The following is a 67950-nucleotide window of genomic DNA, read 5'->3' as shown; positions in this document are numbered from 1 at the left end:
CTAGAGTGAGTGCCGTGGCGTCAGCCTAGCTCACAGCAACTTCAAACTCCTGGGCTCGAGTGATCCTTCTGCCTCAGCCTCCCGGGTAGCTGGGACTGCAGGCATGCGCCACCATGCCCCGCTAATTTTTTATATATATATCAGTTGGCCAATTAATTTCTTTCTATTTATAGTAGAGACGGGGTCTCGCTCTTGCTCAGGCTGGTTTTGAACTCCTGACCTTGAGCAATCCGCCCGCCTCGGCCTCCCAAGAGCTAGGATTACAGGCGTGAGCCACAGCGCCCGGCGCCCGGCCGGATTCATTATTTTTAAAAAGTGTCTCTTATCTCTATTATTGCATTTTCTTTTCTCTCTCTTTTCAAGCAGATGATGGGAGTCCAAGTATTAAGGTGACATGTGTTGCCCGTGCCCCCCTCCCCCCCCCGTGTTCTTATTCATTTACCCCTCATGTTGTTCCAGCATATTGTGGGGGCACCAATGTTAAGGACGGGTGCGTTGCCCTCTCCCAGCCTCCCCCCTCGGGTCAGAGCTTCAAGTGCGCCCATCCCCCAGTCGGTGCGTACCCACCCCATTCCTAATGGATGTGTATGCCCATCCCCTCCCCCCACCCGCCCGACACCCACCCGAAGAAGGTGATTCCTCTGTGTCCACTTAGGTGTCCATGGGTTCGTACCCATTTGCTGGTGAGCGCGAGCACGTGGTGCTCGTGTGTCCATTCTTGGGATACTTGGCTTACTGGAACGGGTTCCAGCTCTGGCCAGGAGAACCACGAGAGGTGCCCCCTCACCGCTGCTCCTCATAGCCGAATAGCACTCCGTGGTGTCCACGCGCCACATTTTATTTACCCACTCGTGGGTCGATGGGCACTCGGGTGGCTTCCAGGTCTTTGCGATTGTGACTTGTGCCCTGACACTAACCCTAACCCTTACCCAGCCCGTCTCCTCCACGGCCCCTGCCTGACTGACTCCTTCCCGCCCGGCCTATCACCTGTCACCGTCCTCTGCCCCTGCCTGACACGCTCCTCCCCGCCCGGGCCGTCACCGTCCTCGGCCCCTGCCTGACGGGGCTCCTCCGTGGCCTGGGCCTTCCAAGGGCTTGGTGTGGACGCTGGTTCCAGGACGCCCTCCCAGGAACCCGGTAGCAGGGCGGCCGCAGCGTCTCGCGCAACCCAACCGTCCGCCGGCTGGCCGCCGTCGCTAAGTGGCCTGCGGGGGACGTGCTCCCGCTGTGCCGTGGGGGCCCAGCCTGGTGTCTTCTCTGAGGCCCCGCGGCTGCCGCTCCCCGCAAGGGGATAGCCGCGGAGGTGGGGACCGCCTCCTCATGGGGACGTACACCCAGCTCTCCACGTCGGATTCCGGATTCCGGGGCTCTCTGTCCTGCCAGAAGGCCCAGCTGGCCTGCGGGTCCTCAGAGTGGCAAAAACATCCGAAAACTGAGATTGAGGGTCCGGTGGGTGTCTGCACTTTTGTGCTGGGCACCCCAGGGAGGCCCGGGGGCTGGCTGGACAACGCGGTCTGCTGGGCTGGGGGGGGGTTTGGAGGAGCAACTGATGCCCTTTGCACTTTGGGTAGCAAGTGTCTGAGGTGTCTCTGGGCCCTGTGCCATGTGGGGGCGGGGGCGGGGGCGGGGTGGGAGGAGGAGGAGGAGGAGGAGGAGGAGGAGGAGGTGGGAAGGGCCCGGGCCTGCAGTCGTGTTCCCCGGGGTGGCACAGCATGTGGCTTCTTCCACAGGCTGCTTGGCCTGGGCTCCCTGCACCTGGGCCTTTGGAGGACTGGCCCTGTGCTTGCCAACACTTCCTGCAGGGACCCAGAGCTGGGAGGTTGCATCTCTCAGCCCTGGGTCGGGCAGAGCCCCAGCGGGCCATGCCCACAACCTCTCTCAGCAGGGGTCCCCCAGAAGGCTCCTTTGGGACCAGGATTCTCTTGCGGGTGACTCTTTAAGGTCTGGCCCCTGGATGGAGGGGCACCAGGAGTAGAGGAGCAGGAAGGGGAAGGGGGTGGCCATGCGAGGGGACACTTTCAGGCCAAGTCCCAGCTTCAGTCTGATCCTCCTGGGAACCCCGGGGTGGACATCACACCTCCTGGTTGCCCCGCTCTGAGACAAGGAGCCGGGCTTCGCATTCCCACAGCAGCCAGTCGTGGGCTGAGGACACCTGGGGCGTTGGGAACTCCCTGGCTTCTCCTTGGTTTAACATCTGGAGCTGCTTGTGAATTGTGCCGCCACACACACCCGAGTGCAGGTGTCTTCTGCACAGACTGCGGGCCTCGCTCTTCTGAATGCCGCTAGCTCGCGACCCACCCACGGGTGAACCTGGTCAGGGTACTTTCTCTCAGGGGCAGACTCTGATCCGGGCGGGCTACCGGTGTCTCTGTTTGCTCCTTTCTTTCTTCCACTTCGGGAAAGGCTTCCTTACTGGGTGTGGAAATCTCCTATGCCTTTCCTCGCCTATTCTGTCAGCTCTAAAATTCTCTTTCGGTTGCCACCCTCACAGATGGATTAGGAAACTCTTTGCGGTGCACTCATTAGTGAAATGACCTCAATGACGCTGGAATCCAATATCTAATCGCCAATTTTTAGCGAGTCCACACGCCAGGGTGGTCGGGGTCCAATGCAGCCCCGGCCAGGCCCAGGCCCCTTGGACTGGGCCACAGGAGGACACAGAGGAGGGTCCCGGCCCCCACGGTAGGTAGAGGTGCGGGCAGTTCTCCAAGGGCTTGGGTGTTTTCCAGAGGGAGGAGATGGAGGGGACTGATTTCTTCAGCGCCCCACAAACCACGCCACCCCACCCCACCCATGGGACACATCCCGAGAGAGAGAGAGAGACGCCCCATACACTGGCTCCCCTCCCCCGTGCGCTGTGCCCCAGCCCTGGCCCGGGGGAATAGGCGGCCGCCGGGCCACAGGGTGGGGGGCGCAGCTGAAAGGGGTTGTGGGGGAGGGCCGCCCCTGGCTGGGGTCAAAGGGCGAGCGCCCCGCCCCTCCCGCCCGTGCGCAGTCAGCGGCCCCGGCGCGCTGGGGGTGGGGGGCGGGGAGGTGAAGGAGGCCAGGCGAGGAGAGGAGGGGGGCTGGAAGGGCTCCACCTTGGCGGGTCCAGCCGTGGAGGCGCATCTTGTGTGAGTGTGAGTGAGTGAGTGCGTGTGAGTGTGAGTGTGTGTGTATACAGAGACAGCCCCCAACCCCGGCCCGCCGCTCCCTGCCCGCCCCGCCCGTCACCCCCGTCCCTCGGAGCCCGCGGGACCCGGCCGGCGAACTCAACAGGCCCGACCCGGCGCGGGGCCTGGGGCGGGAGGAGGCGGCGGGGAAGCGCAGAGAGGCTCGGCTTCTTGAGCGGGGCAGGGGCGCCCTCCGCCGTCCACGGCCACACCACCCCGAACGCGCCCGATCCCGTCTGGTCTCGGAAGCTAAGCAGGGTCGGGCCTGGTTAGAACTTGGATGGGAGACCGCCCGGGAATACCGGGTGCCGTAGGCTTCTTCTTTTTTTTTTTGCCTCTGGTTCTGTCGCGTTTCTGGGAGTGCGGGGGCGGCCCGGGGTGGGGGTGACCCCCACCCTCAGCGCCCGCCGCGGTGCCTGGCGCCCCAGCCCGCACCGTGGGGCCTCCTCTTGTCCCGAGCCGTGACACCGCCGCCACGCGGCAGCATGCGTGGCTTCTGGACTGTCAGGTCTCAGACCAAAGGTCTGCTCTGTGGGAGCCGACACGCTGGAGGAAACCTTGAGAGTCTGAGAGGGGAGGGAGTTCCAGAAGAAGGCCAGGATGTCATTTTGAGGGAGTATGTGACCAGAACTCCTCCCGTTGCTTTTGGGGTTCTATGGGCTACACGTAGGAATCTTTGGTGGTGGCACCTGATGTTCGGGGATCCGGAGTCACACCCAGACCTGCTCCACAGGCCTCCTTTTACTTTTCTCTTCGGATTCATTTTTTTTTTTTTTTTTTTGAGACAGAGTCTCGGTTTGTTGCCCAGGCTAGAGTGAGTGCCGTGGCGTCAGCCTAGCTCACAGCAACTTCAAACTCCTGGGCTCGAGTGATCCTTCTGCCTCAGCCTCCCGGGTAGCTGGGACTGCAGGCATGCGCCACCATGCCCCGCTAATTTTTTATATATATATCAGTTGGCCAATTAATTTCTTTCTATTTATAGTAGAGACGGGGTCTCGCTCTTGCTCAGGCTGGTTTTGAACTCCTGACCTTGAGCAATCCGCCCGCCTCGGCCTCCCAAGAGCTAGGATTACAGGCGTGAGCCACAGCGCCCGGCCGGATTCATTATTTTTAAAAAGTGTCTCTTATCTCTATTATTGCATTTTCTTTTCTCTCTCTTTTCAAGCAGATGATGGGAGTCCAAGTATTAAGGTGACATGTGTTGCCCGTGCCCCCCTCCCCCCCCCCCGTGTTCTTATTCATTTACCCCTCATGTTGTTCCAGCATATTGTGGGGGCACCAATGTTAAGGACGGGTGCGTTGCCCTCTCCCAGCCTCCCCCCTCGGGTCAGAGCTTCAAGTGCGCCCATCCCCCAGTCGGTGCGTACCCACCCCATTCCTAATGGATGTGTATGCCCATCCCCTCCCCCCACCCGCCCGACACCCACCCGAAGAAGGTGATTCCTCTGTGTCCACTTAGGTGTCCATGGGTTCGTACCCATTTGCTGGTGAGCGCGAGCACGTGGTGCTCGTGTGTCCATTCTTGGGATACTTGGCTTACTGGAACGGGTTCCAGCTCTGGCCAGGAGAACCACGAGAGGTGCCCCCTCACCGCTGCTCCTCATAGCCGAATAGCACTCCGTGGTGTCCACGCGCCACATTTTATTTACCCACTCGTGGGTCGATGGGCACTCGGGTGGCTTCCAGGTCTTTGCGATTGTGACTTGTGCCCTGACACTAACCCTAACCCTTACCCAGCCCGTCTCCTCCACGGCCCCTGCCTGACTGACTCCTTCCCGCCCGGCCTATCACCTGTCACCGTCCTCTGCCCCTGCCTGACACGCTCCTCCCCGCCCGGGCCGTCACCGTCCTCGGCCCCTGCCTGACGGGGCTCCTCCGTGGCCTGGGCCTTCCAAGGGCTTGGTGTGGACGCTGGTTCCAGGACGCCCTCCCAGGAACCCGGTAGCAGGGCGGCCGCAGCGTCTCGCGCAACCCAACCGTCCGCCGGCTGGCCGCCGTCGCTAAGTGGCCTGCGGGGGACGTGCTCCCGCTGTGCCGTGGGGGCCCAGCCTGGTGTCTTCTCTGAGGCCCCGCGGCTGCCGCTCCCCGCAAGGGGATAGCCGCGGAGGTGGGGACCGCCTCCTCATGGGGACGTACACCCAGCTCTCCACGTCGGATTCCGGATTCCGGGGCTCTCTGTCCTGCCAGAAGGCCCAGCTGGCCTGCGGGTCCTCAGAGTGGCAAAAACATCCGAAAACTGAGATTGAGGGTCCGGTGGGTGTCTGCACTTTTGTGCTGGGCACCCCAGGGAGGCCCGGGGGCTGGCTGGACAACGCGGTCTGCTGGGCTGGGGGGGGGTTTGGAGGAGCAACTGATGCCCTTTGCACTTTGGGTAGCAAGTGTCTGAGGTGTCTCTGGGCCCTGTGCCATGTGGGGGCGGGGGCGGGGGCGGGGTGGGAGGAGGAGGAGGAGAAGGAGGAGGAGGAGGAGGAGGAGGAGGAGGTGGGAAGGGCCCGGGCCTGCAGTCGTGTTCCCCGGGGTGGCACAGCATGTGGCTTCTTCCACAGGCTGCTTGGCCTGGGCTCCCTGCACCTGGGCCTTTGGAGGACTGGCCCTGTGCTTGCCAACACTTCCTGCAGGGACCCAGAGCTGGGAGGTTGCATCTCTCAGCCCTGGGTCGGGCAGAGCCCCAGCGGGCCATGCCCACAACCTCTCTCAGCAGGGGTCCCCCAGAAGGCTCCTTTGGGACCAGGATTCTCTTGCGGGTGACTCTTTAAGGTCTGGCCCCTGGATGGAGGGGCACCAGGAGTAGAGGAGCAGGAAGGGGAAGGGGGTGGCCATGCGAGGGGACACTTTCAGGCCAAGTCCCAGCTTCAGTCTGATCCTCCTGGGAACCCCGGGGTGGACATCACACCTCCTGGTTGCCCCGCTCTGAGACAAGGAGCCGGGCTTCGCATTCCCACAGCAGCCAGTCGTGGGCTGAGGACACCTGGGGCGTTGGGAACTCCCTGGCTTCTCCTTGGTTTAACATCTGGAGCTGCTTGTGAATTGTGCCGCCACACACACCCGAGTGCAGGTGTCTTCTGCACAGACTGCGGGCCTCGCTCTTCTGAATGCCGCTAGCTCGCGACCCACCCACGGGTGAACCTGGTCAGGGTACTTTCTCTCAGGGGCAGACTCTGATCCGGGCGGGCTACCGGTGTCTCTGTTTGCTCCTTTCTTTCTTCCACTTCGGGAAAGGCTTCCTTACTGGGTGTGGAAATCTCCTATGCCTTTCCTCGCCTATTCTGTCAGCTCTAAAATTCTCTTTCGGTTGCCACCCTCACAGATGGATTAGGAAACTCTTTGCGGTGCACTCATTAGTGAAATGACCTCAATGACGCTGGAATCCAATATCTAATCGCCAATTTTTAGCGAGTCCACACGCCAGGGTGGTCGGGGTCCAATGCAGCCCCGGCCAGGCCCAGGCCCCTTGGACTGGGCCACAGGAGGACACAGAGGAGGGTCCCGGCCCCCACGGTAGGTAGAGGTGCGGGCAGTTCTCCAAGGGCTTGGGTGTTTTCCAGAGGGAGGAGATGGAGGGGACTGATTTCTTCAGCGCCCCACAAACCACGCCACCCCACCCCACCCATGGGACACATCCCGAGAGAGAGAGAGAGACGCCCCATACACTGGCTCCCCTCCCCCGTGCGCTGTGCCCCAGCCCTGGCCCGGGGGAATAGGCGGCCGCCGGGCCACAGGGTGGGGGGCGCAGCTGAAAGGGGTTGTGGGGGAGGGCCGCCCCTGGCTGGGGTCAAAGGGCGAGCGCCCCGCCCCTCCCGCCCGTGCGCAGTCAGCGGCCCCGGCGCGCTGGGGGTGGGGGGCGGGGAGGTGAAGGAGGCCAGGCGAGGAGAGGAGGGGGGCTGGAAGGGCTCCACCTTGGCGGGTCCAGCCGTGGAGGCGCATCTTGTGTGAGTGTGAGTGAGTGAGTGCGTGTGAGTGTGAGTGTGTGTGTATACAGAGACAGCCCCCAACCCCGGCCCGCCGCTCCCTGCCCGCCCCGCCCGTCACCCCCGTCCCTCGGAGCCCGCGGGACCCGGCCGGCGAACTCAACAGGCCCGACCCGGCGCGGGGCCTGGGGCGGGAGGAGGCGGCGGGGAAGCGCAGAGAGGCTCGGCTTCTTGAGCGGGGCAGGGGCGCCCTCCGCCGTCCACGGCCACACCACCCCGAACGCGCCCGATCCCGTCTGGTCTCGGAAGCTAAGCAGGGTCGGGCCTGGTTAGAACTTGGATGGGAGACCGCCCGGGAATACCGGGTGCCGTAGGCTTCTTCTTTTTTTTTTTGCCTCTGGTTCTGTCGCGTTTCTGGGAGTGCGGGGGCGGCCCGGGGTGGGGGTGACCCCCACCCTCAGCGCCCGCCGCGGTGCCTGGCGCCCCAGCCCGCACCGTGGGGCCTCCTCTTGTCCCGAGCCGTGACACCGCCGCCACGCGGCAGCATGCGTGGCTTCTGGACTGTCAGGTCTCAGACCAAAGGTCTGCTCTGTGGGAGCCGACACGCTGGAGGAAACCTTGAGAGTCTGAGAGGGGAGGGAGTTCCAGAAGAAGGCCAGGATGTCATTTTGAGGGAGTATGTGACCAGAACTCCTCCCGTTGCTTTTGGGGTTCTATGGGCTACACGTAGGAATCTTTGGTGGTGGCACCTGATGTTCGGGGATCCGGAGTCACACCCAGACCTGCTCCACAGGCCTCCTTTTACTTTTCTCTTCGGATTCATTTTTTTTTTTTTTTTTTTGAGACAGAGTCTCGGTTTGTTGCCCAGGCTAGAGTGAGTGCCGTGGCGTCAGCCTAGCTCACAGCAACTTCAAACTCCTGGGCTCGAGTGATCCTTCTGCCTCAGCCTCCCGGGTAGCTGGGACTGCAGGCATGCGCCACCATGCCCCGCTAATTTTTTATATATATATCAGTTGGCCAATTAATTTCTTTCTATTTATAGTAGAGACGGGGTCTCGCTCTTGCTCAGGCTGGTTTTGAACTCCTGACCTTGAGCAATCCGCCCGCCTCGGCCTCCCAAGAGCTAGGATTACAGGCGTGAGCCACAGCGCCCGGCCGGATTCATTATTTTTAAAAAGTGTCTCTTATCTCTATTATTGCATTTTCTTTTCTCTCTCTTTTCAAGCAGATGATGGGAGTCCAAGTATTAAGGTGACATGTGTTGCCCGTGCCCCCCTCCCCCCCCCGTGTTCTTATTCATTTACCCCTCATGTTGTTCCAGCATATTGTGGGGGCACCAATGTTAAGGACGGGTGCGTTGCCCTCTCCCAGCCTCCCCCCTCGGGTCAGAGCTTCAAGTGCGCCCATCCCCCAGTCGGTGCGTACCCACCCCATTCCTAATGGATGTGTATGCCCATCCCCTCCCCCCACCCGCCCGACACCCACCCGAAGAAGGTGATTCCTCTGTGTCCACTTAGGTGTCCATGGGTTCGTACCCATTTGCTGGTGAGCGCGAGCACGTGGTGCTCGTGTGTCCATTCTTGGGATACTTGGCTTACTGGAACGGGTTCCAGCTCTGGCCAGGAGAACCACGAGAGGTGCCCCCTCACCGCTGCTCCTCATAGCCGAATAGCACTCCGTGGTGTCCACGCGCCACATTTTATTTACCCACTCGTGGGTCGATGGGCACTCGGGTGGCTTCCAGGTCTTTGCGATTGTGACTTGTGCCCTGACACTAACCCTAACCCTTACCCAGCCCGTCTCCTCCACGGCCCCTGCCTGACTGACTCCTTCCCGCCCGGCCTATCACCTGTCACCGTCCTCTGCCCCTGCCTGACACGCTCCTCCCCGCCCGGGCCGTCACCGTCCTCGGCCCCTGCCTGACGGGGCTCCTCCGTGGCCTGGGCCTTCCAAGGGCTTGGTGTGGACGCTGGTTCCAGGACGCCCTCCCAGGAACCCGGTAGCAGGGCGGCCGCAGCGTCTCGCGCAACCCAACCGTCCGCCGGCTGGCCGCCGTCGCTAAGTGGCCTGCGGGGGACGTGCTCCCGCTGTGCCGTGGGGGCCCAGCCTGGTGTCTTCTCTGAGGCCCCGCGGCTGCCGCTCCCCGCAAGGGGATAGCCGCGGAGGTGGGGACCACCTCCTCATGGGGACGTACACCCAGCTCTCCACGTCGGATTCCGGATTCCGGGGCTCTCTGTCCTGCCAGAAGGCCCAGCTGGCCTGCGGGTCCTCAGAGTGGCAAAAACATCCGAAAACTGAGATTGAGGGTCCGGTGGGTGTCTGCACTTTTGTGCTGGGCACCCCAGGGAGGCCCGGGGGCTGGCTGGACAACGCGGTCTGCTGGGCTGGGGGGGGGTTTGGAGGAGCAACTGATGCCCTTTGCACTTTGGGTAGCAAGTGTCTGAGGTGTCTCTGGGCCCTGTGCCATGTGGGGGCGGGGGCGGGGGCGGGGTGGGAGGAGGAGGAGGAGAAGGAGGAGGAGGAGGAGGAGGAGGAGGAGGTGGGAAGGGCCCGGGCCTGCAGTCCTGTTCCCCGGGGTGGCACAGCATGTGGCTTCTTCCACAGGCTGCTTGGCCTGGGCTCCCTGCACCTGGGCCTTTGGAGGACTGGCCCTGTGCTTGCCAACACTTCCTGCAGGGACCCAGAGCTGGGAGGTTGCATCTCTCAGCCCTGGGTCGGGCAGAGCCCCAGCGGGCCATGCCCACAACCTCTCTCAGCAGGGGTCCCCCAGAAGGCTCCTTTGGGACCAGGATTCTCTTGCGGGTGACTCTTTAAGGTCTGGCCCCTGGATGGAGGGGCACCAGGAGTAGAGGAGCAGGAAGGGGAAGGGGGTGGCCATGCGAGGGGACACTTTCAGGCCAAGTCCCAGCTTCAGTCTGATCCTCCTGGGAACCCCGGGGTGGACATCACACCTCCTGGTTGCCCCGCTCTGAGACAAGGAGCCGGGCTTCGCATTCCCACAGCAGCCAGTCGTGGGCTGAGGACACCTGGGGCGTTGGGAACTCCCTGGCTTCTCCTTGGTTTAACATCTGGAGCTGCTTGTGAATTGTGCCGCCACACACACCCGAGTGCAGGTGTCTTCTGCACAGACTGCGGGCCTCGCTCTTCTGAATGCCGCTAGCTCGCCACCCACCCACGGGTGAACCTGGTCAGGGTACTTTCTCTCAGGGGCAGACTCTGATCCGGGCGGGCTACCGGTGTCTCTGTTTGCTCCTTTCTTTCTTCCACTTCGGGAAAGGCTTCCTTACTGGGTGTGGAAATCTCCTATGCCTTTCCTCGCCTATTCTGTCAGCTCTAAAATTCTCTTTCGGTTGCCACCCTCACAGATGGATTAGGAAACTCTTTGCGGTGCACTCATTAGTGAAATGACCTCAATGACGCTGGAATCCAATATCTAATCGCCAATTTTTAGCGAGTCCACACGCCAGGGTGGTCGGGGTCCAATGCAGCCCCGGCCAGGCCCAGGCCCCTTGGACTGGGCCACAGGAGGACACAGAGGAGGGTCCCGGCCCCCACGGTAGGTAGAGGTGCGGGCAGTTCTCCAAGGGCTTGGGTGTTTTCCAGAGGGAGGAGATGGAGGGGACTGATTTCTTCAGCGCCCCACAAACCACGCCACCCCACCCCACCCATGGGACACATCCCGAGAGAGAGAGAGAGAGAGAGAGACAGACGCCCCATACACTGGCTCCCCTCCCCCGTGCGCTGTGCCCCAGCCCTGGCCCGGGGGAATAGGCGGCCGCCGGGCCACAGGGTGGGGGGCGCAGCTGAAAGGGGTTGTGGGGGAGGGCCGCCCCTGGCTGGGGTCAAAGGGCGAGCGCCCCGCCCCTCCCGCCCGTGAGCAGTCAGCGGCCCCGGCGCGCTGGGGGTGGGGGGCGGGGAGGTGAAGGAGGCCAGGCGAGGAGAGGAGGGGGGCTGGAAGGGCTCCACCTTGGCGGGTCCAGCCGTGGAGGCGCATCTTGTGTGAGTGTGAGTGAGTGAGTGCGTGTGAGTGTGAGTGTGTGTGTATACAGAGACAGCCCCCAAACCCGGCCCGCCGCTCCCTGCCCGCCCCGCCCGTCACCCCCGTCCCTCGGAGCCCGCGGGACCCGGCCGGCGAACTCAACAGGCCCGACCCGGCGCGGGGCCTGGGGCGGGAGGAGGCGGCGGGGAAGCGCAGAGAGGCTCGGCTTCTTGAGCGGGGCAGGGGCGCCCTCCGCCGTCCACGGCCACACCACCCCGAACGCGCCCGATCCCGTCGGGTCTCGGAAGCTAAGCAGGGTCGGGCCTGGTTAGAACTTGGATGGGAGACCGCCCGGGAATACCGGGTGCCGTAGGCTTCTTCTTTTTTTTTTTGCCTCTGGTTCTGTCGCGTTTCTGGGAGTGCGGGGGCGGCCCGGGGTGGGGGTGACCCCCACCCTCAGCGCCCGCCGCGGTGCCTGGCGCCCCAGCCCGCACCGTGGGGCCTCCTCTTGTCCCGAGCCGTGACACCGCCGCCACGCGGCAGCATGCGTGGCTTCTGGACTGTCAGGTCTCAGACCAAAGGTCTGCTCTGTGGGAGCCGACACGCTGGAGGAAACCTTGAGAGTCTGAGAGGGGAGGGAGTTCCAGAAGAAGGCCAGGATGTCATTTTGAGGGAGTATGTGACCAGAACTCCTCCCGTTGCTTTTGGGGTTCTATGGGCTACACGTAGGAATCTTTGGTGGTGGCACCTGATGTTCGGGGATCCGGAGTCACACCCAGACCTGCTCCACAGGCCTCCTTTTACTTTTCTCTTCGGATTCATTTTTTTTTTTTTTTTTTTTGAGACAGAGTCTCGGTTTGTTGCCCAGGCTAGAGTGAGTGCCGTGGCGTCAGCCTAGCTCACAGCAACTTCAAACTCCTGGGCTCGAGTGATCCTTCTGCCTCAGCCTCCCGGGTAGCTGGGACTGCAGGCATGCGCCACCATGCCCCGCTAATTTTTTATATATATATCAGTTGGCCAATTAATTTCTTTCTATTTATAGTAGAGACGGGGTCTCGCTCTTGCTCAGGCTGGTTTTGAACTCCTGACCTTGAGCAATCCGCCCGCCTCGGCCTCCCAAGAGCTAGGATTACAGGCGTGAGCCACAGCGCCCGGCCGGATTCATTATTTTTAAAAAGTGTCTCTTATCTCTATTATTGCATTTTCTTTTCTCTCTCTTTTCAAGCAGATGATGGGAGTCCAAGTATTAAGGTGACATGTGTTGCCCGTGCCCCCCTCCCCCCCCCCCGTGTTCTTATTCATTTACCCCTCATGTTGTTCCAGCATATTGTGGGGGCACCAATGTTAAGGACGGGTGCGTTGCCCTCTCCCAGCCTCCCCCCTCGGGTCAGAGCTTCAAGTGCGCCCATCCCCCAGTCGGTGCGTACCCACCCCATTCCTAATGGATGTGTATGCCCATCCCCTCCCCCCACCCGCCCGACACCCACCCGAAGAAGGTGATTCCTCTGTGTCCACTTAGGTGTCCATGGGTTCGTACCCATTTGCTGGTGAGCGCGAGCACGTGGTGCTCGTGTGTCCATTCTTGGGATACTTGGCTTACTGGAACGGGTTCCAGCTCTGGCCAGGAGAACCACGAGAGGTGCCCCCTCACCGCTGCTCCTCATAGCCGAATAGCACTCCGTGGTGTCCACGCGCCACATTTTATTTACCCACTCGTGGGTCGATGGGCACTCGGGTGGCTTCCAGGTCTTTGCGATTGTGACTTGTGCCCTGACACTAACCCTAACCCTTACCCAGCCCGTCTCCTCCACGGCCCCTGCCTGACTGACTCCTTCCCGCCCGGCCTATCACCTGTCACCGTCCTCTGCCCCTGCCTGACACGCTCCTCCCCGCCCGGGCCGTCACCGTCCTCGGCCCCTGCCTGACGGGGCTCCTCCGTGGCCTGGGCCTTCCAAGGGCTTGGTGTGGACGCTGGTTCCAGGACGCCCTCCCAGGAACCCGGTAGCAGGGCGGCCGCAGCGTCTCGCGCAACCCAACCGTCCGCCGGCTGGCCGCCGTCGCTAAGTGGCCTGCGGGGGACGTGCTCCCGCTGTGCCGTGGGGGCCCAGCCTGGTGTCTTCTCTGAGGCCCCGCGGCTGCCGCTCCCCGCAAGGGGATAGCCGCGGAGGTGGGGACCGCCTCCTCATGGGGACGTACACCCAGCTCTCCACGTCGGATTCCGGATTCCGGGGCTCTCTGTCCTGCCAGAAGGCCCAGCCGGCCTGCGGGTCCTCAGAGTGGCAAAAACATCCGAAAACTGAGATTGAGGGTCCGGTGGGTGTCTGCACTTTTGTGCTGGGCACCCCAGGGAGGCCCGGGGGCTGGCTGGACAACGCGGTCTGCTGGGCTGGGGGGGGGTTTGGAGGAGCAACTGATGCCCTTTGCACTTTGGGTAGCAAGTGTCTGAGGTGTCTCTGGGCCCTGTGCCATGTGGGGGCGGGGGCGGGGGCGGGGTGGGAGGAGGAGGAGGAGAAGGAGGAGGAGGAGGAGGAGGAGGAGGAGGTGGGAAGGGCCCGGGCCTGCAGTCGTGTTCCCCGGGGTGGCACAGCATGTGGCTTCTTCCACAGGCTGCTTGGCCTGGGCTCCCTGCACCTGGGCCTTTGGAGGACTGGCCCTGTGCTTGCCAACACTTCCTGCAGGGACCCAGAGCTGGGAGGTTGCATCTCTCAGCCCTGGGTCGGGCAGAGCCCCAGCGGGCCATGCCCACAACCTCTCTCAGCAGGGGTCCCCCAGAAGGCTCCTTTGGGACCAGGATTCTCTTGCGGGTGACTCTTTAAGGTCTGGCCCCTGGATGGAGGGGCACCAGGAGTAGAGGAGCAGGAAGGGGAAGGGGGTGGCCATGCGAGGGGACACTTTCAGGCCAAGTCCCAGCTTCAGTCTGATCCTCCTGGGAACCCCGGGGTGGACATCACACCTCCTGGTTGCCCCGCTCTGAGACAAGGAGCCGGGCTTCGCATTCCCACAGCAGCCAGTCGTGGGCTGAGGACACCTGGGGCGTTGGGAACTCCCTGGCTTCTCCTTGGTTTAACATCTGGAGCTGCTTGTGAATTGTGCCGCCACACACACCCGAGTGCAGGTGTCTTCTGCACAGACTGCGGGCCTCCCTCTTCTGAATGCCGCTAGCTCGCGACCCACCCACGGGTGAACCTGGTCAGGGTACTTTCTCTCAGGGGCAGACTCTGATCCGGGCGGGCTACCGGTGTCTCTGTTTGCTCCTTTCTTTCTTCCACTTCGGGAAAGGCTTCCTTACTGGGTGTGGAAATCTCCTATGCCTTTCCTCGCCTATTCTGTCAGCTCTAAAATTCTCTTTCGGTTGCCACCCTCACAGATGGATTAGGAAACTCTTTGCGGTGCACTCATTAGTGAAATGACCTCAATGACGCTGGAATCCAATATCTAATCGCCAATTTTTAGCGAGTCCACACGCCAGGGTGGTCGGGGTCCAATGCAGCCCCGGCCAGGCCCAGGCCCCTTGGACTGGGCCACAGGAGGACACAGAGGAGGGTCCCGGTCCCCACGGTAGGTAGAGGTGCGGGCAGTTCTCCAAGGGCTTGGGTGTTTTCCAGAGGGAGGAGATGGAGGGGACTGATTTCTTCAGCGCCCCACAAACCACGCCACCCCACCCCACCCATGGGACACATCCCGAGAGAGAGAGAGAGACGCCCCATACACTGGCTCCCCTCCCCCGTGCGCTGTGCCCCAGCCCTGGCCCGGGGGAATAGGCGGCCGCCGGGCCACAGGGTGGGGGGCGCAGCTGAAAGGGGTTGTGGGGGAGGGCCGCCCCTGGCTGGGGTCAAAGGGCGAGCGCCCCGCCCCTCCCGCCCGTGCGCAGTCAGCGGCCCCGGCGCGCTGGGGGTGGGGGGCGGGGAGGTGAAGGAGGCCAGGCGAGGAGAGGAGGGGGGCTGGAAGGGCTCCACCTTGGCGGGTCCAGCCGTGGAGGCGCATCTTGTGTGAGTGTGAGTGAGTGAGTGCGTGTGAGTGTGAGTGTGTGTGTATACAGAGACAGCCCCCAACCCCGGCCCGCCGCTCCCTGCCCGCCCCGCCCGTCACCCCCGTCCCTTGGAGCCCGCGGGACCCGGCCGGCGAACTCAACAGGCCCGACCCGGCGCGGGGCCTGGGGCGGGAGGAGGCGGCGGGGAAGCGCAGAGAGGCTCGGCTTCTTGAGCGGGGCAGGGGCGCCCTCCGCCGTCCACGGCCACACCACCCCGAACGCGCCCGATCCCGTCTGGTCTCGGAAGCTAAGCAGGGTCGGGCCTGGTTAGAACTTGGATGGGAGACCGCCCGGGAATACCGGGTGCCGTAGGCTTCTTCTTTTTTTTTTTGCCTCTGGTTCTGTCGCGTTTCTGGGAGTGCGGGGGCGGCCCGGGGTGGGGGTGACCCCCACCCTCAGCGCCCGCCGCGGTGCCTGGCGCCCCAGCCCGCACCGTGGGGCCTCCTCTTGTCCCGAGCCGTGACACCGCCGCCACGCGGCAGCATGCGTGGCTTCTGGACTGTCAGGTCTCAGACCAAAGGTCTGCTCTGTGGGAGCCGACACGCTGGAGGAAACCTTGAGAGTCTGAGAGGGGAGGGAGTTCCAGAAGAAGGCCAGGATGTCATTTTGAGGGAGTATGTGACCAGAACTCCTCCCGTTGCTTTTGGGGTTCTATGGGCTACACGTAGGAATCTTTGGTGGTGGCACCTGATGTTCGGGGATCCGGAGTCACACCCAGACCTGCTCCACAGGCCTCCTTTTACTTTTCTCTTCGGATTCATTTTTTTTTTTTTTTTTTTTGAGACAGAGTCTCGGTTTGTTGCCCAGGCTAGAGTGAGTGCCGTGGCGTCAGCCTAGCTCACAGCAACTTCAAACTCCTGGGCTCGAGTGATCCTTCTGCCTCAGCCTCCCGGGTAGCTGGGACTGCAGGCATGCGCCACCATGCCCCGCTAATTTTTTATATATATATCAGTTGGCCAATTAATTTCTTTCTATTTATAGTAGAGACGGGGTCTCGCTCTTGCTCAGGCTGGTTTTGAACTCCTGACCTTGAGCAATCCGCCCGCCTCGGCCTCCCAAGAGCTAGGATTACAGGCGTGAGCCACAGCGCCCGGCCGGATTCATTATTTTTAAAAAGTGTCTCTTATCTCTATTATTGCATTTTCTTTTCTCTCTCTTTTCAAGCAGATGATGGGAGTCCAAGTATTAAGGTGACATGTGTTGCCCGTGCCCCCCTCCCCCCCCCGTGTTCTTATTCATTTACCCCTCATGTTGTTCCAGCATATTGTGGGGGCACCAATGTTAAGGACGGGTGCGTTGCCCTCTCCCAGCCTCCCCCCTCGGGTCAGAGCTTCAAGTGCGCCCATCCCCCAGTCGGTGCGTACCCACCCCATTCCTAATGGATGTGTATGCCCATCCCCTCCCCCCACCCGCCCGACACCCACCCGAAGAAGGTGATTCCTCTGTGTCCACTTAGGTGTCCATGGGTTCGTACCCATTTGCTGGTGAGCGCGAGCACGTGGTGCTCGTGTGTCCATTCTTGGGATACTTGGCTTACTGGAACGGGTTCCAGCTCTGGCCAGGAGAACCACGAGAGGTGCCCCCTCACCGCTGCTCCTCATAGCCGAATAGCACTCCGTGGTGTCCACGCGCCACATTTTATTTACCCACTCGTGGGTCGATGGGCACTCGGGTGGCTTCCAGGTCTTTGCGATTGTGACTTGTGCCCTGACACTAACCCTAACCCTTACCCAGCCCGTCTCCTCCACGGCCCCTGCCTGACTGACTCCTTCCCGCCCGGCCTATCACCTGTCACCGTCCTCTGCCCCTGCCTGACACGCTCCTCCCCGCCCGGGCCGTCACCGTCCTCGGCCCCTGCCTGACGGGGCTCCTCCGTGGCCTGGGCCTTCCAAGGGCTTGGTGTGGACGCTGGTTCCAGGACGCCCTCCCAGGAACCCGGTAGCAGGGCGGCCGCAGCGTCTCGCGCAACCCAACCGTCCGCCGGCTGGCCGCCGTCGCTAAGTGGCCTGCGGGGGACGTGCTCCCGCTGTGCCGTGGGGGCCCAGCCTGGTGTCTTCTCTGAGGCCCCGCGGCTGCCGCTCCCCGCAAGGGGATAGCCGCGGAGGTGGGGACCGCCTCCTCATGGGGACGTACACCCAGCTCTCCACGTCGGATTCCGGATTCCGGGGCTCTCTGTCCTGCCAGAAGGCCCAGCCGGCCTGCGGGTCCTCAGAGTGGCAAAAACATCCGAAAACTGAGATTGAGGGTCCGGTGGGTGTCTGCACTTTTGTGCTGGGCACCCCAGGGAGGCCCGGGGGCTGGCTGGACAACGCGGTCTGCTGGGCTGGGGGGGGGTTTGGAGGAGCAACTGATGCCCTTTGCACTTTGGGTAGCAAGTGTCTGAGGTGTCTCTGGGCCCTGTGCCATGTGGGGGCGGGGGCGGGGGCGGGGTGGGAGGAGGAGGAGGAGAAGGAGGAGGAGGAGGAGGAGGAGGAGGAGGTGGGAAGGGCCCGGGCCTGCAGTCGTGTTCCCCGGGGTGGCACAGCATGTGGCTTCTTCCACAGGCTGCTTGGCCTGGGCTCCCTGCACCTGGGCCTTTGGAGGACTGGCCCTGTGCTTGCCAACACTTCCTGCAGGGACCCAGAGCTGGGAGGTTGCATCTCTCAGCCCTGGGTCGGGCAGAGCCCCAGCGGGCCATGCCCACAACCTCTCTCAGCAGGGGTCCCCCAGAAGGCTCCTTTGGGACCAGGATTCTCTTGCGGGTGACTCTTTAAGGTCTGGCCCCTGGATGGAGGGGCACCAGGAGTAGAGGAGCAGGAAGGGGAAGGGGGTGGCCATGCGAGGGGACACTTTCAGGCCAAGTCCCAGCTTCAGTCTGATCCTCCTGGGAACCCCGGGGTGGACATCACACCTCCTGGTTGCCCCGCTCTGAGACAAGGAGCCGGGCTTCGCATTCCCACAGCAGCCAGTCGTGGGCTGAGGACACCTGGGGCGTTGGGAACTCCCTGGCTTCTCCTTGGTTTAACATCTGGAGCTGCTTGTGAATTGTGCCGCCACACACACCCGAGTGCAGGTGTCTTCTGCACAGACTGCGGGCCTCGCTCTTCTGAATGCCGCTAGCTCGCGACCCACCCACGGGTGAACCTGGTCAGGGTACTTTCTCTCAGGGGCAGACTCTGATCCGGGCGGGCTACCGGTGTCTCTGTTTGCTCCTTTCTTTCTTCCACTTCGGGAAAGGCTTCCTTACTGGGTGTGGAAATCTCCTATGCCTTTCCTCGCCTATTCTGTCAGCTCTAAAATTCTCTTTCGGTTGCCACCCTCACAGATGGATTAGGAAACTCTTTGCGGTGCACTCATTAGTGAAATGACCTCAATGACGCTGGAATCCAATATCTAATCGCCAATTTTTAGCGAGTCCACACGCCAGGGTGGTCGGGGTCCAATGCAGCCCCGGCCAGGCCCAGGCCCCTTGGACTGGGCCACAGGAGGACACAGAGGAGGGTCCCGGTCCCCACGGTAGGTAGAGGTGCGGGCAGTTCTCCAAGGGCTTGGGTGTTTTCCAGAGGGAGGAGATGGAGGGGACTGATTTCTTCAGCGCCCCACAAACCACGCCACCCCACCCCACCCATGGGACACATCCCGAGAGAGAGAGAGAGACGCCCCATACACTGGCTCCCCTCCCCCGTGCGCTGTGCCCCAGCCCTGGCCCGGGGGAATAGGCGGCCGCCGGGCCACAGGGTGGGGGGCGCAGCTGAAAGGGGTTGTGGGGGAGGGCCGCCCCTGGCTGGGGTCAAAGGGCGAGCGCCCCGCCCCTCCCGCCCGTGCGCAGTCAGCGGCCCCGGCGCGCTGGGGGTGGGGGGCGGGGAGGTGAAGGAGGCCAGGCGAGGAGAGGAGGGGGGCTGGAAGGGCTCCACCTTGGCGGGTCCAGCCGTGGAGGCGCATCTTGTGTGAGTGTGAGTGAGTGAGTGCGTGTGAGTGTGAGTGTGTGTGTATACAGAGACAGCCCCCAACCCCGGCCCGCCGCTCCCTGCCCGCCCCGCCCGTCACCCCCGTCCCTTGGAGCCCGCGGGACCCGGCCGGCGAACTCAACAGGCCCGACCCGGCGCGGGGCCTGGGGCGGGAGGAGGCGGCGGGGAAGCGCAGAGAGGCTCGGCTTCTTGAGCGGGGCAGGGGCGCCCTCCGCCGTCCACGGCCACACCACCCCGAACGCGCCCGATCCCGTCTGGTCTCGGAAGCTAAGCAGGGTCGGGCCTGGTTAGAACTTGGATGGGAGACCGCCCGGGAATACCGGGTGCCGTAGGCTTCTTCTTTTTTTTTTTGCCTCTGGTTCTGTCGCGTTTCTGGGAGTGCGGGGGCGGCCCGGGGTGGGGGTGACCCCCACCCTCAGCGCCCGCCGCGGTGCCTGGCGCCCCAGCCCGCACCGTGGGGCCTCCTCTTGTCCCGAGCCGTGACACCGCCGCCACGCGGCAGCATGCGTGGCTTCTGGACTGTCAGGTCTCAGACCAAAGGTCTGCTCTGTGGGAGCCGACACGCTGGAGGAAACCTTGAGAGTCTGAGAGGGGAGGGAGTTCCAGAAGAAGGCCAGGATGTCATTTTGAGGGAGTATGTGACCAGAACTCCTCCCGTTGCTTTTGGGGTTCTATGGGCTACACGTAGGAATCTTTGGTGGTGGCACCTGATGTTCGGGGATCTGGAGTCACACCCAGACCTGCTCCACAGGCCTCCTTTTACTTTTCTCTTCGGATTCATTTTTTTTTTTTTTTTTTTTGAGACAGAGTCTCGGTTTGTTGCCCAGGCTAGAGTGAGTGCCGTGGCGTCAGCCTAGCTCACAGCAACTTCAAACTCCTGGGCTCGAGTGATCCTTCTGCCTCAGCCTCCCGGGTAGCTGGGACTGCAGGCATGCGCCACCATGCCCCGCTAATTTTTTATATATATATCAGTTGGCCAATTAATTTCTTTCTATTTATAGTAGAGACGGGGTCTCGCTCTTGCTCAGGCTGGTTTTGAACTCCTGACCTTGAGCAATCCGCCCGCCTCGGCCTCCCAAGAGCTAGGATTACAGGCGTGAGCCACAGCGCCCGGCCGGATTCATTATTTTTAAAAAGTGTCTCTTATCTCTATTATTGCATTTTCTTTTCTCTCTCTTTTCAAGCAGATGATGGGAGTCCAAGTATTAAGGTGACATGTGTTGCCCGTGCCCCCCTCCCCCCCCCCGTGTTCTTATTCATTTACCCCTCATGTTGTTCCAGCATATTGTGGGGGCACCAATGTTAAGGACGGGTGCGTTGCCCTCTCCCAGCCTCCCCCCTCGGGTCAGAGCTTCAAGTGCGCCCATCCCCCAGTCGGTGCGTACCCACCCCATTCCTAATGGATGTGTATGCCCATCCCCTCCCCCCACCCGCCCGACACCCACCCGAAGAAGGTGATTCCTCTGTGTCCACTTAGGTGTCCATGGGTTCGTACCCATTTGCTGGTGAGCGCGAGCACGTGGTGCTCGTGTGTCCATTCTTGGGATACTTGGCTTACTGGAACGGGTTCCAGCTCTGGCCAGGAGAACCACGAGAGGTGCCCCCTCACCGCTGCTCCTCATAGCCGAATAGCACTCCGTGGTGTCCACGCGCCACATTTTATTTACCCACTCGTGGGTCGATGGGCACTCGGGTGGCTTCCAGGTCTTTGCGATTGTGACTTGTGCCCTGACACTAACCCTAACCCTTACCCAGCCCGTCTCCTCCACGGCCCCTGCCTGACTGACTCCTTCCCGCCCGGCCTATCACCTGTCACCGTCCTCTGCCCCTGCCTGACACGCTCCTCCCCGCCCGGGCCGTCACCGTCCTCGGCCCCTGCCTGACGGGGCTCCTCCGTGGCCTGGGCCTTCCAAGGGCTTGGTGTGGACGCTGGTTCCAGGACGCCCTCCCAGGAACCCGGTAGCAGGGCGGCCGCAGCGTCTCGCGCAACCCAACCGTCCGCCGGCTGGCCGCCGTCGCTAAGTGGCCTGCGGGGGACGTGCTCCCGCTGTGCCGTGGGGGCCCAGCCTGGTGTCTTCTCTGAGGCCCCGCGGCTGCCGCTCCCCGCAAGGGGATAGCCGCGGAGGTGGGGACCGCCTCCTCATGGGGACGTACACCCAGCTCTCCACGTCGGATTCCGGATTCCGGGGCTCTCTGTCCTGCCAGAAGGCCCAGCCGGCCTGCGGGTCCTCAGAGTGGCAAAAACATCCGAAAACTGAGATTGAGGGTCCGGTGGGTGTCTGCACTTTTGTGCTGGGCACCCCAGGGAGGCCCGGGGGCTGGCTGGACAACGCGGTCTGCTGGGCTGGGGGGGGGTTTGGAGGAGCAACTGATGCCCTTTGCACTTTGGGTAGCAAGTGTCTGAGGTGTCTCTGGGCCCTGTGCCATGTGGGGGCGGGGGCGGGGGCGGGGTGGGAGGAGGAGGAGGAGAAGGAGGAGGAGGAGGAGGAGGAGGAGGAGGTGGGAAGGGCCCGGGCCTGCAGTCGTGTTCCCCGGGGTGGCACAGCATGTGGCTTCTTCCACAGGCTGCTTGGCCTGGGCTCCCTGCACCTGGGCCTTTGGAGGACTGGCCCTGTGCTTGCCAACACTTCCTGCAGGGACCCAGAGCTGGGAGGTTGCATCTCTCAGCCCTGGGTCGGGCAGAGCCCCAGCGGGCCATGCCCACAACCTCTCTCAGCAGGGGTCCCCCAGAAGGCTCCTTTGGGACCAGGATTCTCTTGCGGGTGACTCTTTAAGGTCTGGCCCCTGGATGGAGGGGCACCAGGAGTAGAGGAGCAGGAAGGGGAAGGGGGTGGCCATGCGAGGGGACACTTTCAGGCCAAGTCCCAGCTTCAGTCTGATCCTCCTGGGAACCCCGGGGTGGACATCACACCTCCTGGTTGCCCCGCTCTGAGACAAGGAGCCGGGCTTCGCATTCCCACAGCAGCCAGTCGTGGGCTGAGGACACCTGGGGCGTTGGGAACTCCCTGGCTTCTCCTTGGTTTAACATCTGGAGCTGCTTGTGAATTGTGCCGCCACACACACCCGAGTGCAGGTGTCTTCTGCACAGACTGCGGGCCTCCCTCTTCTGAATGCCGCTAGCTCGCGACCCACCCACGGGTGAACCTGGTCAGGGTACTTTCTCTCAGGGGCAGACTCTGATCCGGGCGGGCTACCGGTGTCTCTGTTTGCTCCTTTCTTTCTTCCACTTCGGGAAAGGCTTCCTTACTGGGTGTGGAAATCTCCTATGCCTTTCCTCGCCTATTCTGTCAGCTCTAAAATTCTCTTTCGGTTGCCACCCTCACAGATGGATTAGGAAACTCTTTGCGGTGCACTCATTAGTGAAATGACCTCAATGACGCTGGAATCCAATATCTAATCGCCAATTTTTAGCGAGTCCACACGCCAGGGTGGTCGGGGTCCAATGCAGCCCCGGCCAGGCCCAGGCCCCTTGGACTGGGCCACAGGAGGACACAGAGGAGGGTCCCGGTCCCCACGGTAGGTAGAGGTGCGGGCAGTTCTCCAAGGGCTTGGGTGTTTTCCAGAGGGAGGAGATGGAGGGGACTGATTTCTTCAGCGCCCCACAAACCACGCCACCCCACCCCACCCATGGGACACATCCCGAGAGAGAGAGAGAGACGCCCCATACACTGGCTCCCCTCCCCCGTGCGCTGTGCCCCAGCCCTGGCCCGGGGGAATAGGCGGCCGCCGGGCCACAGGGTGGGGGGCGCAGCTGAAAGGGGTTGTGGGGGAGGGCCGCCCCTGGCTGGGGTCAAAGGGCGAGCGCCCCGCCCCTCCCGCCCGTGCGCAGTCAGCGGCCCCGGCGCGCTGGGGGTGGGGGGCGGGGAGGTGAAGGAGGCCAGGCGAGGAGAGGAGGGGGGCTGGAAGGGCTCCACCTTGGCGGGTCCAGCCGTGGAGGCGCATCTTGTGTGAGTGTGAGTGAGTGAGTGCGTGTGAGTGTGAGTGTGTGTGTATACAGAGACAGCCCCCAACCCCGGCCCGCCGCTCCCTGCCCGCCCCGCCCGTCACCCCCGTCCCTTGGAGCCCGCGGGACCCGGCCGGCGAACTCAACAGGCCCGACCCGGCGCGGGGCCTGGGGCGGGAGGAGGCGGCGGGGAAGCGCAGAGAGGCTCGGCTTCTTGAGCGGGGCAGGGGCGCCCTCCGCCGTCCACGGCCACACCACCCCGAACGCGCCCGATCCCGTCTGGTCTCGGAAGCTAAGCAGGGTCGGGCCTGGTTAGAACTTGGATGGGAGACCGCCCGGGAATACCGGGTGCCGTAGGCTTCTTCTTTTTTTTTTTGCCTCTGGTTCTGTCGCGTTTCTGGGAGTGCGGGGGCGGCCCGGGGTGGGGGTGACCCCCACCCTCAGCGCCCGCCGCGGTGCCTGGCGCCCCAGCCCGCACCGTGGGGCCTCCTCTTGTCCCGAGCCGTGACACCGCCGCCACGCGGCAGCATGCGTGGCTTCTGGACTGTCAGGTCTCAGACCAAAGGTCTGCTCTGTGGGAGCCGACACGCTGGAGGAAACCTTGAGAGTCTGAGAGGGGAGGGAGTTCCAGAAGAAGGCCAGGATGTCATTTTGAGGGAGTATGTGACCAGAACTCCTCCCGTTGCTTTTGGGGTTCTATGGGCTACACGTAGGAATCTTTGGTGGTGGCACCTGATGTTCGGGGATCCGGAGTCACACCCAGACCTGCTCCACAGGCCTCCTTTTACTTTTCTCTTCGGATTCATTTTTTTTTTTTTTTTTTTTGAGACAGAGTCTCGGTTTGTTGCCCAGGCTAGAGTGAGTGCCGTGGCGTCAGCCTAGCTCACAGCAACTTCAAACTCCTGGGCTCGAGTGATCCTTCTGCCTCAGCCTCCCGGGTAGCTGGGACTGCAGGCATGCGCCACCATGCCCCGCTAATTTTTTATATATATATCAGTTGGCCAATTAATTTCTTTCTATTTATAGTAGAGACGGGGTCTCGCTCTTGCTCAGGCTGGTTTTGAACTCCTGACCTTGAGCAATCCGCCCGCCTCGGCCTCCCAAGAGCTAGGATTACAGGCGTGAGCCACAGCGCCCGGCCGGATTCATTATTTTTAAAAAGTGTCTCTTATCTCTATTATTGCATTTTCTTTTCTCTCTCTTTTCAAGCAGATGATGGGAGTCCAAGTATTAAGGTGACATGTGTTGCCCGTGCCCCCCTCCCCCCCCGTGTTCTTATTCATTTACCCCTCATGTTGTTCCAGCATATTGTGGGGGCACCAATGTTAAGGACGGGTGCGTTGCCCTCTCCCAGCCTCCCCCCTCGGGTCAGAGCTTCAAGTGCGCCCATCCCCCAGTCGGTGCGTACCCACCCCATTCCTAATGGATGTGTATGCCCATCCCCTCCCCCCACCCGCCCGACACCCACCCGAAGAAGGTGATTCCTCTGTGTCCACTTAGGTGTCCATGGGTTCGTACCCATTTGCTGGTGAGCGCGAGCACGTGGTGCTCGTGTGTCCATTCTTGGGATACTTGGCTTACTGGAACGGGTTCCAGCTCTGGCCAGGAGAACCACGAGAGGTGCCCCCTCACCGCTGCTCCTCATAGCCGAATAGCACTCCGTGGTGTCCACGCGCCACATTTTATTTACCCACTCGTGGGTCGATGGGCACTCGGGTGGCTTCCAGGTCTTTGCGATTGTGACTTGTGCCCTGACACTAACCCTAACCCTTACCCAGCCCGTCTCCTCCACGGCCCCTGCCTGACTGACTCCTTCCCGCCCGGCCTATCACCTGTCACCGTCCTCTGCCCCTGCCTGACACGCTCCTCCCCGCCCGGGCCGTCACCGTCCTCGGCCCCTGCCTGACGGGGCTCCTCCGTGGCCTGGGCCTTCCAAGGGCTTGGTGTGGACGCTGGTTCCAGGACGCCCTCCCAGGAACCCGGTAGCAGGGCGGCCGCAGCGTCTCGCGCAACCCAACCGTCCGCCGGCTGGCCGCCGTCGCTAAGTGGCCTGCGGGGGACGTGCTCCCGCTGTGCCGTGGGGGCCCAGCCTGGTGTCTTCTCTGAGGCCCCGCGGCTGCCGCTCCCCGCAAGGGGATAGCCGCGGAGGTGGGGACCGCCTCCTCATGGGGACGTACACCCAGCTCTCCACGTCGGATTCCGGGGCTCTCTGTCCTGCCAGAAGGCCCAGCCGGCCTGCGGGTCCTCAGAGTGGCAAAAACATCCGAAAACTGAGATTGAGGGTCCGGTGGGTGTCTGCACTTTTGTGCTGGGCACCCCAGGGAGGCCCGTGGGCTGGCTGGACAACGCGGTCTGCTGGGCTGGGGGGGGGTTTGGAGGAGCAACTGATGCCCTTTGCACTTTGGGTAGCAAGTGTCTGAGGTGTCTCTGGGCCCTGTGCCATGTGGGGGCGGGGGCGGGGGCGGGGTGGGAGGAGGAGGAGGAGGAGGAGGAGGAGGAGGAGGTGGGAAGGGCCCGGGCCTGCAGTCGTGTTCCCCGGGGTGGCACAGCATGTGGCTTCTTCCACAGGCTGCTTGGCCTGGGCTCCCTGCACCTGGGCCTTTGGAGGACTGGCCCTGTGCTTGCCAACACTTCCTGCAGGGACCCAGAGCTGGGAGGTTGCATCTCTCAGCCCTGGGTCGGGCAGAGCCCCAGCGGGCCATGCCCACAACCTCTCTCAGCAGGGGTCCCCCAGAAGGCTCCTTTGGGACCAGGATTCTCTTGCGGGTGACTCTTTAAGGTCTGGCCCCTGGATGGAGGGGCACCAGGAGTAGAGGAGCAGGAAGGGGAAGGGGGTGGCCATGCGAGGGGACACTTTCAGGCCAAGTCCCAGCTTCAGTCTGATCCTCCTGGGAACCCCGGGGTGGACATCACACCTCCTGGTTGCCCCGCTCTGAGACAAGGAGCCGGGCTTCGCATTCCCACAGCAGCCAGTCGTGGGCTGAGGACACCTGGGGCGTTGGGAACTCCCTGGCTTCTCCTTGGTTTAACATCTGGAGCTGCTTGTGAATTGTGCCGCCACACACACCCGAGTGCAGGTGTCTTCTGCACAGACTGCGGGCCTCCCTCTTCTGAATGCCGCTAGCTCGCGACCCACCCACGGGTGAACCTGGTCAGGGTACTTTCTCTCAGGGGCAGACTCTGATCCGGGCGGGCTACCGGTGTCTCTGTTTGCTCCTTTCTTTCTTCCACTTCGGGAAAGGCTTCCTTACTGGGTGTGGAAATCTCCTATGCCTTTCCTCGCCTATTCTGTCAGCTCTAAAATTCTCTTTCGGTTGCCACCCTCACAGATGGATTAGGAAACTCTTTGCGGTGCACTCATTAGTGAAATGACCTCAATGACGCTGGAATCCAATATCTAATCGCCAATTTTTAGCGAGTCCACACGCCAGGGTGGTCGGGGTCCAATGCAGCCCCGGCCAGGCCCAGGCCCCTTGGACTGGGCCACAGGAGGACACAGAGGAGGGTCCCGGTCCCCACGGTAGGTAGAGGTGCGGGCAGTTCTCCAAGGGCTTGGGTGTTTTCCAGAGGGAGGAGATGGAGGGGACTGATTTCTTCAGCGCCCCACAAACCACGCCACCCCACCCCACCCATGGGACACATCCCGAGAGAGAGAGAGAGACGCCCCATACACTGGCTCCCCTCCCCCGTGCGCTGTGCCCCAGCCCTGGCCCGGGGGAATAGGCGGCCGCCGGGCCACAGGGTGGGGGGCGCAGCTGAAAGGGGTTGTGGGGGAGGGCCGCCCCTGGCTGGGGTCAAAGGGCGAGCGCCCCGCCCCTCCCGCCCGTGCGCAGTCAGCGGCCCCGGCGCGCTGGGGGTGGGGGGCGGGGAGGTGAAGGAGGCCAGGCGAGGAGAGGAGGGGGGCTGGAAGGGCTCCACCTTGGCGGGTCCAGCCGTGGAGGCGCATCTTGTGTGAGTGTGAGTGAGTGAGTGCGTGTGAGTGTGAGTGTGTGTGTATACAGAGACAGCCCCCAACCCCGGCCCGCCGCTCCCTGCCCGCCCCGCCCGTCACCCCCGTCCCTCGGAGCCCGCGGGACCCGGCCGGCGAACTCAACAGGCCCGACCCGGCGCGGGGCCTGGGGCGGGAGGAGGCGGCGGGGAAGCGCAGAGAGGCTCGGCTTCTTGAGCGGGGCAGGGGCGCCCTCCGCCGTCCACGGCCACACCACCCCGAACGCGCCCGATCCCGTCTGGTCTCGGAAGCTAAGCAGGGTCGGGCCTGGTTAGAACTTGGATGGGAGACCGCCCGGGAATACCGGGTGCCGTAGGCTTCTTCTTTTTTTTTTTGCCTCTGGTTCTGTCGCGTTTCTGGGAGTGCGGGGGCGGCCCGGGGTGGGGGTGACCCCCACCCTCAGCGCCCGCCGCGGTGCCTGGCGCCCCAGCCCGCACCGTGGGGCCTCCTCTTGTCCCGAGCCGTGACACCGCCGCCACGCGGCAGCATGCGTGGCTTCTGGACTGTCAGGTCTCAGACCAAAGGTCTGCTCTGTGAGAGCCGACACGCTGGAGGAAACCTTGAGAGTCTGAGAGGGGAGGGAGTTCCAGAAGAAGGCCAGGATGTCATTTTGAGGGAGTATGTGACCAGAACTCCTCCCGTTGCTTTTGGGGTTCTATGGGCTACACGTAGGAATCTTTGGTGGTGGCACCTGATGTTCGGGGATCCGGAGTCACACCCAGACCTGCTCCACAGGCCTCCTTTTACTTTTCTCTTCGGATTCATTTTTTTTTTTTTTTTTTGAGACAGAGTCTCGGTTTGTTGCCCAGGCTAGAGTGAGTGCCGTGGCGTCAGCCTAGCTCACAGCAACTTCAAACTCCTGGGCTCGAGTGATCCTTCTGCCTCAGCCTCCCGGGTAGCTGGGACTGCAGGCATGCGCCACCATGCCCCGCTAATTTTTTATATATATATCAGTTGGCCAATTAATTTCTTTCTATTTATAGTAGAGACGGGGTCTCGCTCTTGCTCAGGCTGGTTTTGAACTCCTGACCTTGAGCAATCCGCCCGCCTCGGCCTCCCAAGAGCTAGGATTACAGGCGTGAGCCACAGCGCCCGGCCGGATTCATTATTTTTAAAAAGTGTCTCTTATCTCTATTATTGCATTTTCTTTTCTCTCTCTTTTCAAGCAGATGATGGGAGTCCAAGTATTAAGGTGACATGTGTTGCCCGTGCCCCCCTCCCCCCCCCGTGTTCTTATTCATTTACCCCTCATGTTGTTCCAGCATATTGTGGGGGCACCAATGTTAAGGACGGGTGCGTTGCCCTCTCCCAGCCTCCCCCCTCGGGTCAGAGCTTCAAGTGCGCCCATCCCCCAGTCGGTGCGTACCCACCCCATTCCTAATGGATGTGTATGCCCATCCCCTCCCCCCACCCGCCCGACACCCACCCGAAGAAGGTGATTCCTCTGTGTCCACTTAGGTGTCCATGGGTTCGTACCCATTTGCTGGTGAGCGCGAGCACGTGGTGCTCGTGTGTCCATTCTTGGGATACTTGGCTTACTGGAACGGGTTCCAGCTCTGGCCAGGAGAACCACGAGAGGTGCCCCCTCACCGCTGCTCCTCATAGCCGAATAGCACTCCGTGGTGTCCACGCGCCACATTTTATTTACCCACTCGTGGGTCGATGGGCACTCGGGTGGCTTCCAGGTCTTTGCGATTGTGACTTGTGCCCTGACACTAACCCTAACCCTTACCCAGCCCGTCTCCTCCACGGCCCCTGCCTGACTGACTCCTTCCCGCCCGGCCTATCACCTGTCACCGTCCTCTGCCCCTGCCTGACACGCTCCTCCCCGCCCGGGCCGTCACCGTCCTCGGCCCCTGCCTGACGGGGCTCCTCCGTGGCCTGGGCCTTCCAAGGGCTTGGTGTGGACGCTGGTTCCAGGACGCCCTCCCAGGAACCCGGTAGCAGGGCGGCCGCAGCGTCTCGCGCAACCCAACCGTCCGCCGGCTGGCCGCCGTCGCTAAGTGGCCTGCGGGGGACGTGCTCCCGCTGTGCCGTGGGGGCCCAGCCTGGTGTCTTCTCTGAGGCCCCGCGGCTGCCGCTCCCCGCAAGGGGATAGCCGCGGAGGTGGGGACCGCCTCCTCATGGGGACGTACACCCAGCTCTCCACGTCGGATTCCGGGGCTCTCTGTCCTGCCAGAAGGCCCAGCCGGCCTGCGGGTCCTCAGAGTGGCAAAAACATCCGAAAACTGAGATTGAGGGTCCGGTGGGTGTCTGCACTTTTGTGCTGGGCACCCCAGGGAGGCCCGGGGGCTGGCTGGACAACGCGGTCTGCTGGGCTGGGGGGGGGTTTGGAGGAGCAACTGATGCCCTTTGCACTTTGGGTAGCAAGTGTCTGAGGTGTCTCTGGGCCCTGTGCCATGTGGGGGCGGGGGCGGGGGCGGGGTGGGAGGAGGAGGAGGAGGAGGAGGAGGAGGAGGAGGTGGGAAGGGCCCGGGCCTGCAGTCGTGTTCCCCGGGGTGGCACAGCATGTGGCTTCTTCCACAGGCTGCTTGGCCTGGGCTCCCTGCACCTGGGCCTTTGGAGGACTGGCCCTGTGCTTGCCAACACTTCCTGCAGGGACCCAGAGCTGGGAGGTTGCATCTCTCAGCCCTGGGTCGGGCAGAGCCCCAGCGGGCCATGCCCACAACCTCTCTCAGCAGGGGTCCCCCAGAAGGCTCCTTTGGGACCAGGATTCTCTTGCGGGTGACTCTTTAAGGTCTGGCCCCTGGATGGAGGGGCACCAGGAGTAGAGGAGCAGGAAGGGGAAGGGGGTGGCCATGCGAGGGGACACTTTCAGGCCAAGTCCCAGCTTCAGTCTGATCCTCCTGGGAACCCCGGGGTGGACATCACACCTCCTGGTTGCCCCGCTCTGAGACAAGGAGCCGGGCTTCGCATTCCCACAGCAGCCAGTCGTGGGCTGAGGACACCTGGGGCGTTGGGAACTCCCTGGCTTCTCCTTGGTTTAACATCTGGAGCTGCTTGTGAATTGTGCCGCCACACACACCCGAGTGCAGGTGTCTTCTGCACAGACTGCGGGCCTCGCTCTTCTGAATGCCGCTAGCTCGCGACCCACCCACGGGTGAACCTGGTCAGGGTACTTTCTCTCAGGGGCAGACTCTGATCCGGGCGGGCTACCGGTGTCTCTGTTTGCTCCTTTCTTTCTTCCACTTCGGGAAAGGCTTCCTTACTGGGTGTGGAAATCTCCTATGCCTTTCCTCGCCTATTCTGTCAGCTCTAAAATTCTCTTTCGGTTGCCACCCTCACAGATGGATTAGGAAACTCTTTGCGGTGCACTCATTAGTGAAATGACCTCAATGACGCTGGAATCCAATATCTAATCGCCAATTTTTAGCGAGTCCACACGCCAGGGTGGTCGGGGTCCAATGCAGCCCCGGCCAGGCCCAGGCCCCTTGGACTGGGCCACAGGAGGACACAGAGGAGGGTCCCGGCCCCCACGGTAGGTAGAGGTGCGGGCAGTTCTCCAAGGGCTTGGGTGTTTTCCAGAGGGAGGAGATGGAGGGGACTGATTTCTTCAGCGCCCCACAAACCACGCCACCCCACCCCACCCATGGGACACATCCCGAGAGAGAGAGAGAGAGAGAGAGAGAGACGCCCCATACACTGGCTCCCCTCCCCCGTGCGCTGTGCCCCAGCCCTGGCCCGGGGGAATAGGCGGCCGCCGGGCCACAGGGTGGGGGGCGCAGCTGAAAGGGGTTGTGGGGGAGGGCCGCCCCTGGCTGGGGTCAAAGGGCGAGCGCCCCGCCCCTCCCGCCCGTGCGCAGTCAGCGGCCCCGGCGCGCTGGGGGTGGGGGGCGGGGAGGTGAAGGAGGCCAGGCGAGGAGAGGAGGGGGGCTGGAAGGGCTCCACCTTGGCGGGTCCAGCCGTGGAGGCGCATCTTGTGTGAGTGTGAGTGAGTGAGTGCGTGTGAGTGTGAGTGTGTGTGTATACAGAGACAGCCCCCAACCCCGGCCCGCCGCTCCCTGCCCGCCCCGCCCGTCACCCCCGTCCCTCGGAGCCCGCGGGACCCGGCCGGCGAACTCAACAGGCCCGACCCGGCGCGGGGCCTGGGGCGGGAGGAGGCGGCGGGGAAGCGCAGAGAGGCTCGGCTTCTTGAGCGGGGCAGGGGCGCCCTCCGCCGTCCACGGCCACACCACCCCGAACGCGCCCGATCCCGTCTGGTCTCGGAAGCTAAGCAGGCTCGGGCCTGGTTAGAACTTGGATGGGAGACCGCCCGGGAATACCGGGTGCCGTAGGCTTCTTCTTTTTTTTTTTGCCTCTGGTTCTGTCGCGTTTCTGGGAGTGCGGGGGCGGCCCGGGGTGGGGGTGACCCCCACCCTCAGCGCCCGCCGCGGTGCCTGGCGCCCCAGCCCGCACCGTGGGGCCTCCTCTTGTCCCGAGCCGTGACACCGCCGCCACGCGGCAGCATGCGTGGCTTCTGGACTGTCAGGTCTCAGACCAAAGGTCTGCTCTGTGGGAGCCGACACGCTGGAGGAAACCTTGAGAGTCTGAGAGGGGAGGGAGTTCCAGAAGAAGGCCAGGATGTCATTTTGAGGGAGTATGTGACCAGAACTCCTCCCGTTGCTTTTGGGGTTCTATGGGCTACACGTAGGAATCTTTGGTGGTGGCACCTGATGTTCGGGGATCCGGAGTCACACCCAGACCTGCTCCACAGGCCTCCTTTTACTTTTCTCTTCGGATTCATTTTTTTTTTTTTTTTTTTGAGACAGAGTCTCGGTTTGTTGCCCAGGCTAGAGTGAGTGCCGTGGCGTCAGCCTAGCTCACAGCAACTTCAAACTCCTGGGCTCGAGTGATCCTTCTGCCTCAGCCTCCCGGGTAGCTGGGACTGCAGGCATGCGCCACCATGCCCCGCTAATTTTTTATATATATATCAGTTGGCCAATTAATTTCTTTCTATTTATAGTAGAGACGGGGTCTCGCTCTTGCTCAGGCTGGTTTTGAACTCCTGACCTTGAGCAATCCGCCCGCCTCGGCCTCCCAAGAGCTAGGATTACAGGCGTGAGCCACAGCGCCCGGCCGGATTCATTATTTTTAAAAAGTGTCTCTTATCTCTATTATTGCATTTTCTTTTCTCTCTCTTTTCAAGCAGATGATGGGAGTCCAAGTATTAAGGTGACATGTGTTGCCCGTGCCCCCCTCCCCCCCCCCCGTGTTCTTATTCATTTACCCCTCATGTTGTTCCAGCATATTGTGGGGGCACCAATGTTAAGGACGGGTGCGTTGCCCTCTCCCAGCCTCCCCCCTCGGGTCAGAGCTTCAAGTGCGCCCATCCCCCAGTCGGTGCGTACCCACCCCATTCCTAATGGATGTGTATGCCCATCCCCTCCCCCCACCCGCCCGACACCCACCCGAAGAAGGTGATTCCTCTGTGTCCACTTAGGTGTCCATGGGTTCGTACCCATTTGCTGGTGAGCGCGAGCACGTGGTGCTCGTGTGTCCATTCTTGGGATACTTGGCTTACTGGAACGGGTTCCAGCTCTGGCCAGGAGAACCACGAGAGGTGCCCCCTCACCGCTGCTCCTCATAGCCGAATAGCACTCCGTGGTGTCCACGCGCCACATTTTATTTACCCACTCGTGGGTCGATGGGCACTCGGGTGGCTTCCAGGTCTTTGCGATTGTGACTTGTGCCCTGACACTAACCCTAACCCTTACCCAGCCCGTCTCCTCCACGGCCCCTGCCTGACTGACTCCTTCCCGCCCGGCCTATCACCTGTCACCGTCCTCTGCCCCTGCCTGACACGCTCCTCCCCGCCCGGGCCGTCACCGTCCTCGGCCCCTGCCTGACGGGGCTCCTCCGTGGCCTGGGCCTTCCAAGGGCTTGGTGTGGACGCTGGTTCCAGGACGCCCTCCCAGGAACCCGGTAGCAGGGCGGCCGCAGCGTCTCGCGCAACCCAACCGTCCGCCGGCTGGCCGCCGTCGCTAAGTGGCCTGCGGGGGACGTGCTCCCGCTGTGCCGTGGGGGCCCAGCCTGGTGTCTTCTCTGAGGCCCCGCGGCTGCCGCTCCCCGCAAGGGGATAGCCGCGGAGGTGGGGACCGCCTCCTCATGGGGACGTACACCCAGCTCTCCACGTCGGATTCCGGATTCCGGGGCTCTCTGTCCTGCCAGAAGGCCCAGCCGGCCTGCGGGTCCTCAGAGTGGCAAAAACATCCGAAAACTGAGATTGAGGGTCCGGTGGGTGTCTGCACTTTTGTGCTGGGCACCCCAGGGAGGCCCGGGGGCTGGCTGGACAACGCGGTCTGCTGGGCTGGGGGGGGGTTTGGAGGAGCAACTGATGCCCTTTGCACTTTGGGTAGCAAGTGTCTGAGGTGTCTCTGGGCCCTGTGCCATGTGGGGGCGGGGGCGGGGGCGGGGTGGGAGGAGGAGGAGGAGAAGGAGGAGGAGGAGGAGGAGGAGGAGGAGGTGGGAAGGGCCCGGGCCTGCAGTCGTGTTCCCCGGGGTGGCACAGCATGTGGCTTCTTCCACAGGCTGCTTGGCCTGGGCTCCCTGCACCTGGGCCTTTGGAGGACTGGCCCTGTGCTTGCCAACACTTCCTGCAGGGACCCAGAGCTGGGAGGTTGCATCTCTCAGCCCTGGGTCGGGCAGAGCCCCAGCGGGCCATGCCCACAACCTCTCTCAGCAGGGGTCCCCCAGAAGGCTCCTTTGGGACCAGGATTCTCTTGCGGGTGACTCTTTAAGGTCTGGCCCCTGGATGGAGGGGCACCAGGAGTAGAGGAGCAGGAAGGGGAAGGGGGTGGCCATGCGAGGGGACACTTTCAGGCCAAGTCCCAGCTTCAGTCTGATCCTCCTGGGAACCCCGGGGTGGACATCACACCTCCTGGTTGCCCCGCTCTGAGACAAGGAGCCGGGCTTCGCATTCCCACAGCAGCCAGTCGTGGGCTGAGGACACCTGGGGCGTTGGGAACTCCCTGGCTTCTCCTTGGTTTAACATCTGGAGCTGCTTGTGAATTGTGCCGCCACACACACCCGAGTGCAGGTGTCTTCTGCACAGACTGCGGGCCTCGCTCTTCTGAATGCCGCTAGCTCGCCACCCACCCACGGGTGAACCTGGTCAGGGTACTTTCTCTCAGGGGCAGACTCTGATCCGGGCGGGCTACCGGTGTCTCTGTTTGCTCCTTTCTTTCTTCCACTTCGGGAAAGGCTTCCTTACTGGGTGTGGAAATCTCCTATGCCTTTCCTCGCCTATTCTGTCAGCTCTAAAATTCTCTTTCGGTTGCCACCCTCACAGATGGATTAGGAAACTCTTTGCGGTGCACTCATTAGTGAAATGACCTCAATGACGCTGGAATCCAATATCTAATCGCCAATTTTTAGCGAGTCCACACGCCAGGGTGGTCGGGGTCCAATGCAGCCCCGGCCAGGCCCAGGCCCCTTGGACTGGGCCACAGGAGGACACAGAGGAGGGTCCCGGCCCCCACGGTAGGTAGAGGTGCGGGCAGTTCTCCAAGGGCTTGGGTGTTTTCCAGAGGGAGGAGATGGAGGGGACTGATTTCTTCAGCGCCCCACAAACCACGCCACCCCACCCCACCCATGGGACACATCCCGAGAGAGAGAGAGAGAGAGAGAGACAGACGCCCCATACACTGGCTCCCCTCCCCCGTGCGCTGTGCCCCAGCCCTGGCCCGGGGGAATAGGCGGCCGCCGGGCCACAGGGTGGGGGGCGCAGCTGAAAGGGGTTGTGGGGGAGGGCCGCCCCTGGCTGGGGTCAAAGGGCGAGCGCCCCGCCCCTCCCGCCCGTGCGCAGTCAGCGGCCCCGGCGCGCTGGGGGTGGGGGGCGGGGAGGTGAAGGAGGCCAGGCGAGGAGAGGAGGGGGGCTGGAAGGGCTCCACCTTGGCGGGTCCAGCCGTGGAGGCGCATCTTGTGTGAGTGTGAGTGAGTGAGTGCGTGTGAGTGTGAGTGTGTGTGTATACAGAGACAGCCCCCAACCCCGGCCCGCCGCTCCCTGCCCGCCCCGCCCGTCACCCCCGTCCCTTGGAGCCCGCGGGACCCGGCCGGCGAACTCAACAGGCCCGACCCGGCGCGGGGCCTGGGGCGGGAGGAGGCGGCGGGGAAGCGCAGAGAGGCTCGGCTTCTTGAGCGGGGCAGGGGCGCCCTCCGCCGTCCACGGCCACACCACCCCGAACGCGCCCGATCCCGTCTGGTCTCGGAAGCTAAGCAGGGTCGGGCCTGGTTAGAACTTGGATGGGAGACCGCCCGGGAATACCGGGTGCCGTAGGCTTCTTCTTTTTTTTTTTGCCTCTGGTTCTGTCGCGTTTCTGGGAGTGCGGGGGCGGCCCGGGGTGGGGGTGACCCCCACCCTCAGCGCCCGCCGCGGTGCCTGGCGCCCCAGCCCGCACCGTGGGGCCTCCTCTTGTCCCGAGCCGTGACACCGCCGCCACGCGGCAGCATGCGTGGCTTCTGGACTGTCAGGTCTCAGACCAAAGGTCTGCTCTGTGGGAGCCGACACGCTGGAGGAAACCTTGAGAGTCTGAGAGGGGAGGGAGTTCCAGAAGAAGGCCAGGATGTCATTTTGAGGGAGTATGTGACCAGAACTCCTCCCGTTGCTTTTGGGGTTCTATGGGCTACACGTAGGAATCTTTGGTGGTGGCACCTGATGTTCGGGGATCCGGAGTCACACCCAGACCTGCTCCACAGGCCTCCTTTTACTTTTCTCTTCGGATTCATTTTTTTTTTTTTTTTTTTGAGACAGAGTCTCGGTTTGTTGCCCAGGCTAGAGTGAGTGCCGTGGCGTCAGCCTAGCTCACAGCAACTTCAAACTCCTGGGCTCGAGTGATCCTTCTGCCTCAGCCTCCCGGGTAGCTGGGACTGCAGGCATGCGCCACCATGCCCCGCTAATTTTTTATATATATATCAGTTGGCCAATTAATTTCTTTCTATTTATAGTAGAGACGGGGTCTCGCTCTTGCTCAGGCTGGTTTTGAACTCCTGACCTTGAGCAATCCGCCCGCCTCGGCCTCCCAAGAGCTAGGATTACAGGCGTGAGCCACAGCGCCCGGCCGGATTCATTATTTTTAAAAAGTGTCTCTTATCTCTATTATTGCATTTTCTTTTCTCTCTCTTTTCAAGCAGATGATGGGAGTCCAAGTATTAAGGTGACATGTGTTGCCCGTGCCCCCCTCCCCCCCCCGTGTTCTTATTCATTTACCCCTCATGTTGTTCCAGCATATTGTGGGGGCACCAATGTTAAGGACGGGTGCGTTGCCCTCTCCCAGCCTCCCCCCTCGGGTCAGAGCTTCAAGTGCGCCCATCCCCCAGTCGGTGCGTACCCACCCCATTCCTAATGGATGTGTATGCCCATCCCCTCCCCCCACCCGCCCGACACCCACCCGAAGAAGGTGATTCCTCTGTGTCCACTTAGGTGTCCATGGGTTCGTACCCATTTGCTGGTGAGCGCGAGCACGTGGTGCTCGTGTGTCCATTCTTGGGATACTTGGCTTACTGGAACGGGTTCCAGCTCTGGCCAGGAGAACCACGAGAGGTGCCCCCTCACCGCTGCTCCTCATAGCCGAATAGCACTCCGTGGTGTCCACGCGCCACATTTTATTTACCCACTCGTGGGTCGATGGGCACTCGGGTGGCTTCCAGGTCTTTGCGATTGTGACTTGTGCCCTGACACTAACCCTAACCCTTACCCAGCCCGTCTCCTCCACGGCCCCTGCCTGACTGACTCCTTCCCGCCCGGCCTATCACCTGTCACCGTCCTCTGCCCCTGCCTGACACGCTCCTCCCCGCCCGGGCCGTCACCGTCCTCGGCCCCTGCCTGACGGGGCTCCTCCGTGGCCTGGGCCTTCCAAGGGCTTGGTGTGGACGCTGGTTCCAGGACGCCCTCCCAGGAACCCGGTAGCAGGGCGGCCGCAGCGTCTCGCGCAACCCAACCGTCCGCCGGCTGGCCGCCGTCGCTAAGTGGCCTGCGGGGGACGTGCTCCCGCTGTGCCGTGGGGGCCCAGCCTGGTGTCTTCTCTGAGGCCCCGCGGCTGCCGCTCCCCGCAAGGGGATAGCCGCGGAGGTGGGGACCGCCTCCTCATGGGGACGTACACCCAGCTCTCCACGTCGGATTCCGGATTCCGGGGCTCTCTGTCCTGCCAGAAGGCCCAGCTGGCCTGCGGGTCCTCAGAGTGGCAAAAACATCCGAAAACTGAGATTGAGGGTCCGGTGGGTGTCTGCACTTTTGTGCTGGGCACCCCAGGGAGGCCCGGGGGCTGGCTGGACAACGCGGTCTGCTGGGCTGGGGGGGGGTTTGGAGGAGCAACTGATGCCCTTTGCACTTTGGGTAGCAAGTGTCTGAGGTGTCTCTGGGCCCTGTGCCATGTGGGGGCGGGGGCGGGGGCGGGGTGGGAGGAGGAGGAGGAGAAGGAGGAGGAGGAGGAGGAGGAGGAGGAGGTGGGAAGGGCCCGGGCCTGCAGTCCTGTTCCCCGGGGTGGCACAGCATGTGGCTTCTTCCACAGGCTGCTTGGCCTGGGCTCCCTGCACCTGGGCCTTTGGAGGACTGGCCCTGTGCTTGCCAACACTTCCTGCAGGGACCCAGAGCTGGGAGGTTGCATCTCTCAGCCCTGGGTCGGGCAGAGCCCCAGCGGGCCATGCCCACAACCTCTCTCAGCAGGGGTCCCCCAGAAGGCTCCTTTGGGACCAGGATTCTCTTGCGGGTGACTCTTTAAGGTCTGGCCCCTGGATGGAGGGGCACCAGGAGTAGAGGAGCAGGAAGGGGAAGGGGGTGGCCATGCGAGGGGACACTTTCAGGCCAAGTCCCAGCTTCAGTCTGATCCTCCTGGGAACCCCGGGGTGGACATCACACCTCCTGGTTGCCCCGCTCTGAGACAAGGAGCCGGGCTTCGCATTCCCACAGCAGCCAGTCGTGGGCTGAGGACACCTGGGGCGTTGGGAACTCCCTGGCTTCTCCTTGGTTTAACATCTGGAGCTGCTTGTGAATTGTGCCGCCACACACACCCGAGTGCAGGTGTCTTCTGCACAGACTGCGGGCCTCGCTCTTCTGAATGCCGCTAGCTCGCCACCCACCCACGGGTGAACCTGGTCAGGGTACTTTCTCTCAGGGGCAGACTCTGATCCGGGCGGGCTACCGGTGTCTCTGTTTGCTCCTTTCTTTCTTCCACTTCGGGAAAGGCTTCCTTACTGGGTGTGGAAATCTCCTATGCCTTTCCTCGCCTATTCTGTCAGCTCTAAAATTCTCTTTCGGTTGCCACCCTCACAGATGGATTAGGAAACTCTTTGCGGTGCACTCATTAGTGAAATGACCTCAATGACGCTGGAATCCAATATCTAATCGCCAATTTTTAGCGAGTCCACACGCCAGGGTGGTCGGGGTCCAATGCAGCCCCGGCCAGGCCCAGGCCCCTTGGACTGGGCCACAGGAGGACACAGAGGAGGGTCCCGGCCCCCACGGTAGGTAGAGGTGCGGGCAGTTCTCCAAGGGCTTGGGTGTTTTCCAGAGGGAGGAGATGGATGGGACTGATTTCTTCAGCGCCCCACAAACCACGCCACCCCACCCCACCCATGGGACACATCCCGAGAGAGAGAGAGAGAGAGAGAGAGAGAGAGAGAGAGAGAGAGAGAGACAGACGCCCCATACACTGGCTCCCCTCCCCCGTGCGCTGTGCCCCAGCCCTGGCCCGGGGGAATAGGCGGCCGCCGGGCCACAGGGTGGGGGGCGCAGCTGAAAGGGGTTGTGGGGGAGGGCCGCCCCTGGCTGGGGTCAAAGGGCGAGCGCCCCGCCCCTCCCGCCCGTGCGCAGTCAGCGGCCCCGGCGCGCTGGGGGTGGGGGGCGGGGAGGTGAAGGAGGCCAGGCGAGGAGAGGAGGGGGGCTGGAAGGGCTCCACCTTGGCGGGTCCAGCCGTGGAGGCGCATCTTGTGTGAGTGTGAGTGAGTGAGTGCGTGTGAGTGTGAGTGTGTGTGTATACAGAGACAGCCCCCAACCCCGGCCCGCCGCTCCCTGCCCGCCCCGCCCGTCACCCCCGTCCCTTGGAGCCCGCGGGACCCGGCCGGCGAACTCAACAGGCCCGACCCGGCGCGGGGCCTGGGGCGGGAGGAGGCGGCGGGGAAGCGCAGAGAGGCTCGGCTTCTTGAGCGGGGCAGGGGCGCCCTCCGCCGTCCACGGCCACACCACCCCGAACGCGCCCGATCCCGTCTGGTCTCGGAAGCTAAGCAGGGTCGGGCCTGGTTAGAACTTGGATGGGAGACCGCCCGGGAATACCGGGTGCCGTAGGCTTCTTCTTTTTTTTTTTGCCTCTGGTTCTGTCGCGTTTCTGGGAGTGCGGGGGCGGCCCGGGGTGGGGGTGACCCCCACCCTCAGCGCCCGCCGCGGTGCCTGGCGCCCCAGCCCGCACCGTGGGGCCTCCTCTTGTCCCGAGCCGTGACACCGCCGCCACGCGGCAGCATGCGTGGCTTCTGGACTGTCAGGTCTCAGACCAAAGGTCTGCTCTGTGGGAGCCGACACGCTGGAGGAAACCTTGAGAGTCTGAGAGGGGAGGGAGTTCCAGAAGAAGGCCAGGATGTCATTTTGAGGGAGTATGTGACCAGAACTCCTCCCGTTGCTTTTGGGGTTCTATGGGCTACACGTAGGAATCTTTGGTGGTGGCACCTGATGTTCGGGGATCCGGAGTCACACCCAGACCTGCTCCACAGGCCTCCTTTTACTTTTCTCTTCGGATTCATTTTTTTTTTTTTTTTTTTTGAGACAGAGTCTCGGTTTGTTGCCCAGGCTAGAGTGAGTGCCGTGGCGTCAGCCTAGCTCACAGCAACTTCAAACTCCTGGGCTCGAGTGATCCTTCTGCCTCAGCCTCCCGGGTAGCTGGGACTGCAGGCATGCGCCACCATGCCCCGCTAATTTTTTATATATATATCAGTTGGCCAATTAATTTCTTTCTATTTATAGTAGAGACGGGGTCTCGCTCTTGCTCAGGCTGGTTTTGAACTCCTGACCTTGAGCAATCCGCCCGCCTCGGCCTCCCAAGAGCTAGGATTACAGGCGTGAGCCACAGCGCCCGGCCGGATTCATTATTTTTAAAAAGTGTCTCTTATCTCTATTATTGCATTTTCTTTTCTCTCTCTTTTCAAGCAGATGATGGGAGTCCAAGTATTAAGGTGACATGTGTTGCCCGTGCCCCCCTCCCCCCCCCGTGTTCTTATTCATTTACCCCTCATGTTGTTCCAGCATATTGTGGGGGCACCAATGTTAAGGACGGGTGCGTTGCCCTCTCCCAGCCTCCCCCCTCGGGTCAGAGCTTCAAGTGCGCCCATCCCCCAGTCGGTGCGTACCCACCCCATTCCTAATGGATGTGTATGCCCATCCCCTCCCCCCACCCGCCCGACACCCACCCGAAGAAGGTGATTCCTCTGTGTCCACTTAGGTGTCCATGGGTTCGTACCCATTTGCTGGTGAGCGCGAGCACGTGGTGCTCGTGTGTCCATTCTTGGGATACTTGGCTTACTGGAACGGGTTCCAGCTCTGGCCAGGAGAACCACGAGAGGTGCCCCCTCACCGCTGCTCCTCATAGCCGAATAGCACTCCGTGGTGTCCACGCGCCACATTTTATTTACCCACTCGTGGGTCGATGGGCACTCGGGTGGCTTCCAGGTCTTTGCGATTGTGACTTGTGCCCTGACACTAACCCTAACCCTTACCCAGCCCGTCTCCTCCACGGCCCCTGCCTGACTGACTCCTTCCCGCCCGGCCTATCACCTGTCACCGTCCTCTGCCCCTGCCTGACACGCTCCTCCCCGCCCGGGCCGTCACCGTCCTCGGCCCCTGCCTGACGGGGCTCCTCCGTGGCCTGGGCCTTCCAAGGGCTTGGTGTGGACGCTGGTTCCAGGACGCCCTCCCAGGAACCCGGTAGCAGGGCGGCCGCAGCGTCTCGCGCAACCCAACCGTCCGCCGGCTGGCCGCCGTCGCTAAGTGGCCTGCGGGGGACGTGCTCCCGCTGTGCCGTGGGGGCCCAGCCTGGTGTCTTCTCTGAGGCCCCGCGGCTGCCGCTCCCCGCAAGGGGATAGCCGCGGAGGTGGGGACCGCCTCCTCATGGGGACGTACACCCAGCTCTCCACGTCGGATTCCGGATTCCGGGGCTCTCTGTCCTGCCAGAAGGCCCAGCCGGCCTGCGGGTCCTCAGAGTGGCAAAAACATCCGAAAACTGAGATTGAGGGTCCGGTGGGTGTCTGCACTTTTGTGCTGGGCACCCCAGGGAGGCCCGGGGGCTGGCTGGACAACGCGGTCTGCTGGGCTGGGGGGGGGTTTGGAGGAGCAACTGATGCCCTTTGCACTTTGGGTAGCAAGTGTCTGAGGTGTCTCTGGGCCCTGTGCCATGTGGGGGCGGGGGCGGGGGCGGGGTGGGAGGAGGAGGAGGAGAAGGAGGAGGAGGAGGAGGAGGAGGAGGAGGTGGGAAGGGCCCGGGCCTGCAGTCGTGTTCCCCGGGGTGGCACAGCATGTGGCTTCTTCCACAGGCTGCTTGGCCTGGGCTCCCTGCACCTGGGCCTTTGGAGGACTGGCCCTGTGCTTGCCAACACTTCCTGCAGGGACCCAGAGCTGGGAGGTTGCATCTCTCAGCCCTGGGTCGGGCAGAGCCCCAGCGGGCCATGCCCACAACCTCTCTCAGCAGGGGTCCCCCAGAAGGCTCCTTTGGGACCAGGATTCTCTTGCGGGTGACTCTTTAAGGTCTGGCCCCTGGATGGAGGGGCACCAGGAGTAGAGGAGCAGGAAGGGGAAGGGGGTGGCCATGCGAGGGGACACTTTCAGGCCAAGTCCCAGCTTCAGTCTGATCCTCCTGGGAACCCCGGGGTGGACATCACACCTCCTGGTTGCCCCGCTCTGAGACAAGGAGCCGGGCTTCGCATTCCCACAGCAGCCAGTCGTGGGCTGAGGACACCTGGGGCGTTGGGAACTCCCTGGCTTCTCCTTGGTTTAACATCTGGAGCTGCTTGTGAATTGTGCCGCCACACACACCCGAGTGCAGGTGTCTTCTGCACAGACTGCGGGCCTCCCTCTTCTGAATGCCGCTAGCTCGCGACCCACCCACGGGTGAACCTGGTCAGGGTACTTTCTCTCAGGGGCAGACTCTGATCCGGGCGGGCTACCGGTGTCTCTGTTTGCTCCTTTCTTTCTTCCACTTCGGGAAAGGCTTCCTTACTGGGTGTGGAAATCTCCTATGCCTTTCCTCGCCTATTCTGTCAGCTCTAAAATTCTCTTTCGGTTGCCACCCTCACAGATGGATTAGGAAACTCTTTGCGGTGCACTCATTAGTGAAATGACCTCAATGACGCTGGAATCCAATATCTAATCGCCAATTTTTAGCGAGTCCACACGCCAGGGTGGTCGGGGTCCAATGCAGCCCCGGCCAGGCCCAGGCCCCTTGGACTGGGCCACAGGAGGACACAGAGGAGGGTCCCGGTCCCCACGGTAGGTAGAGGTGCGGGCAGTTCTCCAAGGGCTTGGGTGTTTTCCAGAGGGAGGAGATGGAGGGGACTGATTTCTTCAGCGCCCCACAAACCACGCCACCCCACCCCACCCATGGGACACATCCCGAGAGAGAGAGAGAGACGCCCCATACACTGGCTCCCCTCCCCCGTGCGCTGTGCCCCAGCCCTGGCCCGGGGGAATAGGCGGCCGCCGGGCCACAGGGTGGGGGGCGCAGCTGAAAGGGGTTGTGGGGGAGGGCCGCCCCTGGCTGGGGTCAAAGGGCGAGCGCCCCGCCCCTCCCGCCCGTGCGCAGTCAGCGGCCCCGGCGCGCTGGGGGTGGGGGGCGGGGAGGTGAAGGAGGCCAGGCGAGGAGAGGAGGGGGGCTGGAAGGGCTCCACCTTGGCGGGTCCAGCCGTGGAGGCGCATCTTGTGTGAGTGTGAGTGAGTGAGTGCGTGTGAGTGTGAGTGTGTGTGTATACAGAGACAGCCCCCAACCCCGGCCCGCCGCTCCCTGCCCGCCCCGCCCGTCACCCCCGTCCCTCGGAGCCCGCGGGACCCGGCCGGCGAACTCAACAGGCCCGACCCGGCGCGGGGCCTGGGGCGGGAGGAGGCGGCGGGGAAGCGCAGAGAGGCTCGGCTTCTTGAGCGGGGCAGGGGCGCCCTCCGCCGTCCACGGCCACACCACCCCGAACGCGCCCGATCCCGTCTGGTCTCGGAAGCTAAGCAGGGTCGGGCCTGGTTAGAACTTGGATGGGAGACCGCCCGGGAATACCGGGTGCCGTAGGCTTCTTCTTTTTTTTTTTGCCTCTGGTTCTGTCGCGTTTCTGGGAGTGCGGGGGCGGCCCGGGGTGGGGGTGACCCCCACCCTCAGCGCCCGCCGCGGTGCCTGGCGCCCCAGCCCGCACCGTGGGGCCTCCTCTTGTCCCGAGCCGTGACACCGCCGCCACGCGGCAGCATGCGTGGCTTCTGGACTGTCAGGTCTCAGACCAAAGGTCTGCTCTGTGGGAGCCGACACGCTGGAGGAAACCTTGAGAGTCTGAGAGGGGAGGGAGTTCCAGAAGAAGGCCAGGATGTCATTTTGAGGGAGTATGTGACCAGAACTCCTCCCGTTGCTTTTGGGGTTCTATGGGCTACACGTAGGAATCTTTGGTGGTGGCACCTGATGTTCGGGGATCCGGAGTCACACCCAGACCTGCTCCACAGGCCTCCTTTTACTTTTCTCTTCGGATTCATTTTTTTTTTTTTTTTTTTTGAGACAGAGTCTCGGTTTGTTGCCCAGGCTAGAGTGAGTGCCGTGGCGTCAGCCTAGCTCACAGCAACTTCAAACTCCTGGGCTCGAGTGATCCTTCTGCCTCAGCCTCCCGGGTAGCTGGGACTGCAGGCATGCGCCACCATGCCCCGCTAATTTTTTATATATATATCAGTTGGCCAATTAATTTCTTTCTATTTATAGTAGAGACGGGGTCTCGCTCTTGCTCAGGCTGGTTTTGAACTCCTGACCTTGAGCAATCCGCCCGCCTCGGCCTCCCAAGAGCTAGGATTACAGGCGTGAGCCACAGCGCCCGGCCGGATTCATTATTTTTAAAAAGTGTCTCTTATCTCTATTATTGCATTTTCTTTTCTCTCTCTTTTCAAGCAGATGATGGGAGTCCAAGTATTAAGGTGACATGTGTTGCCCGTGCCCCCCTCCCCCCCCCGTGTTCTTATTCATTTACCCCTCATGTTGTTCCAGCATATTGTGGGGGCACCAATGTTAAGGACGGGTGCGTTGCCCTCTCCCAGCCTCCCCCCTCGGGTCAGAGCTTCAAGTGCGCCCATCCCCCAGTCGGTGCGTACCCACCCCATTCCTAATGGATGTGTATGCCCATCCCCTCCCCCCACCCGCCCGACACCCACCCGAAGAAGGTGATTCCTCTGTGTCCACTTAGGTGTCCATGGGTTCGTACCCATTTGCTGGTGAGCGCGAGCACGTGGTGCTCGTGTGTCCATTCTTGGGATACTTGGCTTACTGGAACGGGTTCCAGCTCTGGCCAGGAGAACCACGAGAGGTGCCCCCTCACCGCTGCTCCTCATAGCCGAATAGCACTCCGTGGTGTCCACGCGCCACATTTTATTTACCCACTCGTGGGTCGATGGGCACTCGGGTGGCTTCCAGGTCTTTGCGATTGTGACTTGTGCCCTGACACTAACCCTAACCCTTACCCAGCCCGTCTCCTCCACGGCCCCTGCCTGACTGACTCCTTCCCGCCCGGCCTATCACCTGTCACCGTCCTCTGCCCCTGCCTGACACGCTCCTCCCCGCCCGGGCCGTCACCGTCCTCGGCCCCTGCCTGACGGGGCTCCTCCGTGGCCTGGGCCTTCCAAGGGCTTGGTGTGGACGCTGGTTCCAGGACGCCCTCCCAGGAACCCGGTAGCAGGGCGGCCGCAGCGTCTCGCGCAACCCAACCGTCCGCCGGCTGGCCGCCGTCGCTAAGTGGCCTGCGGGGGACGTGCTCCCGCTGTGCCGTGGGGGCCCAGCCTGGTGTCTTCTCTGAGGCCCCGCGGCTGCCGCTCCCCGCAAGGGGATAGCCGCGGAGGTGGGGACCGCCTCCTCATGGGGACGTACACCCAGCTCTCCACGTCGGATTCCGGATTCCGGGGCTCTCTGTCCTGCCAGAAGGCCCAGCCGGCCTGCGGGTCCTCAGAGTGGCAAAAACATCCGAAAACTGAGATTGAGGGTCCGGTGGGTGTCTGCACTTTTGTGCTGGGCACCCCAGGGAGGCCCGGGGGCTGGCTGGACAACGCGGTCTGCTGGGCTGGGGGGGGGTTTGGAGGAGCAACTGATGCCCTTTGCACTTTGGGTAGCAAGTGTCTGAGGTGTCTCTGGGCCCTGTGCCATGTGGGGGCGGGGGCGGGGGCGGGGTGGGAGGAGGAGGAGGAGAAGGAGGAGGAGGAGGAGGAGGAGGAGGAGGTGGGAAGGGCCCGGGCCTGCAGTCCTGTTCCCCGGGGTGGCACAGCATGTGGCTTCTTCCACAGGCTGCTTGGCCTGGGCTCCCTGCACCTGGGCCTTTGGAGGACTGGCCCTGTGCTTGCCAACACTTCCTGCAGGGACCCAGAGCTGGGAGGTTGCATCTCTCAGCCCTGGGTCGGGCAGAGCCCCAGCGGGCCATGCCCACAACCTCTCTCAGCAGGGGTCCCCCAGAAGGCTCCTTTGGGACCAGGATTCTCTTGCGGGTGACTCTTTAAGGTCTGGCCCCTGGATGGAGGGGCACCAGGAGTAGAGGAGCAGGAAGGGGAAGGGGGTGGCCATGCGAGGGGACACTTTCAGGCCAAGTCCCAGCTTCAGTCTGATCCTCCTGGGAACCCCGGGGTGGACATCACACCTCCTGGTTGCCCCGCTCTGAGACAAGGAGCCGGGCTTCGCATTCCCACAGCAGCCAGTCGTGGGCTGAGGACACCTGGGGCGTTGGGAACTCCCTGGCTTCTCCTTGGTTTAACATCTGGAGCTGCTTGTGAATTGTGCCGCCACACACACCCGAGTGCAGGTGTCTTCTGCACAGACTGCGGGCCTCCCTCTTCTGAATGCCGCTAGCTCGCGACCCACCCACGGGTGAACCTGGTCAGGGTACTTTCTCTCAGGGGCAGACTCTGATCCGGGCGGGCTACCGGTGTCTCTGTTTGCTCCTTTCTTTCTTCCACTTCGGGAAAGGCTTCCTTACTGGGTGTGGAAATCTCCTATGCCTTTCCTCGCCTATTCTGTCAGCTCTAAAATTCTCTTTCGGTTGCCACCCTCACAGATGGATTAGGAAACTCTTTGCGGTGCACTCATTAGTGAAATGACCTCAATGACGCTGGAATCCAATATCTAATCGCCAATTTTTAGCGAGTCCACACGCCAGGGTGGTCGGGGTCCAATGCAGCCCCGGCCAGGCCCAGGCCCCTTGGACTGGGCCACAGGAGGACACAGAGGAGGGTCCCGGCCCCCACGGTAGGTAGAGGTGCGGGCAGTTCTCCAAGGGCTTGGGTGTTTTCCAGAGGGAGGAGATGGATGGGACTGATTTCTTCAGCGCCCCACAAACCACGCCACCCCACCCCACCCATGGGACACATCCCGAGAGAGAGAGAGAGAGAGAGAGAGAGAGAGAGAGAGAGAGAGAGAGAGAGAGACAGACGCCCCATACACTGGCTCCCCTCCCCCGTGCGCTGTGCCCCAGCCCTGGCCCGGGGGAATAGGCGGCCGCCGGGCCACAGGGTGGGGGGCGCAGCTGAAAGGGGTTGTGGGGGAGGGCCGCCCCTGGCTGGGGTCAAAGGGCGAGCGCCCCGCCCCTCCCGCCCGTGCGCAGTCAGCGGCCCCGGCGCGCTGGGGGTGGGGGGCGGGGAGGTGAAGGAGGCCAGGCGAGGAGAGGAGGGGGGCTGGAAGGGCTCCACCTTGGCGGGTCCAGCCGTGGAGGCGCATCTTGTGTGAGTGTGAGTGAGTGAGTGCGTGTGAGTGTGAGTGTGTGTGTATACAGAGACAGCCCCCAACCCCGGCCCGCCGCTCCCTGCCCGCCCCGCCCGTCACCCCCGTCCCTCGGAGCCCGCGGGACCCGGCCGGCGAACTCAACAGGCCCGACCCGGCGCGGGGCCTGGGGCGGGAGGAGGCGGCGGGGAAGCGCAGAGAGGCTCGGCTTCTTGAGCGGGGCAGGGGCGCCCTCCGCCGTCCACGGCCACACCACCCCGAACGCGCCCGATCCCGTCTGGTCTCGGAAGCTAAGCAGGCTCGGGCCTGGTTAGAACTTGGATGGGAGACCGCCCGGGAATACCGGGTGCCGTAGGCTTCTTCTTTTTTTTTTTGCCTCTGGTTCTGTCGCGTTTCTGGGAGTGCGGGGGCGGCCCGGGGTGGGGGTGACCCCCACCCTCAGCGCCCGCCGCGGTGCCTGGCGCCCCAGCCCGCACCGTGGGGCCTCCTCTTGTCCCGAGCCGTGACACCGCCGCCACGCGGCAGCATGCGTGGCTTCTGGACTGTCAGGTCTCAGACCAAAGGTCTGCTCTGTGGGAGCCGACACGCTGGAGGAAACCTTGAGAGTCTGAGAGGGGAGGGAGTTCCAGAAGAAGGCCAGGATGTCATTTTGAGGGAGTATGTGACCAGAACTCCTCCCGTTGCTTTTGGGGTTCTATGGGCTACACGTAGGAATCTTTGGTGGTGGCACCTGATGTTCGGGGATCCGGAGTCACACCCAGACCTGCTCCACAGGCCTCCTTTTACTTTTCTCTTCGGATTCATTTTTTTTTTTTTTTTTTTTTGAGACAGAGTCTCGGTTTGTTGCCCAGGCTAGAGTGAGTGCCGTGGCGTCAGCCTAGCTCACAGCAACTTCAAACTCCTGGGCTCGAGTGATCCTTCTGCCTCAGCCTCCCGGGTAGCTGGGACTGCAGGCATGCGCCACCATGCCCCGCTAATTTTTTATATATATATCAGTTGGCCAATTAATTTCTTTCTATTTATAGTAGAGACGGGGTCTCGCTCTTGCTCAGGCTGGTTTTGAACTCCTGACCTTGAGCAATCCGCCCGCCTCGGCCTCCCAAGAGCTAGGATTACAGGCGTGAGCCACAGCGCCCGGCCGGATTCATTATTTTTAAAAAGTGTCTCTTATCTCTATTATTGCATTTTCTTTTCTCTCTATTTTCAAGCAGATGATGGGAGTCCAAGTATTAAGGTGACATGTGTTGCCCGTGCCCCCCTCCCCCCCCCCCCGTGTTCTTATTCATTTACCCCTCATGTTGTTCCAGCATATTGTGGGGGCACCAATGTTAAGGACGGGTGCGTTGCCCTCTCCCAGCCTCCCCCCTCGGGTCAGAGCTTCAAGTGCGCCCATCCCCCAGTCGGTGCGTACCCACCCCATTCCTAATGGATGTGTATGCCCATCCCCTCCCCCCACCCGCCCGACACCCACCCGAAGAAGGTGATTCCTCTGTGTCCACTTAGGTGTCCATGGGTTCGTACCCATTTGCTGGTGAGCGCGAGCACGTGGTGCTCGTGTGTCCATTCTTGGGATACTTGGCTTACTGGAACGGGTTCCAGCTCTGGCCAGGAGAACCACGAGAGGTGCCCCCTCACCGCTGCTCCTCATAGCCGAATAGCACTCCGTGGTGTCCACGCGCCACATTTTATTTACCCACTCGTGGGTCGATGGGCACTCGGGTGGCTTCCAGGTCTTTGCGATTGTGACTTGTGCCCTGACACTAACCCTAACCCTTACCCAGCCCGTCTCCTCCACGGCCCCTGCCTGACTGACTCCTTCCCGCCCGGCCTATCACCTGTCACCGTCCTCTGCCCCTGCCTGACACGCTCCTCCCCGCCCGGGCCGTCACCGTCCTCGGCCCCTGCCTGACGGGGCTCCTCCGTGGCCTGGGCCTTCCAAGGGCTTGGTGTGGACGCTGGTTCCAGGACGCCCTCCCAGGAACCCGGTAGCAGGGCGGCCGCAGCGTCTCGCGCAACCCAACCGTCCGCCGGCTGGCCGCCGTCGCTAAGTGGCCTGCGGGGGACGTGCTCCCGCTGTGCCGTGGGGGCCCAGCCTGGTGTCTTCTCTGAGGCCCCGCGGCTGCCGCTCCCCGCAAGGGGATAGCCGCGGAGGTGGGGACCGCCTCCTCATGGGGACGTACACCCAGCTCTCCACGTCGGATTCCGGATTCCGGGGCTCTCTGTCCTGCCAGAAGGCCCAGCTGGCCTGCGGGTCCTCAGAGTGGCAAAAACATCCGAAAACTGAGATTGAGGGTCCGGTGGGTGTCTGCACTTTTGTGCTGGGCACCCCAGGGAGGCCCGGGGGCTGGCTGGACAACGCGGTCTGCTGGGCTGGGGGGGGGTTTGGAGGAGCAACTGATGCCCTTTGCACTTTGGGTAGCAAGTGTCTGAGGTGTCTCTGGGCCCTGTGCCATGTGGGGGCGGGGGCGGGGGCGGGGTGGGAGGAGGAGGAGGAGAAGGAGGAGGAGGAGGAGGAGGAGGAGGAGGTGGGAAGGGCCCGGGCCTGCAGTCCTGTTCCCCGGGGTGGCACAGCATGTGGCTTCTTCCACAGGCTGCTTGGCCTGGGCTCCCTGCACCTGGGCCTTTGGAGGACTGGCCCTGTGCTTGCCAACACTTCCTGCAGGGACCCAGAGCTGGGAGGTTGCATCTCTCAGCCCTGGGTCGGGCAGAGCCCCAGCGGGCCATGCCCACAACCTCTCTCAGCAGGGGTCCCCCAGAAGGCTCCTTTGGGACCAGGATTCTCTTGCGGGTGACTCTTTAAGGTCTGGCCCCTGGATGGAGGGGCACCAGGAGTAGAGGAGCAGGAAGGGGAAGGGGGTGGCCATGCGAGGGGACACTTTCAGGCCAAGTCCCAGCTTCAGTCTGATCCTCCTGGGAACCCCGGGGTGGACATCACACCTCCTGGTTGCCCCGCTCTGAGACAAGGAGCCGGGCTTCGCATTCCCACAGCAGCCAGTCGTGGGCTGAGGACACCTGGGGCGTTGGGAACTCCCTGGCTTCTCCTTGGTTTAACATCTGGAGCTGCTTGTGAATTGTGCCGCCACACACACCCGAGTGCAGGTGTCTTCTGCACAGACTGCGGGCCTCGCTCTTCTGAATGCCGCTAGCTCGCCACCCACCCACGGGTGAACCTGGTCAGGGTACTTTCTCTCAGGGGCAGACTCTGATCCGGGCGGGCTACCGGTGTCTCTGTTTGCTCCTTTCTTTCTTCCACTTCGGGAAAGGCTTCCTTACTGGGTGTGGAAATCTCCTATGCCTTTCCTCGCCTATTCTGTCAGCTCTAAAATTCTCTTTCGGTTGCCACCCTCACAGATGGATTAGGAAACTCTTTGCGGTGCACTCATTAGTGAAATGACCTCAATGACGCTGGAATCCAATATCTAATCGCCAATTTTTAGCGAGTCCACACGCCAGGGTGGTCGGGGTCCAATGCAGCCCCGGCCAGGCCCAGGCCCCTTGGACTGGGCCACAGGAGGACACAGAGGAGGGTCCCGGCCCCCACGGTAGGTAGAGGTGCGGGCAGTTCTCCAAGGGCTTGGGTGTTTTCCAGAGGGAGGAGATGGAGGGGACTGATTTCTTCAGCGCCCCACAAACCACGCCACCCCACCCCACCCATGGGACACATCCCGAGAGAGAGAGAGAGAGAGACAGACGCCCCATACACTGGCTCCCCTCCCCCGTGCGCTGTGCCCCAGCCCTGGCCCGGGGGAATAGGCGGCCGCCGGGCCACAGGGTGGGGGGCGCAGCTGAAAGGGGTTGTGGGGGAGGGCCGCCCCTGGCTGGGGTCAAAGGGCGAGCGCCCCGCCCCTCCCGCCCGTGAGCAGTCAGCGGCCCCGGCGCGCTGGGGGTGGGGGGCGGGGAGGTGAAGGAGGCCAGGCGAGGAGAGGAGGGGGGCTGGAAGGGCTCCACCTTGGCGGGTCCAGCCGTGGAGGCGCATCTTGTGTGAGTGTGAGTGAGTGAGTGCGTGTGAGTGTGAGTGTGTGTGTATACAGAGACAGCCCCCAAACCCGGCCCGCCGCTCCCTGCCCGCCCCGCCCGTCACCCCCGTCCCTCGGAGCCCGCGGGACCCGGCCGGCGAACTCAACAGGCCCGACCCGGCGCGGGGCCTGGGGCGGGAGGAGGCGGCGGGGAAGCGCAGAGAGGCTCGGCTTCTTGAGCGGGGCAGGGGCGCCCTCCGCCGTCCACGGCCACACCACCCCGAACGCGCCCGATCCCGTCTGGTCTCGGAAGCTAAGCAGGCTCGGGCCTGGTTAGAACTTGGATGGGAGACCGCCCGGGAATACCGGGTGCCGTAGGCTTCTTCTTTTTTTTTTTGCCTCTGGTTCTGTCGCGTTTCTGGGAGTGCGGGGGCGGCCCGGGGTGGGGGTGACCCCCACCCTCAGCGCCCGCCGCGGTGCCTGGCGCCCCAGCCCGCACCGTGGGGCCTCCTCTTGTCCCGAGCCGTGACACCGCCGCCACGCGGCAGCATGCGTGGCTTCTGGACTGTCAGGTCTCAGACCAAAGGTCTGCTCTGTGGGAGCCGACACGCTGGAGGAAACCTTGAGAGTCTGAGAGGGGAGGGAGTTCCAGAAGAAGGCCAGGATGTCATTTTGAGGGAGTATGTGACCAGAACTCCTCCCGTTGCTTTTGGGGTTCTATGGGCTACACGTAGGAATCTTTGGTGGTGGCACCTGATGTTCGGGGATCCGGAGTCACACCCAGACCTGCTCCACAGGCCTCCTTTTACTTTTCTCTTCGGATTCATTTTTTTTTTTTTTTTTTTTTGAGACAGAGTCTCGGTTTGTTGCCCAGGCTAGAGTGAGTGCCGTGGCGTCAGCCTAGCTCACAGCAACTTCAAACTCCTGGGCTCGAGTGATCCTTCTGCCTCAGCCTCCCGGGTAGCTGGGACTGCAGGCATGCGCCACCATGCCCCGCTAATTTTTTATATATATATCAGTTGGCCAATTAATTTCTTTCTATTTATAGTAGAGACGGGGTCTCGCTCTTGCTCAGGCTGGTTTTGAACTCCTGACCTTGAGCAATCCGCCCGCCTCGGCCTCCCAAGAGCTAGGATTACAGGCGTGAGCCACAGCGCCCGGCCGGATTCATTATTTTTAAAAAGTGTCTCTTATCTCTATTATTGCATTTTCTTTTCTCTCTATTTTCAAGCAGATGATGGGAGTCCAAGTATTAAGGTGACATGTGTTGCCCGTGCCCCCCTCCCCCCCCCCCGTGTTCTTATTCATTTACCCCTCATGTTGTTCCAGCATATTGTGGGGGCACCAATGTTAAGGACGGGTGCGTTGCCCTCTCCCAGCCTCCCCCCTCGGGTCAGAGCTTCAAGTGCGCCCATCCCCCAGTCGGTGCGTACCCACCCCATTCCTAATGGATGTGTATGCCCATCCCCTCCCCCCACCCGCCCGACACCCACCCGAAGAAGGTGATTCCTCTGTGTCCACTTAGGTGTCCATGGGTTCGTACCCATTTGCTGGTGAGCGCGAGCACGTGGTGCTCGTGTGTCCATTCTTGGGATACTTGGCTTACTGGAACGGGTTCCAGCTCTGGCCAGGAGAACCACGAGAGGTGCCCCCTCACCGCTGCTCCTCATAGCCGAATAGCACTCCGTGGTGTCCACGCGCCACATTTTATTTACCCACTCGTGGGTCGATGGGCACTCGGGTGGCTTCCAGGTCTTTGCGATTGTGACTTGTGCCCTGACACTAACCCTAACCCTTACCCAGCCCGTCTCCTCCACGGCCCCTGCCTGACTGACTCCTTCCCGCCCGGCCTATCACCTGTCACCGTCCTCTGCCCCTGCCTGACACGCTCCTCCCCGCCCGGGCCGTCACCGTCCTCGGCCCCTGCCTGACGGGGCTCCTCCGTGGCCTGGGCCTTCCAAGGGCTTGGTGTGGACGCTGGTTCCAGGACGCCCTCCCAGGAACCCGGTAGCAGGGCGGCCGCAGCGTCTCGCGCAACCCAACCGTCCGCCGGCTGGCCGCCGTCGCTAAGTGGCCTGCGGGGGACGTGCTCCCGCTGTGCCGTGGGGGCCCAGCCTGGTGTCTTCTCTGAGGCCCCGCGGCTGCCGCTCCCCGCAAGGGGATAGCCGCGGAGGTGGGGACCGCCTCCTCATGGGGACGTACACCCAGCTCTCCACGTCGGATTCCGGATTCCGGGGCTCTCTGTCCTGCCAGAAGGCCCAGCTGGCCTGCGGGTCCTCAGAGTGGCAAAAACATCCGAAAACTGAGATTGAGGGTCCGGTGGGTGTCTGCACTTTTGTGCTGGGCACCCCAGGGAGGCCCGGGGGCTGGCTGGACAACGCGGTCTGCTGGGCTGGGGGGGGGTTTGGAGGAGCAACTGATGCCCTTTGCACTTTGGGTAGCAAGTGTCTGAGGTGTCTCTGGGCCCTGTGCCATGTGGGGGCGGGGGCGGGGGCGGGGTGGGAGGAGGAGGAGGAGAAGGAGGAGGAGGAGGAGGAGGAGGAGGAGGTGGGAAGGGCCCGGGCCTGCAGTCCTGTTCCCCGGGGTGGCACAGCATGTGGCTTCTTCCACAGGCTGCTTGGCCTGGGCTCCCTGCACCTGGGCCTTTGGAGGACTGGCCCTGTGCTTGCCAACACTTCCTGCAGGGACCCAGAGCTGGGAGGTTGCATCTCTCAGCCCTGGGTCGGGCAGAGCCCCAGCGGGCCATGCCCACAACCTCTCTCAGCAGGGGTCCCCCAGAAGGCTCCTTTGGGACCAGGATTCTCTTGCGGGTGACTCTTTAAGGTCTGGCCCCTGGATGGAGGGGCACCAGGAGTAGAGGAGCAGGAAGGGGAAGGGGGTGGCCATGCGAGGGGACACTTTCAGGCCAAGTCCCAGCTTCAGTCTGATCCTCCTGGGAACCCCGGGGTGGACATCACACCTCCTGGTTGCCCCGCTCTGAGACAAGGAGCCGGGCTTCGCATTCCCACAGCAGCCAGTCGTGGGCTGAGGACACCTGGGGCGTTGGGAACTCCCTGGCTTCTCCTTGGTTTAACATCTGGAGCTGCTTGTGAATTGTGCCGCCACACACACCCGAGTGCAGGTGTCTTCTGCACAGACTGCGGGCCTCGCTCTTCTGAATGCCGCTAGCTCGCCACCCACCCACGGGTGAACCTGGTCAGGGTACTTTCTCTCAGGGGCAGACTCTGATCCGGGCGGGCTACCGGTGTCTCTGTTTGCTCCTTTCTTTCTTCCACTTCGGGAAAGGCTTCCTTACTGGGTGTGGAAATCTCCTATGCCTTTCCTCGCCTATTCTGTCAGCTCTAAAATTCTCTTTCGGTTGCCACCCTCACAGATGGATTAGGAAACTCTTTGCGGTGCACTCATTAGTGAAATGACCTCAATGACGCTGGAATCCAATATCTAATCGCCAATTTTTAGCGAGTCCACACGCCAGGGTGGTCGGGGTCCAATGCAGCCCCGGCCAGGCCCAGGCCCCTTGGACTGGGCCACAGGAGGACACAGAGGAGGGTCCCGGCCCCCACGGTAGGTAGAGGTGCGGGCAGTTCTCCAAGGGCTTGGGTGTTTTCCAGAGGGAGGAGATGGAGGGGACTGATTTCTTCAGCGCCCCACAAACCACGCCACCCCACCCCACCCATGGGACACATCCCGAGAGAGAGAGAGAGAGAGAGAGAGACAGACGCCCCATACACTGGCTCCCCTCCCCCGTGCGCTGTGCCCCAGCCCTGGCCCGGGGGAATAGGCGGCCGCCGGGCCACAGGGTGGGGGGCGCAGCTGAAAGGGGTTGTGGGGGAGGGCCGCCCCTGGCTGGGGTCAAAGGGCGAGCGCCCCGCCCCTCCCGCCCGTGAGCAGTCAGCGGCCCCGGCGCGCTGGGGGTGGGGGGCGGGGAGGTGAAGGAGGCCAGGCGAGGAGAGGAGGGGGGCTGGAAGGGCTCCACCTTGGCGGGTCCAGCCGTGGAGGCGCATCTTGTGTGAGTGTGAGTGAGTGAGTGCGTGTGAGTGTGAGTGTGTGTGTATACAGAGACAGCCCCCAAACCCGGCCCGCCGCTCCCTGCCCGCCCCGCCCGTCACCCCCGTCCCTCGGAGCCCGCGGGACCCGGCCGGCGAACTCAACAGGCCCGACCCGGCGCGGGGCCTGGGGCGGGAGGAGGCGGCGGGGAAGCGCAGAGAGGCTCGGCTTCTTGAGCGGGGCAGGGGCGCCCTCCGCCGTCCACGGCCACACCACCCCGAACGCGCCCGATCCCGTCGGGTCTCGGAAGCTAAGCAGGGTCGGGCCTGGTTAGAACTTGGATGGGAGACCGCCCGGGAATACCGGGTGCCGTAGGCTTCTTCTTTTTTTTTTTGCCTCTGGTTCTGTCGCGTTTCTGGGAGTGCGGGGGCGGCCCGGGGTGGGGGTGACCCCCACCCTCAGCGCCCGCCGCGGTGCCTGGCGCCCCAGCCCGCACCGTGGGGCCTCCTCTTGTCCCGAGCCGTGACACCGCCGCCACGCGGCAGCATGCGTGGCTTCTGGACTGTCAGGTCTCAGACCAAAGGTCTGCTCTGTGGGAGCCGACACGCTGGAGGAAACCTTGAGAGTCTGAGAGGGGAGGGAGTTCCAGAAGAAGGCCAGGATGTCATTTTGAGGGAGTATGTGACCAGAACTCCTCCCGTTGCTTTTGGGGTTCTATGGGCTACACGTAGGAATCTTTGGTGGTGGCACCTGATGTTCGGGGATCCGGAGTCACACCCAGACCTGCTCCACAGGCCTCCTTTTACTTTTCTCTTCGGATTCATTTTTTTTTTTTTTTTTTTTGAGACAGAGTCTCGGTTTGTTGCCCAGGCTAGAGTGAGTGCCGTGGCGTCAGCCTAGCTCACAGCAACTTCAAACTCCTGGGCTCGAGTGATCCTTCTGCCTCAGCCTCCCGGGTAGCTGGGACTGCAGGCATGCGCCACCATGCCCCGCTAATTTTTTATATATATATCAGTTGGCCAATTAATTTCTTTCTATTTATAGTAGAGACGGGGTCTCGCTCTTGCTCAGGCTGGTTTTGAACTCCTGACCTTGAGCAATCCGCCCGCCTCGGCCTCCCAAGAGCTAGGATTACAGGCGTGAGCCACAGCGCCCGGCCGGATTCATTATTTTTAAAAAGTGTCTCTTATCTCTATTATTGCATTTTCTTTTCTCTCTCTTTTCAAGCAGATGATGGGAGTCCAAGTATTAAGGTGACATGTGTTGCCCGTGCCCCCCTCCCCCCCCCGTGTTCTTATTCATTTACCCCTCATGTTGTTCCAGCATATTGTGGGGGCACCAATGTTAAGGACGGGTGCGTTGCCCTCTCCCAGCCTCCCCCCTCGGGTCAGAGCTTCAAGTGCGCCCATCCCCCAGTCGGTGCGTACCCACCCCATTCCTAATGGATGTGTATGCCCATCCCCTCCCCCCACCCGCCCGACACCCACCCGAAGAAGGTGATTCCTCTGTGTCCACTTAGGTGTCCATGGGTTCGTACCCATTTGCTGGTGAGCGCGAGCACGTGGTGCTCGTGTGTCCATTCTTGGGATACTTGGCTTACTGGAACGGGTTCCAGCTCTGGCCAGGAGAACCACGAGAGGTGCCCCCTCACCGCTGCTCCTCATAGCCGAATAGCACTCCGTGGTGTCCACGCGCCACATTTTATTTACCCACTCGTGGGTCGATGGGCACTCGGGTGGCTTCCAGGTCTTTGCGATTGTGACTTGTGCCCTGACACTAACCCTAACCCTTACCCAGCCCGTCTCCTCCACGGCCCCTGCCTGACTGACTCCTTCCCGCCCGGCCTATCACCTGTCACCGTCCTCTGCCCCTGCCTGACACGCTCCTCCCCGCCCGGGCCGTCACCGTCCTCGGCCCCTGCCTGACGGGGCTCCTCCGTGGCCTGGGCCTTCCAAGGGCTTGGTGTGGACGCTGGTTCCAGGACGCCCTCCCAGGAACCCGGTAGCAGGGCGGCCGCAGCGTCTCGCGCAACCCAACCGTCCGCCGGCTGGCCGCCGTCGCTAAGTGGCCTGCGGGGGACGTGCTCCCGCTGTGCCGTGGGGGCCCAGCCTGGTGTCTTCTCTGAGGCCCCGCGGCTGCCGCTCCCCGCAAGGGGATAGCCGCGGAGGTGGGGACCGCCTCCTCATGGGGACGTACACCCAGCTCTCCACGTCGGATTCCGGATTCCGGGGCTCTCTGTCCTGCCAGAAGGCCCAGCCGGCCTGCGGGTCCTCAGAGTGGCAAAAACATCCGAAAACTGAGATTGAGGGTCCGGTGGGTGTCTGCACTTTTGTGCTGGGCACCCCAGGGAGGCCCGGGGGCTGGCTGGACAACGCGGTCTGCTGGGCTGGGGGGGGGTTTGGAGGAGCAACTGATGCCCTTTGCACTTTGGGTAGCAAGTGTCTGAGGTGTCTCTGGGCCCTGTGCCATGTGGGGGCGGGGGCGGGGGCGGGGTGGGAGGAGGAGGAGGAGAAGGAGGAGGAGGAGGAGGAGGAGGAGGAGGTGGGAAGGGCCCGGGCCTGCAGTCGTGTTCCCCGGGGTGGCACAGCATGTGGCTTCTTCCACAGGCTGCTTGGCCTGGGCTCCCTGCACCTGGGCCTTTGGAGGACTGGCCCTGTGCTTGCCAACACTTCCTGCAGGGACCCAGAGCTGGGAGGTTGCATCTCTCAGCCCTGGGTCGGGCAGAGCCCCAGCGGGCCATGCCCACAACCTCTCTCAGCAGGGGTCCCCCAGAAGGCTCCTTTGGGACCAGGATTCTCTTGCGGGTGACTCTTTAAGGTCTGGCCCCTGGATGGAGGGGCACCAGGAGTAGAGGAGCAGGAAGGGGAAGGGGGTGGCCATGCGAGGGGACACTTTCAGGCCAAGTCCCAGCTTCAGTCTGATCCTCCTGGGAACCCCGGGGTGGACATCACACCTCCTGGTTGCCCCGCTCTGAGACAAGGAGCCGGGCTTCGCATTCCCACAGCAGCCAGTCGTGGGCTGAGGACACCTGGGGCGTTGGGAACTCCCTGGCTTCTCCTTGGTTTAACATCTGGAGCTGCTTGTGAATTGTGCCGCCACACACACCCGAGTGCAGGTGTCTTCTGCACAGACTGCGGGCCTCCCTCTTCTGAATGCCGCTAGCTCGCGACCCACCCACGGGTGAACCTGGTCAGGGTACTTTCTCTCAGGGGCAGACTCTGATCCGGGCGGGCTACCGGTGTCTCTGTTTGCTCCTTTCTTTCTTCCACTTCGGGAAAGGCTTCCTTACTGGGTGTGGAAATCTCCTATGCCTTTCCTCGCCTATTCTGTCAGCTCTAAAATTCTCTTTCGGTTGCCACCCTCACAGATGGATTAGGAAACTCTTTGCGGTGCACTCATTAGTGAAATGACCTCAATGACGCTGGAATCCAATATCTAATCGCCAATTTTTAGCGAGTCCACACGCCAGGGTGGTCGGGGTCCAATGCAGCCCCGGCCAGGCCCAGGCCCCTTGGACTGGGCCACAGGAGGACACAGAGGAGGGTCCCGGTCCCCACGGTAGGTAGAGGTGCGGGCAGTTCTCCAAGGGCTTGGGTGTTTTCCAGAGGGAGGAGATGGAGGGGACTGATTTCTTCAGCGCCCCACAAACCACGCCACCCCACCCCACCCATGGGACACATCCCGAGAGAGAGAGAGAGACGCCCCATACACTGGCTCCCCTCCCCCGTGCGCTGTGCCCCAGCCCTGGCCCGGGGGAATAGGCGGCCGCCGGGCCACAGGGTGGGGGGCGCAGCTGAAAGGGGTTGTGGGGGAGGGCCGCCCCTGGCTGGGGTCAAAGGGCGAGCGCCCCGCCCCTCCCGCCCGTGCGCAGTCAGCGGCCCCGGCGCGCTGGGGGTGGGGGGCGGGGAGGTGAAGGAGGCCAGGCGAGGAGAGGAGGGGGGCTGGAAGGGCTCCACCTTGGCGGGTCCAGCCGTGGAGGCGCATCTTGTGTGAGTGTGAGTGAGTGAGTGCGTGTGAGTGTGAGTGTGTGTGTATACAGAGACAGCCCCCAACCCCGGCCCGCCGCTCCCTGCCCGCCCCGCCCGTCACCCCCGTCCCTCGGAGCCCGCGGGACCCGGCCGGCGAACTCAACAGGCCCGACCCGGCGCGGGGCCTGGGGCGGGAGGAGGCGGCGGGGAAGCGCAGAGAGGCTCGGCTTCTTGAGCGGGGCAGGGGCGCCCTCCGCCGTCCACGGCCACACCACCCCGAACGCGCCCGATCCCGTCTGGTCTCGGAAGCTAAGCAGGGTCGGGCCTGGTTAGAACTTGGATGGGAGACCGCCCGGGAATACCGGGTGCCGTAGGCTTCTTCTTTTTTTTTTTGCCTCTGGTTCTGTCGCGTTTCTGGGAGTGCGGGGGCGGCCCGGGGTGGGGGTGACCCCCACCCTCAGCGCCCGCCGCGGTGCCTGGCGCCCCAGCCCGCACCGTGGGGCCTCCTCTTGTCCCGAGCCGTGACACCGCCGCCACGCGGCAGCATGCGTGGCTTCTGGACTGTCAGGTCTCAGACCAAAGGTCTGCTCTGTGGGAGCCGACACGCTGGAGGAAACCTTGAGAGTCTGAGAGGGGAGGGAGTTCCAGAAGAAGGCCAGGATGTCATTTTGAGGGAGTATGTGACCAGAACTCCTCCCGTTGCTTTTGGGGTTCTATGGGCTACACGTAGGAATCTTTGGTGGTGGCACCTGATGTTCGGGGATCCGGAGTCACACCCAGACCTGCTCCACAGGCCTCCTTTTACTTTTCTCTTCGGATTCATTTTTTTTTTTTTTTTTTTTGAGACAGAGTCTCGGTTTGTTGCCCAGGCTAGAGTGAGTGCCGTGGCGTCAGCCTAGCTCACAGCAACTTCAAACTCCTGGGCTCGAGTGATCCTTCTGCCTCAGCCTCCCGGGTAGCTGGGACTGCAGGCATGCGCCACCATGCCCCGCTAATTTTTTATATATATATCAGTTGGCCAATTAATTTCTTTCTATTTATAGTAGAGACGGGGTCTCGCTCTTGCTCAGGCTGGTTTTGAACTCCTGACCTTGAGCAATCCGCCCGCCTCGGCCTCCCAAGAGCTAGGATTACAGGCGTGAGCCACAGCGCCCGGCCGGATTCATTATTTTTAAAAAGTGTCTCTTATCTCTATTATTGCATTTTCTTTTCTCTCTCTTTTCAAGCAGATGATGGGAGTCCAAGTATTAAGGTGACATGTGTTGCCCGTGCCCCCCTCCCCCCCCCGTGTTCTTATTCATTTACCCCTCATGTTGTTCCAGCATATTGTGGGGGCACCAATGTTAAGGTCGGGTGCGTTGCCCTCTCCCAGCCTCCCCCCTCGGGTCAGAGCTTCAAGTGCGCCCATCCCCCAGTCGGTGCGTACCCACCCCATTCCTAATGGATGTGTATGCCCATCCCCTCCCCCCACCCGCCCGACACCCACCCGAAGAAGGTGATTCCTCTGTGTCCACTTAGGTGTCCATGGGTTCGTACCCATTTGCTGGTGAGCGCGAGCACGTGGTGCTCGTGTGTCCATTCTTGGGATACTTGGCTTACTGGAACGGGTTCCAGCTCTGGCCAGGAGAACCACGAGAGGTGCCCCCTCACCGCTGCTCCTCATAGCCGAATAGCACTCCGTGGTGTCCACGCGCCACATTTTATTTACCCACTCGTGGGTCGATGGGCACTCGGGTGGCTTCCAGGTCTTTGCGATTGTGACTTGTGCCCTGACACTAACCCTAACCCTTACCCAGCCCGTCTCCTCCACGGCCCCTGCCTGACTGACTCCTTCCCGCCCGGCCTATCACCTGTCACCGTCCTCTGCCCCTGCCTGACACGCTCCTCCCCGCCCGGGCCGTCACCGTCCTCGGCCCCTGCCTGACGGGGCTCCTCCGTGGCCTGGGCCTTCCAAGGGCTTGGTGTGGACGCTGGTTCCAGGACGCCCTCCCAGGAACCCGGTAGCAGGGCGGCCGCAGCGTCTCGCGCAACCCAACCGTCCGCCGGCTGGCCGCCGTCGCTAAGTGGCCTGCGGGGGACGTGCTCCCGCTGTGCCGTGGGGGCCCAGCCTGGTGTCTTCTCTGAGGCCCCGCGGCTGCCGCTCCCCGCAAGGGGATAGCCGCGGAGGTGGGGACCGCCTCCTCATGGGGACGTACACCCAGCTCTCCACGTCGGATTCCGGATTCCGGGGCTCTCTGTCCTGCCAGAAGGCCCAGCTGGCCTGCGGGTCCTCAGAGTGGCAAAAACATCCGAAAACTGAGATTGAGGGTCCGGTGGGTGTCTGCACTTTTGTGCTGGGCACCCCAGGGAGGCCCGGGGGCTGGCTGGACAACGCGGTCTGCTGGGCTGGGGGGGGGTTTGGAGGAGCAACTGATGCCCTTTGCACTTTGGGTAGCAAGTGTCTGAGGTGTCTCTGGGCCCTGTGCCATGTGGGGGCGGGGGCGGGGGCGGGGTGGGAGGAGGAGGAGGAGAAGGAGGAGGAGGAGGAGGAGGAGGAGGAGGTGGGAAGGGCCCGGGCCTGCAGTCCTGTTCCCCGGGGTGGCACAGCATGTGGCTTCTTCCACAGGCTGCTTGGCCTGGGCTCCCTGCACCTGGGCCTTTGGAGGACTGGCCCTGTGCTTGCCAACACTTCCTGCAGGGACCCAGAGCTGGGAGGTTGCATCTCTCAGCCCTGGGTCGGGCAGAGCCCCAGCGGGCCATGCCCACAACCTCTCTCAGCAGGGGTCCCCCAGAAGGCTCCTTTGGGACCAGGATTCTCTTGCGGGTGACTCTTTAAGGTCTGGCCCCTGGATGGAGGGGCACCAGGAGTAGAGGAGCAGGAAGGGGAAGGGGGTGGCCATGCGAGGGGACACTTTCAGGCCAAGTCCCAGCTTCAGTCTGATCCTCCTGGGAACCCCGGGGTGGACATCACACCTCCTGGTTGCCCCGCTCTGAGACAAGGAGCCGGGCTTCGCATTCCCACAGCAGCCAGTCGTGGGCTGAGGACACCTGGGGCGTTGGGAACTCCCTGGCTTCTCCTTGGTTTAACATCTGGAGCTGCTTGTGAATTGTGCCGCCACACACACCCGAGTGCAGGTGTCTTCTGCACAGACTGCGGGCCTCGCTCTTCTGAATGCCGCTAGCTCGCCACCCACCCACGGGTGAACCTGGTCAGGGTACTTTCTCTCAGGGGCAGACTCTGATCCGGGCGGGCTACCGGTGTCTCTGTTTGCTCCTTTCTTTCTTCCACTTCGGGAAAGGCTTCCTTACTGGGTGTGGAAATCTCCTATGCCTTTCCTCGCCTATTCTGTCAGCTCTAAAATTCTCTTTCGGTTGCCACCCTCACAGATGGATTAGGAAACTCTTTGCGGTGCACTCATTAGTGAAATGACCTCAATGACGCTGGAATCCAATATCTAATCGCCAATTTTTAGCGAGTCCACACGCCAGGGTGGTCGGGGTCCAATGCAGCCCCGGCCAGGCCCAGGCCCCTTGGACTGGGCCACAGGAGGACACAGAGGAGGGTCCCGGCCCCCACGGTAGGTAGAGGTGCGGGCAGTTCTCCAAGGGCTTGGGTGTTTTCCAGAGGGAGGAGATGGAGGGGACTGATTTCTTCAGCGCCCCACAAACCACGCCACCCCACCCCACCCATGGGACACATCCCGAGAGAGAGAGAGAGAGAGAGAGACAGACGCCCCATACACTGGCTCCCCTCCCCCGTGCGCTGTGCCCCAGCCCTGGCCCGGGGGAATAGGCGGCCGCCGGGCCACAGGGTGGGGGGCGCAGCTGAAAGGGGTTGTGGGGGAGGGCCGCCCCTGGCTGGGGTCAAAGGGCGAGCGCCCCGCCCCTCCCGCCCGTGAGCAGTCAGCGGCCCCGGCGCGCTGGGGGTGGGGGGCGGGGAGGTGAAGGAGGCCAGGCGAGGAGAGGAGGGGGGCTGGAAGGGCTCCACCTTGGCGGGTCCAGCCGTGGAGGCGCATCTTGTGTGAGTGTGAGTGAGTGAGTGCGTGTGAGTGTGAGTGTGTGTGTATACAGAGACAGCCCCCAAACCCGGCCCGCCGCTCCCTGCCCGCCCCGCCCGTCACCCCCGTCCCTCGGAGCCCGCGGGACCCGGCCGGCGAACTCAACAGGCCCGACCCGGCGCGGGGCCTGGGGCGGGAGGAGGCGGCGGGGAAGCGCAGAGAGGCTCGGCTTCTTGAGCGGGGCAGGGGCGCCCTCCGCCGTCCACGGCCACACCACCCCGAACGCGCCCGATCCCGTCGGGTCTCGGAAGCTAAGCAGGGTCGGGCCTGGTTAGAACTTGGATGGGAGACCGCCCGGGAATACCGGGTGCCGTAGGCTTCTTCTTTTTTTTTTTGCCTCTGGTTCTGTCGCGTTTCTGGGAGTGCGGGGGCGGCCCGGGGTGGGGGTGACCCCCACCCTCAGCGCCCGCCGCGGTGCCTGGCGCCCCAGCCCGCACCGTGGGGCCTCCTCTTGTCCCGAGCCGTGACACCGCCGCCACGCGGCAGCATGCGTGGCTTCTGGACTGTCAGGTCTCAGACCAAAGGTCTGCTCTGTGGGAGCCGACACGCTGGAGGAAACCTTGAGAGTCTGAGAGGGGAGGGAGTTCCAGAAGAAGGCCAGGATGTCATTTTGAGGGAGTATGTGACCAGAACTCCTCCCGTTGCTTTTGGGGTTCTATGGGCTACACGTAGGAATCTTTGGTGGTGGCACCTGATGTTCGGGGATCCGGAGTCACACCCAGACCTGCTCCACAGGCCTCCTTTTACTTTTCTCTTCGGATTCATTTTTTTTTTTTTTTTTTTTGAGACAGAGTCTCGGTTTGTTGCCCAGGCTAGAGTGAGTGCCGTGGCGTCAGCCTAGCTCACAGCAACTTCAAACTCCTGGGCTCGAGTGATCCTTCTGCCTCAGCCTCCCGGGTAGCTGGGACTGCAGGCATGCGCCACCATGCCCCGCTAATTTTTTATATATATATCAGTTGGCCAATTAATTTCTTTCTATTTATAGTAGAGACGGGGTCTCGCTCTTGCTCAGGCTGGTTTTGAACTCCTGACCTTGAGCAATCCGCCCGCCTCGGCCTCCCAAGAGCTAGGATTACAGGCGTGAGCCACAGCGCCCGGCCGGATTCATTATTTTTAAAAAGTGTCTCTTATCTCTATTATTGCATTTTCTTTTCTCTCTCTTTTCAAGCAGATGATGGGAGTCCAAGTATTAAGGTGACATGTGTTGCCCGTGCCCCCCTCCCCCCCCCGTGTTCTTATTCATTTACCCCTCATGTTGTTCCAGCATATTGTGGGGGCACCAATGTTAAGGACGGGTGCGTTGCCCTCTCCCAGCCTCCCCCCTCGGGTCAGAGCTTCAAGTGCGCCCATCCCCCAGTCGGTGCGTACCCACCCCATTCCTAATGGATGTGTATGCCCATCCCCTCCCCCCACCCGCCCGACACCCACCCGAAGAAGGTGATTCCTCTGTGTCCACTTAGGTGTCCATGGGTTCGTACCCATTTGCTGGTGAGCGCGAGCACGTGGTGCTCGTGTGTCCATTCTTGGGATACTTGGCTTACTGGAACGGGTTCCAGCTCTGGCCAGGAGAACCACGAGAGGTGCCCCCTCACCGCTGCTCCTCATAGCCGAATAGCACTCCGTGGTGTCCACGCGCCACATTTTATTTACCCACTCGTGGGTCGATGGGCACTCGGGTGGCTTCCAGGTCTTTGCGATTGTGACTTGTGCCCTGACACTAACCCTAACCCTTACCCAGCCCGTCTCCTCCACGGCCCCTGCCTGACTGACTCCTTCCCGCCCGGCCTATCACCTGTCACCGTCCTCTGCCCCTGCCTGACACGCTCCTCCCCGCCCGGGCCGTCACCGTCCTCGGCCCCTGCCTGACGGGGCTCCTCCGTGGCCTGGGCCTTCCAAGGGCTTGGTGTGGACGCTGGTTCCAGGACGCCCTCCCAGGAACCCGGTAGCAGGGCGGCCGCAGCGTCTCGCGCAACCCAACCGTCCGCCGGCTGGCCGCCGTCGCTAAGTGGCCTGCGGGGGACGTGCTCCCGCTGTGCCGTGGGGGCCCAGCCTGGTGTCTTCTCTGAGGCCCCGCGGCTGCCGCTCCCCGCAAGGGGATAGCCGCGGAGGTGGGGACCGCCTCCTCATGGGGACGTACACCCAGCTCTCCACGTCGGATTCCGGATTCCGGGGCTCTCTGTCCTGCCAGAAGGCCCAGCCGGCCTGCGGGTCCTCAGAGTGGCAAAAACATCCGAAAACTGAGATTGAGGGTCCGGTGGGTGTCTGCACTTTTGTGCTGGGCACCCCAGGGAGGCCCGGGGGCTGGCTGGACAACGCGGTCTGCTGGGCTGGGGGGGGGTTTGGAGGAGCAACTGATGCCCTTTGCACTTTGGGTAGCAAGTGTCTGAGGTGTCTCTGGGCCCTGTGCCATGTGGGGGCGGGGGCGGGGGCGGGGTGGGAGGAGGAGGAGGAGAAGGAGGAGGAGGAGGAGGAGGAGGAGGAGGTGGGAAGGGCCCGGGCCTGCAGTCGTGTTCCCCGGGGTGGCACAGCATGTGGCTTCTTCCACAGGCTGCTTGGCCTGGGCTCCCTGCACCTGGGCCTTTGGAGGACTGGCCCTGTGCTTGCCAACACTTCCTGCAGGGACCCAGAGCTGGGAGGTTGCATCTCTCAGCCCTGGGTCGGGCAGAGCCCCAGCGGGCCATGCCCACAACCTCTCTCAGCAGGGGTCCCCCAGAAGGCTCCTTTGGGACCAGGATTCTCTTGCGGGTGACTCTTTAAGGTCTGGCCCCTGGATGGAGGGGCACCAGGAGTAGAGGAGCAGGAAGGGGAAGGGGGTGGCCATGCGAGGGGACACTTTCAGGCCAAGTCCCAGCTTCAGTCTGATCCTCCTGGGAACCCCGGGGTGGACATCACACCTCCTGGTTGCCCCGCTCTGAGACAAGGAGCCGGGCTTCGCATTCCCACAGCAGCCAGTCGTGGGCTGAGGACACCTGGGGCGTTGGGAACTCCCTGGCTTCTCCTTGGTTTAACATCTGGAGCTGCTTGTGAATTGTGCCGCCACACACACCCGAGTGCAGGTGTCTTCTGCACAGACTGCGGGCCTCCCTCTTCTGAATGCCGCTAGCTCGCGACCCACCCACGGGTGAACCTGGTCAGGGTACTTTCTCTCAGGGGCAGACTCTGATCCGGGCGGGCTACCGGTGTCTCTGTTTGCTCCTTTCTTTCTTCCACTTCGGGAAAGGCTTCCTTACTGGGTGTGGAAATCTCCTATGCCTTTCCTCGCCTATTCTGTCAGCTCTAAAATTCTCTTTCGGTTGCCACCCTCACAGATGGATTAGGAAACTCTTTGCGGTGCACTCATTAGTGAAATGACCTCAATGACGCTGGAATCCAATATCTAATCGCCAATTTTTAGCGAGTCCACACGCCAGGGTGGTCGGGGTCCAATGCAGCCCCGGCCAGGCCCAGGCCCCTTGGACTGGGCCACAGGAGGACACAGAGGAGGGTCCCGGTCCCCACGGTAGGTAGAGGTGCGGGCAGTTCTCCAAGGGCTTGGGTGTTTTCCAGAGGGAGGAGATGGAGGGGACTGATTTCTTCAGCGCCCCACAAACCACGCCACCCCACCCCACCCATGGGACACATCCCGAGAGAGAGAGAGAGACGCCCCATACACTGGCTCCCCTCCCCCGTGCGCTGTGCCCCAGCCCTGGCCCGGGGGAATAGGCGGCCGCCGGGCCACAGGGTGGGGGGCGCAGCTGAAAGGGGTTGTGGGGGAGGGCCGCCCCTGGCTGGGGTCAAAGGGCGAGCGCCCCGCCCCTCCCGCCCGTGCGCAGTCAGCGGCCCCGGCGCGCTGGGGGTGGGGGGCGGGGAGGTGAAGGAGGCCAGGCGAGGAGAGGAGGGGGGCTGGAAGGGCTCCACCTTGGCGGGTCCAGCCGTGGAGGCGCATCTTGTGTGAGTGTGAGTGAGTGAGTGCGTGTGAGTGTGAGTGTGTGTGTATACAGAGACAGCCCCCAACCCCGGCCCGCCGCTCCCTGCCCGCCCCGCCCGTCACCCCCGTCCCTTGGAGCCCGCGGGACCCGGCCGGCGAACTCAACAGGCCCGACCCGGCGCGGGGCCTGGGGCGGGAGGAGGCGGCGGGGAAGCGCAGAGAGGCTCGGCTTCTTGAGCGGGGCAGGGGCGCCCTCCGCCGTCCACGGCCACACCACCCCGAACGCGCCCGATCCCGTCTGGTCTCGGAAGCTAAGCAGGGTCGGGCCTGGTTAGAACTTGGATGGGAGACCGCCCGGGAATACCGGGTGCCGTAGGCTTCTTCTTTTTTTTTTTGCCTCTGGTTCTGTCGCGTTTCTGGGAGTGCGGGGGCGGCCCGGGGTGGGGGTGACCCCCACCCTCAGCGCCCGCCGCGGTGCCTGGCGCCCCAGCCCGCACCGTGGGGCCTCCTCTTGTCCCGAGCCGTGACACCGCCGCCACGCGGCAGCATGCGTGGCTTCTGGACTGTCAGGTCTCAGACCAAAGGTCTGCTCTGTGGGAGCCGACACGCTGGAGGAAACCTTGAGAGTCTGAGAGGGGAGGGAGTTCCAGAAGAAGGCCAGGATGTCATTTTGAGGGAGTATGTGACCAGAACTCCTCCCGTTGCTTTTGGGGTTCTATGGGCTACACGTAGGAATCTTTGGTGGTGGCACCTGATGTTCGGGGATCCGGAGTCACACCCAGACCTGCTCCACAGGCCTCCTTTTACTTTTCTCTTCGGATTCATTTTTTTTTTTTTTTTTTTGAGACAGAGTCTCGGTTTGTTGCCCAGGCTAGAGTGAGTGCCGTGGCGTCAGCCTAGCTCACAGCAACTTCAAACTCCTGGGCTCGAGTGATCCTTCTGCCTCAGCCTCCCGGGTAGCTGGGACTGCAGGCATGCGCCACCATGCCCCGCTAATTTTTTATATATATATCAGTTGGCCAATTAATTTCTTTCTATTTATAGTAGAGACGGGGTCTCGCTCTTGCTCAGGCTGGTTTTGAACTCCTGACCTTGAGCAATCCGCCCGCCTCGGCCTCCCAAGAGCTAGGATTACAGGCGTGAGCCACAGCGCCCGGCCGGATTCATTATTTTTAAAAAGTGTCTCTTATCTCTATTATTGCATTTTCTTTTCTCTCTCTTTTCAAGCAGATGATGGGAGTCCAAGTATTAAGGTGACATGTGTTGCCCGT

The 67950-nt window shown here is 62.6% G+C and overlaps 17 pseudogenes; all 17 read left to right on the top strand.

Moving 5' to 3' along the window:
• Nucleotides 1-3350: 3350 nt before the first annotated feature.
• On the top strand, nt 3351-3469 carry LOC142875091 (uncharacterized; annotated as a pseudogene).
• A 3849-nt stretch (nt 3470-7318) lies between these two features.
• Nucleotides 7319-7437, top strand: LOC142874985 (uncharacterized; annotated as a pseudogene).
• A 3859-nt stretch (nt 7438-11296) lies between these two features.
• LOC142874654 (uncharacterized) lies at nt 11297-11415 on the top strand (annotated as a pseudogene).
• A 3850-nt stretch (nt 11416-15265) lies between these two features.
• Nucleotides 15266-15384, top strand: LOC142874956 (uncharacterized; annotated as a pseudogene).
• A 3848-nt stretch (nt 15385-19232) lies between these two features.
• Nucleotides 19233-19351, top strand: LOC142874939 (uncharacterized; annotated as a pseudogene).
• Nucleotides 19352-23200: 3849 nt separating this feature from the next.
• On the top strand, nt 23201-23319 carry LOC142874923 (uncharacterized; annotated as a pseudogene).
• Nucleotides 23320-27147: 3828 nt separating this feature from the next.
• On the top strand, nt 27148-27266 carry LOC142874911 (uncharacterized; annotated as a pseudogene).
• A 3839-nt stretch (nt 27267-31105) lies between these two features.
• LOC142874791 (uncharacterized) lies at nt 31106-31224 on the top strand (annotated as a pseudogene).
• A 3861-nt stretch (nt 31225-35085) lies between these two features.
• On the top strand, nt 35086-35204 carry LOC142874896 (uncharacterized; annotated as a pseudogene).
• Nucleotides 35205-39087: 3883 nt separating this feature from the next.
• Nucleotides 39088-39206, top strand: LOC142874881 (uncharacterized; annotated as a pseudogene).
• A 3848-nt stretch (nt 39207-43054) lies between these two features.
• Nucleotides 43055-43173, top strand: LOC142874867 (uncharacterized; annotated as a pseudogene).
• Nucleotides 43174-47063: 3890 nt separating this feature from the next.
• On the top strand, nt 47064-47182 carry LOC142874788 (uncharacterized; annotated as a pseudogene).
• Nucleotides 47183-51042: 3860 nt separating this feature from the next.
• LOC142874787 (uncharacterized) lies at nt 51043-51161 on the top strand (annotated as a pseudogene).
• A 3865-nt stretch (nt 51162-55026) lies between these two features.
• LOC142874643 (uncharacterized) lies at nt 55027-55145 on the top strand (annotated as a pseudogene).
• A 3848-nt stretch (nt 55146-58993) lies between these two features.
• On the top strand, nt 58994-59112 carry LOC142874851 (uncharacterized; annotated as a pseudogene).
• Nucleotides 59113-62972: 3860 nt separating this feature from the next.
• Nucleotides 62973-63091, top strand: LOC142874632 (uncharacterized; annotated as a pseudogene).
• Nucleotides 63092-66939: 3848 nt separating this feature from the next.
• LOC142874832 (uncharacterized) lies at nt 66940-67058 on the top strand (annotated as a pseudogene).
• Nucleotides 67059-67950: the final 892 nt, after the last annotated feature.

Source organism: Microcebus murinus, chromosome 1, assembly GCF_040939455.1.
Source record: "Microcebus murinus isolate Inina chromosome 1, M.murinus_Inina_mat1.0, whole genome shotgun sequence".
Lineage (NCBI taxonomy): Eukaryota > Metazoa > Chordata > Mammalia > Primates > Cheirogaleidae > Microcebus > Microcebus murinus.
Note: the sequence above shows the minus strand (reverse complement) of the source record. Positions and strands in the feature narration are given on the sequence as shown.